This window comes from Phragmites australis, chromosome 4 (assembly GCF_958298935.1).
Source record: "Phragmites australis chromosome 4, lpPhrAust1.1, whole genome shotgun sequence".
Taxonomy (NCBI): Eukaryota; Viridiplantae; Streptophyta; class Magnoliopsida; order Poales; family Poaceae; genus Phragmites; species Phragmites australis.
Genome location: NC_084924.1, coordinates 19,337,211 through 19,409,299, shown reverse-complemented (window position 1 = coordinate 19,409,299; position 72,089 = coordinate 19,337,211). Strand labels below are relative to the sequence as shown.

The following is a 72,089-nucleotide window of genomic DNA, read 5'->3' as shown; positions in this document are numbered from 1 at the left end:
TCTTGTTATTGATTCATGGGGTGTTTACATATTTATATATGTTGAATGAACATGATAAAGAATATGTCTATTAGGAAGACACTCATTTTCACTAGACATAACTCTTGATAGTTGATAAATTAATCACATGATTAAATACCTAAAGGGTGCCTCTTCACTAAAGATTAGTTATTTCACAACAAAGGCAAAGGTGCGCGGGACCCGAGTGGAGGACGAAGAAGGAAATTGCGCCGTGTGGCAGGCGCGTTCAGTCCATGGCGGTTCTCCAATTAGTGGCATACATCAAAGAATGAGGAAAAATATGGAAAAGACCCAACAAGAAGTTAGATTCTAAAACCACGGGGCTAGCCCAGAAGCAGCATCCTAGATCATGGTTCGAGTAGCAAAGATATGCTCACAATTCTGTAACTATATATAATATACATAGTATTTATCTTTTTGGCGTAGCTTTAGCTTTTCAACTTCATATCTGAAAATTATAGCTAACTTAAATGATTTGTGTTTTTATTCTTAATTTAAAATAAAAATAAAATAATTCATCCAAACACTCTCGATCACTACACCAAACCTATTTTTTATGACAAAAACCCTCAAGACAGAAGGCATAAACGTCATATATAGCATGACTAATTGAGCCATTTTATCATGAAACAAAATAGAACAGGTTGGACAACTATTTTTATGACGATAAAATGCTTTTTCATCATCAAATGTGCAGCAATGCGTGACGGTTTACATGTTTCCATTATAAAAAGTGCGACAATTTATGACAATTGTAATATGTTTCGTCATAAAATGTTCTGGCGGCCATCAAATATGCTTCAGCACCCTCCTCTCCTTATAGGTTGTTAAGCTATAATTGGTTCAGACTGCTTGTGAATGTGAGGAGACGAGTACACTTCAGAATTGAGACTTGAGATGAAAAAATCTTTTATGTATGTTTCAACGTTTCTAATGTATAGTGATTTTTTTTTAAAATCAATTTGGCTTCACATAGTGTGCAGCAGACATCAATGTGACTGTTTCTTCTTTGATGCTTCTCTTTCATTGATTCATTTTGGTGAGTGTCTTGGCATGAATTGATAGATCGATCAAGTATGAATATTTTTTTCGTGTACTTGTATGGGATGTATAAAGTGCATTTTCATATAGTGAGTTGTGAAAGTATTGAAGGATTGATTGGACTTTCAAGGAGATGTTGCTACGGTAAGGTTCACCGTATATGTAGGTGGAATTTTTACATTTGGACCTTTTTAAAACATATTCTACCAATAGACCCTAGCAAGAACAATTTCTGAAAATAGATCCTTTCGCACGGTGGCATGAAATTTGGTGCCGTGGTTCAATAGCACAGAGCTATTACATTTGGCATCATACTATCCATCTTCTATTTAAAACTTAAAAGATCACACGTGATAGCTTCCACGACGTCAATTGTTATGGTACCATACTATTCAACCATGATGCCAAATGTCATGGCACCACAAAAAGAGCCTATTTTTCGATGTGGTTTCTCTGTATGTAGCTTGTTCAAGCTTACTGTATATGTAGCCAATCCTGCAACTATTTTATACACCCGGTATATTTTTTCCTTGTGCTTTTTAGGGCTTGGAGAAGTGGAAGTCAGCTGTATTTTTTTCCTTGTGCTTTTTGTCAATTGCTAATATATTTGGAAATTTGTGTACACTGAATTTTCCCTTTGTGCTCTCTTTGGATTTGAAGATCAAGGATTGTAGGTGTATTCAGTAAAAGGGTACCCTGGCTAACAGGCCTCGCCGAGGACTTTATGACTAGAGGTGTATATTTTCTAAAAATCGGTCGATCGTGCGACCAGGATATAGCTCTAGCGACCATCATAAATGCCTACACAACCAGTCTCTCTACACCATTACATAAACCCATGACCAACCCCACTGGTCGCAGGGCCAAACTTGACACAACCTGTCCAAAGCACATTTATTGACATCCACTCAACTGTTTTCCTTCCCTAGGCACCAGCTCCAGTGGACGAAGTCATGGATGGCGCAGAGGGGTATTGTCCTGTCCTGTAGCATTAAATGATGCGGGGCGGAACGTTGCAAACCAGCACGATGGCGCACGATGAATGGGATGTCATCAGCAGCCCAACCAGGCAAGTGGACAGGAACGACACATAAGGGCATTGTCCCGTCCCGTAGCATTGAATGCTGTGGAGTGGGACTTTGCAGGCTAGCACGGTGTCGCATGGTGACAGGATATACGGAGCCTTCAGAGTAAGTGGGCATGCCTTGTCCTCCATAATGATGGTTTGGGTTAGATATTAGGATGAGGAGAGGTTTTCTATTTGGACCCAGATGTAAGTTCTCATCCTCCCTACTATATAAAGTGATGAGGAGCCCGTTTGAGGGAGGGATCAAGTCTGGCAACTAGCTAGAACATCATCTGTAATCAACTGAGATCCTCCATAACATACAGGACATAAGGCTATTATCTTCTGGGAAGCCTAAACCTGTATAACTCTCTATGTCCCCGAGTTCATCGTCTACACACACATCCAGTTCCTGAAATACCGTTCACACACTCACTGTCCAGCATACCCCATAATCATTATCAGAGATTAACCCTCAACATTTGGCGCGTCAGGTAGGAGGGCACATTTCTTCGTTTCAGCAAGTTTGAAAAAACTTGACAGGCCACCCATGGCCAAATCCACAGCAACCGTTGAGTCTCGTGCCAAGGACCCTAGCCGCCATGATGTGTTCGTCATAGGGTACCACTCGGATGAACTCGGTGTGCTCCAGGCATGGGACATCTAGTTAGAGTCTGAGAGCTCCAAGACTCAACGCGAAGTCTACATGGCGGACAATGCAGCAAGGGGTGTTGGATGCCCCCACACCTCAAACGCCGGTGGCGAACCCCCGGCTTTAGGCCCAGAGGGAAACCAGCCTCGCGACTGATAGGCAGGTGCTTCAAGACAACCCCCACATCTCCAACGCTGTCCTGAGGAGCCCCTACATAGGGCGCAGTCTACGGTGGCATCATCGCCTAAGCCATCACATCGCTCAAATGTCGGGGCTCCCCACCTCACGACTTACCACCGCTCTGCGCCTAGCGTCCTTAGTACGAGACCATGATGCTGGCGTAGAACCTACAAACCTTGCAGGTTCTCCTCAGCCACCTACCGGTATCTTTACCGGAGGGCTCGCATGTGGAACCATGGCTGTGTGATCTCGCCCTCCTGGTTGAGACCGCTCGACACTAGACCACATCAACATGCACCGCGCCCATCGCAAGGTCTGGTGAGGGTCACGGTCGCCAATTTTCACGATAGGGCCCATAGTGGAATAGGTCCGGTGCTCCCCAACCATAGAGAGTACCCGTGGATCACCGCCACATTAGGACAGCAAACCCTCCAACCTGCGCAACTCTCTGCACCAACATGACCTCCATGGCATGATTCAGAGCCAAGTGGCCACTAGAGAGCAGGAGGCTAGGGCTCGGCAGGAGCAGAAAAGGGGCAAGAAGTCCTACCACATGCCTTTCCCCTATAGGGAGGCATCAAATGGCTCCACCCCGTCATCAGGACCCCGAGACCGTCGTATCTCCCCTCCCCCCGAACGCACGCCGCTGCCCAGCAACGAGTGGCTCCCCATTATGGGACACGGTGTAACACCCTATCTACCATGTTACGGGAAGTGCGCTGGCTAGACAAGTTCCAGTCGGTCCTAGCCAAAAAGTATGACGGCTCGACCAACCTAGAAGAGTTCCTGCAGATCTACACCACCATGGTGCAGACTGCGGGAGGCCATGGAAAGGTCATGGCCAACTACTTCCCTACTGCCCTGACAGGTTCCGCCTGATCTTGGTTAATGAACCTCCCCCGCGGGTCGGTTCACTCCTAGGAGGACCTATGGGACTAGTTCATCGCCAACTTCTATGGGACCTACGCCTGACCAGGGGTCAAGGACAACCTATATCAGGTCCGACAGTGACAAGGTGAGTCATTGTGAGATTTCATCTGGCGTTTCACTAAACGCCAGAACACCATTCCAAAGATCACAGGAGAATCCATGATCATAGCGCTCAAGCGGGGGATCAAAGACCAAAAAATGGTTGAGAAGCTGGCCACCCGGGTAATCTGAAGCACATTCGAGCTCTTCGAGCTCACGAACAAGTGCGCGTAGGCCACAGAGGCCCGAGAGTGACAGATCGACGCTAGGCCACAGCATGCATCCGATTAGCCTGCCTCTTCTAAGGGTTTGACTGGAAGGACAAGAAGAGCAAGCGCAAGGCCGGACCTCCCAAGGTCTTGGTAGTCAAGCAAACTGGCCTAACATGCCTATGCTTTGAAAAGAAAGACGAGAACAAGGATCGGGGCTACGCCCAATCCACTGTACAGACACCCACGACCTGACCGAGTGCAAGGTCATGCGAGGTATCATCGACCACGAGTTCAGAGAGCGCAAGCACAAGCACGGAAATGATAATAATGACGGGGCCGCCCCTGACCAGTCAGCACTGGGATACCAACAGGCTGATCACATGGTCCATCGTATCTTCGGAGGCGCCATGACATATTACTCTAATAGGAAATACAAGTCGTTGGTCCGGGAGGTGTGGGCAACCGCATCAAACCCGAGCCCGCGCCTGAAGTGGTCGGAGGTCCCTCTCACTTTCAGCCAAGCCGACCACCCCTCGTGCGTTAGATGCCCTAGTCGCTACACCATCGTGGTCGAACCCACGGTGCAAAACATCCGGCTGGGCCGCGTACTCGTCGATAGAGGAAGCTCGATCAACCTCCTCTTCATCGACGCACTGGACACCATGCAGATTCTAAAAAGATCATTGAAGCCGTCTCCACCTTTCTTCAAGATCACCCTGGGCTCCTTAGCCAAGGCGCTAGGGCAAATCAAGCTGCCCGTCACCTTCAGCTGGCCAGACAACTTCAGAATCGAAAGGGTCCTTTTTGATGTGGCCAACTTTGGGACTACGTATAACGCGATTCTTGGACGACTAGTGATGGCCTAATTTATGGCCATTGCCCACTACGCATACTAGGCAATAAAAATCCCTAGGCCAATAGGGGCCATTACTATTACTGGCAATGCCAAAACGACCCTGCACCGCAATAAGAGGAGCCTCGATACAGTCGAACTGACTCCCGTGTCACAGCCTGTAACTGCTGAACCCAACGGGCGGCTAGTAAAGTTCTATGTTGTTGCCAACCTAGACGATCGGTTCAAGGCATTGAGTCTAGACGACACCGACTCGACCAAGTCAGTTCAGATAGGAGCCGCGCTGGATCCCAAATAGGAACTCACGCTCATCACCTTCCTCCGGGCGAATGCGGACATCTTTTCATGGAGTCCGTCTGATATGCCCGGAGTCCCTAGGGATGTGATCAAGCACGAGTTGTCTATGCAACTAGACGCACGACCAGTAAAGTAGAAGGCATGTCAGTTCATGGTCGACAAGCTCCTGGAAGCAGGTTTCATCTGGGAGGTGCAGAACCCAGAATAGTTGGATAACCCAGTCATGGTCTGGAAGGATAATGGTAAGTGGAGAATGTGCGTCCACTTCACCGACCTCAATAAGGCATGCCCAAAAGATCTTTTCCCACTTCCCTGAATCGATTAAATAGTTGACTCAACTGCTGGCAGCAATATGTTATGTTTCTTAGATGCTCAATTGGGGTACCATCAGATTAGTATGTATAGGGAAGATCAGGAAAAATAGCTTTTGTTACACCCTTTGGGGTCTTTTGCTATGTAAAAATGTCTTTTGGCTTAAAAAGCGCCAGCGCCACTTACCAACGGTGTATTCAACTCATTCTCTGACCACAGCACGGAAGAAATGTCGATGCAAACGTAAACGATATGGTCATCAAGAACAAGACAAAGACAGACCTGGTCACAGATCTCCAAGGAACATTCGACAATCTCCGAAAGTACCGCATAAAGCTAAACCCAGAGATGTGTACGTCCGGGGTTCCATCAGGGAAATTGCTTGGATTCCTCGTGTCTCATCGAGGGATAGAGGCGAACCCTGACAATATCAGAGCTATCGACCAGATGTGATCCCCGACCAAGTTAAAGGAGGTTCAGAAGCTAACATGATTCATTGCTTCTCTGTGCAGGTTCATCTCAAGGCTAGGGGAGAAGGGACTGCCGCTCTTTAAACTCTTGAAGAAAAACGACCACTTCCCATGGACGTCGGAGGCAGAAGCAGCATTCCAAGAGCTCAAAAGGTACCGCTCCTCCCATCCCATACTAACTGCGCATCGACCCGACGAGGAGCACTTGTTCTATGTTGCCTCAACACCACAGGTCGCAAGCACAGTCCTTGTCGTCGAGCGGGAAGGCCTACAGCGACTAGTATATTAAGTCAGTGAGGTCCTGTACGACACGAAGACTTGGTACCCACAGGCTCAGAAACTGGTATATGCCATCCTGATAGCCTCTTGCAAGCTCAGACACTACTTTCAGGCTCACAAAATCAAGGTGATTTCCTCGTTCCCAATTAGGGAAATTCTCCATAATAGAGATGCGACAGGAAGAACATCAAAGTGGGTAGTAGATCTCGGGGGATTTGATCTCCAGTTCATCCCCCCGAACTTCTATCAAGTCCTAGGCGCTGGCCGATTTTGTAGCGGAGTGGTCGTCCTTCGAGCCCGAGTAGGTACAACGACCAGAGGTAGACGATGACTAGACCATGCACTTCGATGGGTCGTTCACACTAAAGGGTGCCGGGGCAGGAGTGGTTCTGACCTCACCTACCGGTGACATCCTCAGGTACGTAGTTCAATTATATTTTCTAGCCACTAATAATACTACTGAATATAAGGGTCTCTTGTCTGAAATGCGAGCAGTATCCACACTTAGGATTAAACAACTGTTAGCGATAGGGGACTCCCTACTAGTCATGAATTAGGTGCAAAAGGAGATTCAGTGCTCTGACCTGACAATGGCAGCGTACCTCTTCGAAGTGAGAAGACTAGAGTGACGCTTCATCGGCTTTGAGGTCAAGCACGTCCTTCACAAGGACAACTTCCTAGCCGATGAGCTGGCTCGGCTAGCTTCTTCTCGTAAACCTGTCCCGGTCGGAGTCTTTGAAGAAAGACTCTCATGTCCATCCACCATGGTCTCGGACCAAGGTGAAGGGGATGCTCCGCTCAGAAATAGAGCATCCGAGGCAAGGCCTCCTTCAGTGTCGTCGACCTCGGGCGGCCATCATGTGGTCGCCTTGCTTGATTTGGGTACGACATGGATGGATCAGATCTTGGACTTCCTTCAAAATTGAACATCTCCTAATGAGGATGCGTCACCATAAAAGGTCTCGCAGCAAGCTCACATATACTCCCTGGTAGAGGGACGCCTCTACAGCCAAGGGAGCAATGACCTTTTACTAAAATGCATCACTTAGGACGAGGGGAGCACAATACTCTCTGATATCCAAGGAGGTATATGTGGTAGACACACTTCATACTGCACCCTGGTCAGAAAAGCATTCCGGTAAGGATTCTATTGGCCCACTGCCCTCTAGGATGCCTGCAAGCTAGTGAAACGGTGCGAGTCATGTCAGTACCATGGTCAAAATACCAACCTACTAGCCAGGCACTACAAACCATACCGCCCTATTGGTCTTTCATTGTCTGGGGGCTCGATATCGTGGGACTAGTTCCCCAAAGCCCCAGGCGGTTTTGAATTCCTATTTGTGGCCATCGACAAGTTCACTAACTGGATTGAGGCTAAACCTATCAGGAAGATCACCGCCACGATAGCGATTAAGTTCATACGAGGACTTGAAGTGTAGTTTGGCAATCCAAACCGCATAATCACAAACAACAGAACTTAGTTCGCTAGTAGTGCTTTCCATAACTACTGCGAAGAAATCAAGACCAAGGTTTGTTATGCGTTTGTGGCTCACCCCAGAACAATGGACAGGTCGAAAGGACGAATGGGATGATACTGCAAGGGATCAAAACTCGGGTCTTTGATTATCTTAAAAGCTATTCAAGTCGTTGGGCGGACAAAAACTCCCCATAGTACTCCGGTCGTTGCAAATGACCCCTAGCCGGCATACGGCCGAAACCCCTTTCTTCTTGGTTTTTGGCATTGAACCAATGCTCCACTCAGAAATCGCCCTCCGTCGTCTCGAGTCAGCAACTACTCGAACGACGATGAGGTGGCACGATGAGAGGATGATATAAACCTGATCGAAGAGTTCCACGATCGTGCTCTGATTCGAGCCGCCCGATATTAGCAGAGCCTCAAGTGCGAGAAGGTGCGAGAACGAGCTTTGGTCATAGGCAACCTCGTCCTTAGGTAAATTCTTAATAAGGCTGGTCGAAATAAACTTTCCTCCAAGTGGGAGGGGCCCTACAAAGTGGTCGATGTCACCCAACCTGGTGTGATCAAGTTAGCCATGGAGGAGGACTGTCAATTACACAACTCCTGGAACATCGCCCTGTTGCGCAAGTTCTATGTGTAGGGTCACTTGAAAATGGGTATGTTTCTCTATTTTGTAGGACCTTCCAGATGAGCGTGGAATATGACATGTAAGTTCTCAAATTCAAAAAACCAGACTCCCTATTTTGCCGGACTTCCCAACAAGCAATAGGCTCCCGATAGATTGGTTCCCTGGCCGCAACATGCGACCACACTCAACAGCCACTACGGAACCTGGCAACCTGGGTGCCAAACAACAAGGCAGCCACAGACCCCATAACAGTGCAAAGCCCCATCCCGTATGCACGTACGATGACCAGGGTACGAGCAGCCAAAAATAACGACCACAAGACTACAAGTCCTCACTCGGGTCAAGCGTTGGTCGCCACCGATGGACTTGTCTAGCTATGATCCGTTCTATGCCCTAAGAACCTGACGAGCAAGCGGGATGGGACAATCAGAGCCAACTCGTCGCATCAACACTAGGAAGGTTTTCTGAAAACTCACAACAGTGGTCCAAGCTAATCGGTTCAAAAAAGCGCGAGACTCCTATTTGGTCCTCCAGCCATCGGTGAGGCCCTGGGAGGGGACCGGAACAAAGACAAGCATTGTAAAACCCCCAGCATTTCCTATTCACAAATATGATAGGTTACAAGCCGACTAGTTACATCCTATCGAGCTAACTATCCCGGTACATGCCTGCCCTATCCTCCCTGACTCAAGTGACTAGCATGAAGATAACAGAAAGACTCTATCAGAACGAGTCAAGGAACCTCTTGTACTCCTCTTTGGAACAGCAACTCATCACTCTGAGAATCGGACGACGACCTGCATAAGGGTCAGGGAAGGTGGCCGACATAAAAGCCCTGTTGGAGCTGATGAATGGCCCCGGCACACCCTGAAGACCTCCCTTCCGCTTCATCTCTGACTCTTCCTCTTCATCGATCTCCTTCTCTAGAAGGTCCCAGTCGATCCCCGCCTCATCATCAAAAATATTGATGACCTCGACCAAGGGATCCGCCCGAGCGGGTGAACGAGATGGACCAACAGAAGGCGTCCTTCTTTGGAATGGTGTAAGCTTGATGGTCGCCGGCTCCAATCTTGCAAGCACTGGCTTTGACCTCGCAAGTGCACCCATGACAAATGCCGCCTTCGGAAGCACCACGGCAAGCGGATCCGGAGCCAGAGGTGACCCCGCCTCCATCGAGTCATCCAAGATCATCGATGCCTCTGGAGATGAAGGAGGGGAGTACGCCATGGCCTCAGGGCCTGCCTACGATATGGAGCAGAACGCGAGACGGGATAGAGATGAATGGACTCTAGGCACTAAAGGCATGAAGGTAAGAAGGAAGGCAAGGGGGTGGATCAAAAGGCCATCAAACACTCGTCCTTTAAAAGACCTTAGTGGTGACCCAACCAGCGTGGCATTCAAACCACTCGAAACCTGAGGGGGCACACAGAAGGAACCAAGAGTCCTTCAGGTCCAACGGCAATCAATGTCTCTCTCTCTCTCATACCCTTTTTCTCTCTCAGGACACTTAAACCTCCCCATGTGATGCGAAGTTCAGAGTTGATCTTTGAGGACTGACGGCATCAACGACCACTCCCTGGGCGAACTACATTTGCCCGGGACCCAAGTGGCATGACCAGGCTGGACCACGATCACGGGGAGGCTTGGGGGCTACTGTCAGTGTATTGAGTAAAGGGGTACCCTGGCTAACAGGCCCCACCGAGGACTAAACGACTAAAGGTGTATATTTCTCAAAAACTGGTCGATCGTGCAACCAAGATATGGCTCCAACAACCAATATAAACGCCTGCACAACCAGTCTCCAACGCCATTGCATAAAACCATGACCAGCCCCACTAGTCGTAGGCCCAGACTTGACACAACCTATCCAAAGCACATTTATTAACATCAACTCAAGTGTGTTCCTTCCCTAGGCTCCAGCTCCAGTGGAAAAAGTCATGGACAACATAGAGGGGCATTGTCCTGTCCCGTAGCATTAAATACTATGGGGGCAGAACGTTGCAAACCGGCATGGTGGCACATGACGGATGGGACATCATCAGCAGCCTGACCAGGCAAGTGGACGGGGACGACGCGGAAGGGCATTGTCCTGTCCCGTAGCATTGAATGCTGCAGAGTGGAACTTTATAGGCTAGCACGGCGGCACATGATGACAGGATATATGAAGCCTTCAGAGCAAGTGGGCACACCTTGTCCTACATAATAATGGTTCGGGTTCGATATTAGGATGAGCAGAGGTGTTCTGTTTGGACCCATATGTAAATTCTCCACCTCCCTATTATATAAAGGGATGAGGACCTCAATTGAGGGAGGGATCAAGTATGGCAACTAGCTAGAATATCATCTGTAATCAACTGATATCCTCCATAACACATAGGACGTAGGGCTATTATCCTCCAGGTGGTCCGAACCTATATAACTCCTTGTGTCCCCAAGTTCACCGTCTACACACACATCCCCCGTTCATGCACCCACTGTCCGGCATACCCCAGAATCATTGTCAGGGATTAATCCTCGATAGGGATTATTACCTCATTTCAGTTCTTGACTTATATGTGCTCAAGTTATTCTAATAGTGTAAGGAAAATGGCTCTATTAGGCCATGTTTTTTATTTTTGTGATTAACGATAAGATAATAAATGATACTAACATGTTTATCAAGAATATATGGTAGTATGTCTCATGAATGCAATACATGAAAAAACCACTGAAGCAGGGACAAAATTGGTTGAATTGGAGAAGTCCCAGGAGTTTTGTTCTCACCATATGGTCTGGTATTGAATGTGTTGCACACACCGAACAATAAATAGTGCATACAGACAGAGGCAGTTTAGCTTCACCGGATGGTCCGGTGTCAAATAGGCACAAGCATCGGAGCAATTCCAGTAAAGGTAGTTTCAAGACTTGAAGTTGAAGATCAACTGATTGGACGATTCGGTGTTCAGCAAGCAATACACACCGGAGCATTTGGTTCTGAGTAGAAGATTCTGAAGGCATCAGATAGTCCAGTGATGAAGCAAGAGTACAACGAACAAATACACCGGACAATGAACAATGTAAAGAGGAAGGGAAAGCTTAAGCCATCGGATGGTCTGGTGATGAAGTCATATGTACACCGGAGCAATTTTCCAGAGAGGGTTGCATTTGGCTCTGATGGCTGAGGATTCCTCACCAGATAATCCGGTGATGAATTGATAAGCACTAGAGAAGGCTCCAGAGCAATTTACACAGAGAATATGTTGGCTTGGATGGCTAAGGTATACTCACTAGAAAATCCGGTGATGAAGATGCAGTATACACCGGAGTATCTGGTGTTCACAGTGTCTAGAGAAGTTTATATACACTTGAGAAGACATACAAGCCACAAAAGTATTTAAAGTGATCATCCAAGGCAATTAAGCACAAGATTAGAGAGTGATTAGTGCTTATAGGTATAAAGAGTGTGTTGCTAGGTGATTGCTACCTAGAGAGTGGATTAAGGAGTTATCCAAACTTGTACCTCTTGGTACGGCAGCGTCTTGGAGTCTTGGTGACTCACCGACAACTTGGGCCGAAGTTTGTTAAGCTTGTTGACCGTCTGAATTGGTGTGGAGCGGTGACAAGAAGCGTCTACAGGGATGCGAAGACCCTTGCCTTGGTGGCTCAAGCTCCGAAGTGATCACGGCAGCAAGGAAACAGAAGAGAGGCTAGTGGTGAGATCTTACCTTGGTGGCTCATCTGGGTGGAGGCCCTTTCTTTGTGTCTAGGTGGCTCAAGAGCCATGACCGGGTGCTGACTGGGAGAATATCTTTGTGGAGCTCTAACGTGGACTAAGGTTGACATTCATGTCATCGATACCACAAGAAAAATCCTTGTGCCAAGTTTTCTCTCTCTACCTTATTTACGTTTCTGTATTTATTTATTTGCAATTTATCTTCTTAGATAAGTTGCAAGCGCTTTGATCGGTAGAGCAGACACACTAGATAAATCTGGAGCATATTTAGATAGAAATTAATATAGATTTATCTTATGTTGTTTTTGGAGCCAAAATAGTTCCAAATGTCCTAATTCACCCCCTCCTACCCTCTTAGGACATCACCGATCCCTTCAAGTGGTATCAGAGCCTCGTGCTCTTGATAGGCTTAACATCCTAGAGTTGTGACATCTGGGGTTTAGATGGATTCCGATAGTACTCCACTTTTTGATGACACAAATTTTCAACGTTGAAAAATTCTAATGTCTTGTTATTTGCAAGCTAGAGGCTTAGATGTTTGGAGAGTCAACGAGGAAGGCATGAGGCAACGCATCGCCAACAAAGAGAGGCAATTAGATGCATTAGCAAAGAATATCTTTTTATTATCTATATGTGTTGATGCATTTAATCGTATTTATTCTCTCACCAATGTACATGATATTTGGAATAGTCTCATTGAAATACATGAAGGCACAAAGGATATATGCAATGAGAAATATCATGTGCTTATTACTAAGCTCAATGGTGTCAAGCAACTACCCATGAAAGTGTCAATGACATGTACTCACGTTTGAATATTTTTGTCAATGAGATCAATGGGTTAGGTTTGATGCCAATTGAAGATGATCAAGTGGTGAGGAAAATACTTCAAACTTTTCTTCTGAAGTACAACTTGATCGTCTCCATCATTTACGACAATAATGACATCAAGAAGATGACTCTAACTCAAGTGCTCGACAAGATCACCGCCCATGAGATGACAACAAACATGTGGGTGGAAGCTTCTTCCTCATCCGATGCCAAGAACCTTGCTCTCACAAGCAAGCAAGCTCAATGTCAACACATGAAGGCAAGGATGAGGAGACAAGAGCAAGAGTCAAGTTCAAATGAAGATGATGAAGATGAAGATGAAGAGGGCTATGAAGAAAATGAGCAAAGCACCTCAAGCGATGAAGAGAAGAACATCAAGTAGATCAATGCCTTGATTGATCATCCAATCTCCATGAAGGACTTGGTCAAAATAATTGATCATCTCAAGAAGGAGAAGAAAAGACCAAGAACAATAGGGAGATAAGGGGAAGAGCTAAGGCATTTGCAAGCATAGGAAGATGGGTGAGCAATGATGAAGAGTCAAGCTCAAGTGATGAAAACTGAACCATCCTCCCATCTAAGAAAAGTTCTTCCTTAAGGTCATCATCACACAAGTCATCTCACAAGCTATTTCATAAGTGCCTTATGACCAAAGGTATGGATAACAATGTAAGTGATGACGAATCCGATGAGAATTCTCCCTCCTATGATAAACTCCTTTCTTTGATCAATGAGCAATAAAGGGCCCTTAAGAAACAATCTAAACAGCTTAAGAAATTAAATACACTTAATAACATTCATGCTACCTTTGTTTCTAATTATTAACAATTATTGTGCAAATTCAATTTGCTAAACAAGGAGCATGAAGAGCTTAGGCTAAATTTGAGTGCATTGAATCTCAAACTAAGGATCCTTTGAAGCAATCTACCTCTCTTTTTAATTAAAATCCTAAGATAGATGCTTCCACTTCTTGTGATGATTTATATGCTTTATCTAGCTCACCCCTTTGCAATGAGATTTGTGTTGAGATTGTTGTTATAGAACAATCTAATGAAATCATTACACAAGAAAATGATGAGCTCCAGCAATAAGTGAAGAAGCTCAAGGACTTGATGAGATTGAAGGGAAAAGGACATGTCCAATCTCCTCAAGATAACCGTGTTTTCATAGTAAAGAAGCTTGTAGAGGGGTCAAATATGACATGCTTCAAATGCCGTCAAGAAGGCCACAAGTCCTTCCAATGCAAGCAAGTGAAGAAGGAGACTGTCGGTGTATCAGGAACCGGGAGTCCCTGAGTCCCGAGACCAGGCCAGCCGTCCGCCACGTGTCATCATCCCGCGAGGTCCCTCCTGCGGGATGAGGAAAGTCTAAGTTCCGAGAGAAGGTGTTCGGGGCCACAGTCTCTGGTCCCCGAGCACCCTAGTTCCCCGATGACCCACAGAGTCTAAGTACCGGGAAGAAAGTGCTCGGGGAGGCGCCCGATCACCCCCGAGCACCCTAGTCCCCCGATGATCAGAAGGGCTAAGTTCCGGGAGAGAGTGCTCGGAGACTGCGCGTAGCAGTCCCCGAGCGAACGGTTCCCCGAGGGCCAGTGCGAAAGTGCTCGGGAGAGAATGCTCGGGGCTGCATGTGGCAGCCTCCGGGCTCTCGGTTCCCTGAAGGCTCGTACAAAGATAGGTATTCTCGGGAGAGAGTGCTCGGGGAGGTGAACAGTACCCCTGAGCACCCGATACCCCGAAGACAAAGATAGGCATTCTCGGAAGAGAGTGCTCGGAGAGGTGAACGGTACCCCCGAGCACTCGGTTCCCCGACGACCCAGAGAGGCCCCCAAGGGGCCCACCGATGAGGTGTCCACCCGTCAGAGGTCCAAGGCCGCATTAAATGAGCACGCGTGGCCTGACATACCCGACTGCTCCCGCCGCAGCGTCAGTTCCTGCCATGCTTTGGCAGAGGGGAGTGGGGCTATTAATTGCACGGGTCCCGTCCCGTATCATCCGGTGTGTCTCGGGATAACATTGCCAGGATCAAAGCGTTCTGCCTGCCGCCCTGCCGTGGCAGAGGAACAAGACGGGCACGTCGGGTGGCTCTGTGGCTGCCCGGTGGCCCTCTCAACGGCGCCCGTTGCTAGGGCGTCCACAGTGACAAGTGACCGGATGCGCGCCGCGTTTTTCCACCACCCCAGTCACTTCGCTCAGAGGAAATGATGACGCCTTTCTCAGTCGTGGCGTCTTGGAACTTGTGCCCTCTCCTTCCCGTTTGGGGCATGTCGCAGCCGGCGAGTGCATAAAAGAGTCGGCACACAGAAGAGAGGGGGGATCGGAGAAGAAAAAGCCCAAGCAATCAACCGCAAGGGACGAGTTGACTGACGAAGAAGACGAATCCCACAACGAACCAAGCCAACAGACAAGGACATTGTGAGCAAGCCTGAGCAGAGCTCCTGCCGAAGAGCAAGGAGCCTCAAGCTCTTAGTTAGACACAATATTCTAGTAACCAGATACATCCTCGAGGGATCTCCCTCAGGACCGTTATTGCATCCATACAGGAGTAGGGTATTACGCCCCCGTGCGGCCCGAACCTGTCTAAACTCTGGTGCATTTATTTCTCTTTGCACTAGGTCGATCAGCCCCCACCACCAGCCGTTGCATTTACATCCACTTCCATTTATTTCTCCGATGAACTTATTCAAGATCATCCCCCCGGCCGAATCTCTAAAAAGGGGCCTCTCGGGATCCCTGCGACAGGAGCTAATCCTCCGATAACTGGCGCGCCAGGTAGGGGGAAATATCCCTGAATCTGTTCGTTTGTTTTCTTCCGCAGGAAAAAATGGCCGGTGGACACCGTCTCCAGCGTTCCGGCTCCACTTCCAGTGAGGAAATGCTGCCCGACGTCCAGGAGGCCCCAGTCGCTGCTGCGTTCCAGCAGCAGCCACTTTCTGCACACGCGGCTTTCCCCTCCCAAGGGGACTAGGGCGCTGGGCCCAGCAGGGCCGCCGCCGTGGCCGCCGGTGCGCCATCCGACCCCCACCAGGTGGTCGAAACCCCGGCCGCCAGGTCCGCTTCTGGACAGCACCGGGTGCCTCTGCGGTGTAGGCTCGCCTTCGGCGAGGCCGGCCCCGGAAGTGCGCTACTTGCGGCGCACGCTCTCCTCAGGCATCCGCCTGTCCAGGCAACGCCAAACACTCCGGAGGGCCGCTGGATCCAAGACGTCACCGCCCTGGTCGGCACTGCTCGCCGCCAGGTGCTGGCCGAGAGTTCCCGCGCCACCACCCAGCGTGGCGCTGCCAGAACCGGCTCATCAACGGGCAACGTTCGCACGGGCCGGGGGCCTCCAGGCGGAGCGCCACCCCCCTGGCCGCATCCAAAGCCCAGGACCTCCGCTTGCGTCTCAACGAACGGAGGGGCCACGAAGATGCGCGTGTCACCCTCGAGCGCCAGCGGAAAACCCGGCAGGAGGCTGAGGTAGAGGATCAGGCTTCCTCTTTCCCGGCCCACGATCCCCAGGAATCCCTTGCTCGCCGGCATTCACCGCCAAGGAATGCCACCCGCGCCATGGGGTACGGCACCGGTTGCCGTGCCTTCACCACTGAACTCCGTCGGGTCAAATGGTCTTCCAAGTTCCACCCTGAGCTGCCGGAGAAGTACGACGGGTCCATTGACCCCATCGAGTTCCTCCAGATCTACACTACGGCCATCCAAGCAGCCGGAGGCAGCGAAAAGGTGATGGCAAATTATTTCCATGTTGCCTTGAGGGGCTCTGCCCGTTCTTGGCTCATGAACTTACCCCCAGGATCTATTAGCTCCTGGGATGACCTATGCCACCAATTTGTGGCTAATTTTCAGGGCACATTCACACACCCCAGTTTGGAGTGCGACCTCCACGCCATCAAGCAACAGGAGGGGGAGACGCTACGGTGCTTTATTCAGCGCTTCAGCCAGGTCCGTAACACCATCCCGCGGATAGCCCCCCACGCTATCATCGTTGCCTTCCGGCAGGGCGTCCGTGATGAGCGGATGCTCGAAAAGCTAGGTACGCACGAAATCGAAACCACTGCGGAGCTCTTCGCACTGGCCGAAGAGTGCGCCAAGGCGGCGGAGGCCTGGGCATGGCATGCTCCGCGCCCCACCGCCGACCAGCCAAGTTCTTCCCGTTCTGACAGGCGGGAAAAGAAGAAGAGAAGAAGGCGCGAGGCCGCTCCTGTCGAACCGGCCCAGGGCCCCGCCCGTAGGCCGGCCCAAGAGCTCGACCTCCGGCAAGAACGCCGGGCGGTCGCCGACAGACGACCTGTGCCCGTAAGGGCCCGGCCAGGGCCCCTCCTCGGGCCCTGGCCCCCGCGAGGGGCCCGGCACCAGCTAGGGCACCGGCTCCCGCAAGAGCCCCGGCACCCAGCCGGGCTCCTGCTCCAGCAAGGGCCCCCGCTCCTGCGGGGCCCGAGCCAGGCAAATAGTGCCCCAAACACCAGACCAGATGGCACGATCTCACGGAGTGTCGTACGGTCAAAGGTCTCATCGAGCAACGCCAGAGGGAGCGCGATGAGTCCCGCGGGGGAGGCGATGCCGAGGCCGCCCCCGGCAACACCGAGCTCGGCTTCCAGGAGCCCGAGCATACCGTCACCTTCATCGACGGAGGCGCCTACACGCCTTCCTCGCGGCGTGGCATCAAGACCATGCGGCGCGAGGTGTGCTCGGCAACCCCGAGCGAAGAGGCCGCCAGGCCCCTGAGGTGGTCGGACGCCCCGATCACGTTCAGCATGGTCGATCACCCCGCGAGTACCGCAGCCGTGGGGCGACTACCCCTGGTAGTGTCCCCTACCATCTGCAATGTTAAGGTCGGTAGAGTGCTGATTGATGGGGGTGCAGGCCTCAACCTCCTATCCAAGGAGGCCCTCGAGAAGTTGCAGGTGCCCTCCAGGCGCCTAAAGTTGTCGCTTCCATTCTGCGGAGTGACACCCGGGCACTCCGTGCCTCTCGGGCAGGTCGAGCTACCCGTGACCTTCGGGAGTCGGGACAACTTCCGCATGGAGAACGTCCTCTTTGACGTGGTGGAACTCCCCCTCCCCTACAACACCATTCTCGGGCGTCCGACGCTCGCCAAATTCATGATGGCCGCGCATTATGCGTATCTCACGGTTAAGATTCCGGGCCCGACAGGCCCCATCTCCGTGACTGCTGACTTCGGCGGTGCCGTTTCCTGCACCGAGCAGTCGTACATGGCTTTGGTCTCAGCCCAGGCCGAGGTCGAAGGCTGCACAGGGGGCCCAGGACCCTCTTCATCCAAACCCCGACTCGTCGCCGACGCCTCTGTTCCTACGAAGGAGGTCATGGTGGGCGAACGCACCTCCCAGGTCGTCCGAATCGGCGGTGACCTGGGCAGCAAATAGGAAAGCGCGCTCGTCACCTTCCTCCGGGCTAACGTCGACGTGTTTGCATGGCAACCGTCCGACATGCCCGGGATCCCCAGGGAGGTGATCGAGCATCACTTGGCGGTGCGCCCGGACGCCCGCCCGGTGAAGCAGAAGGTCCGGCGGCAGGCGCCTGAGCGCCAGGAGTTCATCCGGGAGCAGGTCAGCAAGCTCCTCGATGCCGGATTTATCCGAGAGGTCCTCCACCCCAACTGGCTGGCAAATCCAGTCATCGTCCCCAAGGCCAACGGCAAGCTCCGCATGTGTGTGGACTACACAGACCTAAATAAGGCTTGCCCTAAAGATCCTTTTCCCTTGCCCCGCATTGATCAAATTGTAGATGCAACCGCGGGATGCGATCTTTTATGTTTTTTAGATGCAAACTCTGGGTATCACCAGATCCACATGGCCGTAGAGGATGAAGAAAAAACTGCCTTTTACCACCTCGGTGGGGACTTATTGTTATATTTCAATGCCTTTCGGTTTGCGCAATGCTGGGTCTTCTTTCCAGCGCGCTATTCGCATTACCCTTGATTCGCAGGTTGGCCGCAACGTCGAAGCCTACATCGACGATCTCGTGGTCAAATCCCGAGGCCGCGCCACCCTGCTCGAGGAACTTTGCCGAGGCTTTGAACAGTCTCCACACCACCTGCCTCAAGCTCAACCCCGAGAAGTGTGTCTTCGGGGTGCCGGCGGGCAAGCTCCTTGGTTTCTTGGTTTCCGGCCGAGGAATCGAGGCCAATCCAGAGAAGATCCGGGCCATCGAGCAGATGCGACCCCCGGCTCAACTCAAAGAGGTCCAGCGTCTCGCCGGCTGCATGACGGCCCTCGAGCGCTTCATCTCCAAGCTCGGGGAGCGAGGGCTCCCCCTCTTCAAGCTTCTGAAGAAGACCGATCGTTTCGACTGGACACCGGAGGCCGAGCAGGCCTTCCGCGATCTGTAGAAGTACTTCACCTCACCACCGTGCTGGTGGCTCCCTCCGAAGGTGAGCCCTTACTGCTCTACGTATCGGTTACTCCTCAGGTCGTAAGCATGGTGCTGGTGGTGGAGCGCGACGAGTGCGCGGGGCCAGGTGCTGGGTCCCAGCTCCCGGCCGCCCCCAGGCACTCCCCCGTCCTCGCGGCTCCCCCCGAGCAGGGGGTCGAGCCCGAGCACTTGGCTCCCCCCCGAGCAGGGGGTCGAGCCCGAGCACTCAGCTCCTTCCGACCAGGGAGTAGAGCCTGAGCACCCGGTCAGCCCCGACCACGCCGCCGAGCCTGGGGGCTGCTACAGCCCCTCGGGTGAGGCCGCGGTCCGGGTCCGCCGGGTACAACGACCGGTGTACTTCGTCAGTGAAGTCCTCCGGGAGGCCAAAACAAGGTATCCCCAGGCTCAGAAGCTGCTCTACGCCGTGCTCATCACTTCCCGAAAGATGCGCCACTACTTTCAAGCGCACAAGGTCTCGGTGGTTACCACGTATCCGCTGGGACCCATCCTCCTGAACCGAGAAGGCAGCGGGCGAGTTGTCAGGTGGGCGGTGGAGCTGGCGGAGTTCGACCTGTACTTTGTCAGTTGCCAGGCGATCAAAAGCCAAGCGCTCTCCGACTTCGTGGCAGAGTGGACACCCGTCCCCGAGGTCGTCCCAGAAGAGATTTTTGCATATCCCGGGCACGACGCGCCCGGATACTGGGTCATGCACTTCGACGGTTCCCTCACGCTGAAAGGCGCGGTGGCCAGAGTGGTTCTCACCTCCCCAACAGGTGAAGAACTCCGGTATATTGTGCAGCTGCAGTTCCGCGCATCCAACAACAAGGCGGAATATGAAGGTCTCATCGCCAGCCTCCGAGCTGCGGTGGGGCTCAGGATTCGTCGCCTCCTGGTCAAGGGAGACTCCCAGCTGGTGATCAACCAGGTGTCCAAAGAGTACCAGCGCACGGATCCTCAAATGGCGGCGTACGTGGCAGCAGTCAGGAAGCTGGAGAGGCGCTTCGATGGTCTTGAATTGCGGTACATCCCTCGCCGCGACAACGCTCTAGCCGACGAGCTCTCCCGCCTGGCCTCCTCCCATGCGTGCGTCCCTGCCGGAGTCTTTGAAGAAAGACTCACACGGCCTTCCGTCCTGCCTGCCGAACAGGACGAAGGGGAAACCTCGAACTCAATTCAGGGGACCCCGGCGGTGCCCTCGGTGGCAAGCCCCGTCAGGGTGCCACCGTCCAGCGAGTGTGCTGCACTTGCTGAATGTTCTCAAGATGCCTCGTGGATGGATGACATCCAAGGGTACTTGAAGGAAAAGTTCCTTCCCGGGGATGAGGCGTCTACCCGAAAGAGTTGCTCAGCAGTCCAAGCGCTATGCCATAGTAGATGGGGATCTCTACCGGCATAGCGCAGGAGGTGTACTCCTGAAATACATCTCCCGGGAAGAAGGCGGTGAGCTCCTCGCTGAGATCCATGAGGGTGAGTGCGGTGGCCATTCATCGTTCCGCACGCTAGTCGGGAAGCCTTCCGGCAAGATTTCTACTGGCCAACAGGGCGCTCATCGTTCCACCAGGATGCTTCCAAGCTGGTTCGGCGCTGCAGGGCGTGCCAGTTCCACGCAAAGCAGATTCACCAGCCAGCTCAGGCTCTTCACACCATCCCCCTGTCATGGCCTTTCGTGGTCTGGAGGTTGGACATTCTGGGTCCATTCCCCCGAGCAATCGGGGGCTATGAGTACCTCTACGTCGCCATCGACAAGTTCACCAAGTGGCCAGAGGCGGTCCCAGTCATCAAGGTGACCAAGAACATGGTGCTCCAGTTTATCCGCGGCATCACCAGTCACTTTGGCGTCCTGAACCGGATCATCACCGACAATGGCACCCAGTTCACGAGTGCCCTGTTCGGGGACTACTGCGAAGACCTCGGCATCAAGCTCTGCTTCACCTCCGTCACTCATCCTCGGAGTAACGGGCAAGTCGAGCGCGCCAACGCGGAGATACTGAAGGGCCTCAAAACCCGGTCCTATGACGTGCTCACAAAGCACGGGAAGGGATGGTTGGACGAGCTGCCCGCTGTGCTATGGGCTAACCGGACCATGCCAAGCCGCGCCACCAGGGAGACTCCATTCTTCCTCGTCTACGGTGCTAAGGCGGTCCGCCCCTCCGAGCTCACTCTAGGCTCCCCTCGGGTGCATGCATACTCTAAGGGTGAGCAAGAGCAGCTGAGGCGCGACGACGCCGACTACCTGGAGGAGCGCCAGCGGTGTGCCACCGTCCGGGCGGCTCGGTACCAGCAAAGTTTGCGGCGCTACCACAAGCGCCATGTCCGGGCACAGTCCTTTGAGTTGGGGGACCTAGTTCTCCGACGTATCTAGTCGCGCGAAGGAAAGAATAAGCTGTCCCCTATGTGGGAGGGTCCCTTCGCCGTGATCACGGTCCCACAGGAAGGTTCTTTCAGGTTGGCAGTAGAAGATGGGCAGCCGTTTCCCAACCCGTGGAACATCAAGCACCTGCGTAGGTTCTACCCATAGACGGCCATGCTCGCGGCTCAGGTCAACCAGGCCGCGGGCTTCACCCCCGCCCAAGTTGACCGGGGGCTATCACTAGCTGGGTAAGTCACTCAACCTTGTAAAATTTGTCAATTCAGTGAAAATGTTAATATGCAATCGTATGTCAATTTCTTTTTTCTGGTTTCCATATGTTTAATCTATCTGGTGAGGTGCTCGGTTGTGCGAGAAAAGTTCGCTCTCTCATTTTCCCCGCTGATAAAAGAATCTCGATCGGTATGCGCATGAGCAGCTACCGCTGACTTACGTCCGATGTGGTAGGCTGTGGTGTTTGGTGTCGTGGCCGATCTTCAGGCACTACCGAGTCCCTGGGTGCTCTGGGTAATCCTACCGCTCGAGTAGTCCGGAGCTCAAGCCCCAGGGGCGGGCTGTCGGTGCTCGGTCTGGTCTGTCATACCCGGGCGCCACCGAACCATAGGATCTCTGGGTTATGCCTCCGCCCGCTCTTATCCGCCGGTCTGGGTATTCGAGAGGTCTCGGGTCGAAAGCGAGAGCAGTCTATAACAAGTACCGCACTAACAGAGCGCACCAAGCAAAGAAATTCCCTATCTTCTCTTAAGTCACAGGTCGACAATCAAAGTAAAAGCAGCTCGACCGCGAGGGCCTCGATGCCCAGGTCGTTGATCGGCCCCAAGGGTCCTCGGGTGGTCCTACCGCTTAGGTATGAGTGGTCGAGATCACCCGACCCCGGGCTCCTCGCGTGCCCCTTGATGCTCGGGCGCCCCGGCTGAAGGAACCAAGCCCCTGGGCACCCCGAGCTCGGAGCGCACGCTCCTACTGGATCGGCCGGCCGAAAGGCCGATAGCTGTCCGGTGAGTGATTAAAATTAGATGAATTTACGTTCAATAGTATTTTGTTCCCGAGTCATCCTCGGGGGCCCTCGTATTCTAATCTGCCCAGTGAGATAATCTCCTCGCACACAAAACCCTACCGTGTGTCTACTTTTTTCCTAAAACGACAGAACGGTCCGTAGAAAGGTGTACCGTACGTACGATAATGTCCGACCGAAGTCCTTCGTGGTGGTTGTGGTGTTCGGTCTGCTTTTAAGGGCCCCGAGCACTACCGAGTCCCTGGGTGCCCTGGGTAATCCTATCGCTCGAGCCACTCGAGTAGTCCGGAGCCTAGGCCTCAGGGGCGGGCTGTCGGTGCTCGGTTCGGTCCGTCTTAAGCCCGGGCACCACCGAACCATGGGGACTCTTGGTCGCATTCCCACCCGTGCGTGTCTCCGGTCTACTGACTGAGTGGTCGCAAGGTGAAAAAGTGTTCACCGATCATGGCGTGTTCCGTGCTGGATCGATCCACCTCCCGAGCAAGGAAGTTCGTGTCTTTGTCTCTTGACTTAGCCAATACGGACTCACGAGGGCTCGGGGGCTGAACACGCCGAGGAAGATGATTGGGACGACCTCGTTCTCGGGGACGAAAAGGTCGGGAACGGTCCGACTGAGTACTCCCCGGGGCTTCAAAGCAAAACCTTAGAAGAAACGCTAAGTACTCAAGAGCACCGGAGTTGCGAACCCAAAGAAAAGCTTCCATTATATTCACAAGGGGAATACAAGAATTTCTAAGGGATCACTCCCATATTTACATCCAGCCAAGACAAAAATAAAAGAAGAGGAAACTACTACAAAAGCCTAATCGGAGGCAGAGTCAGCGTCGGAGTCGTCTTGGCCATCCCCGGGGGCTGGCGGCGGTGGCACTTCCCGCCTGAAGCTGGCCGCCACCTCGGCAGCGGTGCTCCGAACTGCTTCCCGGGTGGCCTCTCCCTCGGCTTCGACAACTCCTTCCAGCGCTGGCTCCAGCGGGAAGTTCGAATCTCTGCTCCGGTAGCAGGCCAGGACGTGCTCGACCACCGCTTGGGCCAAGCCGCGTCCTTCCCGGGCGGCAAGCTCCTGGACGGCCCAGGGCAGCGCCTCGAGGCGCTCGCAGACTTGTTGAAGCCCCAGGACCTCGGAGCTCGGGGTTAGCGCAGAGCGCCATCTCCGGCCACGGGAGCACCGCTCGGCTCGTGTCCTCCACGCTGGTCACCACTCGGGTCATGCCCCTCAGCTCCGCTGGGCCCAGATCCCAGCTTACGCCGATTTGGGTCCGGGTGATATCTTTGGGCCCGGTGTAGAGCCAGCACGGCCGGGCCCGCTCCCGCAGGGGCGCCAGGCGGCGGCGCAAGAAGTCCACCACCACCATTACCGAGGTCAGCCCGGAGTCGCGCAGGAATCTGATGCGCTCGAACACCGGCTTCAACCTCGCGTCCTCCGGCGACGGCACCTCCCACGTTGACTTCTGGGGCTCCGCCGCCACTTCCGGTAGAGCGCGATGATCGTGGGGGTCGACGTCGACGAAGAACCAGTCCCGCCACCACTCCTCCCAATTGCTGCGCAGCACCTGGGGGATGTACTGCTCCCCCAAGCCGTCTCGTAGCCGAAGATTACAGCACCCCGCGACGTCCGCCGGGGAATACCCCCTCTTCTTCCCGGCTGGCCGCAGGACGAAGAAGTGTCGGAGAAGCGTCACCGAAGACGCCACTCCCACGAACATCTTGCATAGGTGTGCGAACACCGCCAGCACTACGACGGAGTTGGGGCTCAGGTGCACCAACTGGATGCCGTAGGTGTCGAGGACTTGGAGGAAGAACATTGAGAACGGCGGCACCAGTCCCGCCGCCACGAAAGATGTGAAAAAAATGATGCGCCCGGGAATGGTCGTCGCCAACGGGAAATTCACCGGCGTCACCACCGAGGCTCACTGCTGGCCCTCGGGGACCAGCAGCATCCTGATCTTATCCGCCGCCTCTTCATTCTTCAGGCGAGACTCCGGCAGCACGCTATCCGGAGTCCTGTCACGGTGGCTTCCTCCGGCTCTCGGCATCCCGACGGGAGGGGAGGTTGTCGGGCAGTGGAGAAGATGGGGGAGAAGCGCTCTGATCGCCTAAAGGAGTTCTAAGGGTTCCAGAGCACGAAGGAAACGAGAGCAAGATCGCGAGATAGCGTAAAGAGGGGGGCGGATCGATCCCCTCCCCCTTTTTTATATCTCAGAGGATTCAAACATTTCCTGCCAACGGTGCACTCGGCGGGACAGTTTCCTCGGTCGACGCAACTGCCAGGCGAATCTCCCGCTGGTCATGCGGCGTCAGCGGCTGTGATGAGGACATCACTCCCTCGGATACATACAATGATCCTCCATTGAACTTTCAAGGTCCAATCACAAGAGATCGCGCACGACAATTAAATTTAGAGGTGAGCTCGTTCCTAAGCAACTCTTTATATAATTTTGAGAATAGATTACTACCTAATGATTATGTGTTGCTTAGGAATCATGGAGAGGACAAGGAGACACATAGAGGAAGGCTTGGAGGCACGGAGGAGCAGCTAGGACGTCCAACAACAGCAGGAGGTCTAGTCCAACTCGAGTCCGAATCAGTCTCGACCTCCAGGACCAGCGAGCACTAAAACGGACGCACAGGACGCATCCGGACTCCGTTTTCAACGATTCACATATGGTTGGAAAGATAATTTCATAAGGAAACCAATGGCGTTGGTTTGAGGTCCAAATTCCTTCTGAGTCAACAGGAAACGTCGAAAAAGTCAGCATCCAGAATCTGTCCCGGTGCTGCGTCACCGTTTTTGGTCCGTTGGGCCGTGTATCGTCGTTGAGCCCATTAGGGGGGCGTGACCAGGGGGTGTGACGACCCTTAGACCCTTATTATCAGCCCCGCCGCTCTCGTTAGGGCGGGTTTTGCTTAGATTATTCTGTTAAGAACAGTTTCGCCGTTTCGTCGGTTTGTGAGACCCCAACTCGTGAGATTAATCATTCATCTGCAATTTGGTTGCATTCTTTCTTGTTCTTGCTTGTGTTCTTCGATTCGCAGGCAAGGACTTTAGCCTTCTTGGCGAGGTCAACCGTGCAACGCCGGTTGATAACCAGAGGAGATGTGGTGCTGCGATTGCGGGGTTTCGGATCGTGTTGTTCGGAAGCCGGATCGACTTGTGTCTCGTTTCCACCAAATCGAGAGTTACCAGAACCTTTCGGAAGATCGGGAACCCTTGTTCATATTAAGTGGTATTCAGAGCTTCAGGTATACCATCAGGTTCATATCTACCCTTAGTTTCGAGTGTTTTCGCCTTCGTTCCATAGTCCACTGCCATATCGTTTTTTTTTATCCTGTCCTACAACCCTTCCGCGCCTTTAGCTTTTGCATATTTCAGTTTCAGAGTCCGTCGTGTTGAGTTTGTGTCCTGGTCAAGGTCTTGTTGCTGGTTAGGTCGTGTTAGAGTCCAGTTCGTGTGTTTTCCCCCACCGTTTCCATCAAACCCTAGCCTCCGTCGCATATTTTCCTCACTTTCTTCCCGTTTTGTCCTATAATTCGGAGTCGTTTCTCAAATCGGGCATAACTTTCGCGTACGAACTCCGTTTTCAGAAAAGTCACAGAGTTTTTCGCATCAAAACGGCGTTTCGGATCCGTTCGTCCCCCGCTTCGCCGGGTTCAGCGAAATCAGAACTCCCAAATTCGCCTCCGAAGTTTGAGTTTTCAATTTCCAAATATTTTTCTCATTTTCCGGCTGAACTTCAGAAAATTCTACAGGCTACGTCTTTCACTTGTTTAAGCTCAAATTTTATGTGGTTCCCTCTTGTGTGCTCCTAAGTGAAAAAAAATATATCAAAAAATTAAAAAGAAAAAGTCGAATTTTCCCAAAAAAACAACGACAGCCCAAAAAAATAGAAAAGAGAGAGGGGCAAAAGAGGAACAATATCTAGAGGAGCACATAGAGAAGGGCAAAGTGAGCTGTGTTAGCGTGTGCTGTTTAGTTCTTTGTTTCTGTTGCTCTTGCTATCCATCATACTTGTTTCTCCACCTTGTTTATCACACATACTTGGTACTTGCAACACTTTAGGCCAGCAACGAGAACAAGTACTTGGGACTATAATTCAGCATTACTATCTGTTTCTGATTTGTGTTCCACATATACATATTTGTTCTCTTTGTGTGCCTTCCAAGCTCCACAGATTCTTCTGGACAGCACTGGTTTGCATCTCTGCAATCGCTCGCACGCCTTCCAGGTATCCTTTGCTTTGCTGGTAAGAACCCTGATAAGAGCTTGGTAAGGTGTCTACCTTTGCTGATCTTGATTGAGAGACACCACTCCACCTTTGTAGTACGATTATTAGGGATAACCTTCACTGTTTGTTGTTGTGTTTGTTTCCACAATGTCAGTTGATGGAGATAAAACGCCAAAGGACTTCAAGGAGTGTGTCAGCCAAGAGCAGCTACAAGCTGTTGTAGACAATGCTCAGAAGGAGATGAAGGAGACAGTCATCAAGGCTGTCACTGAAGCGATAATTGAGCTGAAACTCGCAAACGCGGTTGAGCGGGTGGACAAACGGTTATCCGAGCTCACCGACATGGTAAATGCTTTGGAAAACCGTCCTCTGCACAACGAAGATGTGAATGGAAGCAACACCGGTGATGAGTTGTATGATGACGATGGTAATGTTGATCCAGCGGCGACATTGCAAAACAGATTACGGCGTCGTCTTCGCACTAACACCACAGGTATGGGTGGCGTTCCACATCACCACCACCATCGAGGTATGTATAATCGAGCTCCTGAAGATCCTTATGCTAAGGTTAAATTTACTATACCTTCTTTTTCGGGACATTATGATGCTGAGGGATATCTTGATTGGGAGATGACAGTAGAGCAAAAATTTAGTGCCCACCAAGTACCTGAACAACATAGAGTTAGACAAGCCACTAGTGAGTTTAAAGATTTTGCTATTATTTGGTGGACTGGTTTAGCTGCAGATGGTGCCACACCTCGTACATGGGAAGAGCTTAAGGTTGCTATGCGTGATAGATTTGTTCCCCCATCTTATCATAGAGACCTGCGTAAGAAATTGATGCGCTTAGAACAGGGAGATAAATCTGTGCAGGATTATTATGGTGAGCTTCAAAAGGGCTTGATGCGTTGTGGCATAGTAGAGGGAAACGAAGATTCTATTTGTCGATTTTATTCGGGTTTGAGACGTGAAATCCAGGATATTATTGATTATAAAGAATTTAACAATGTCAACCAGTTGTTTCAGTTTGCTATGCTTGCAGAGAAAGAGTTGCAGGGGCGTGAGCAGCAGGGCAAGTACAAGGCCAGCACCACATACACGCCGCGCACAGGACCATCCTTGGGGCTGTCCAAACCATCCACTTACAGGGCTCCCTCACCAGTGAGCAAGCAACAAGCAGCTACGGCACCAAATCCGGTCACTACACGACTTTCAGGCTCAGGTAAACATTCTGTTTTGCAGGGACCTTCCAAGAGTGCTTCCTCTGTTGCATCAACGGGACGCACCTCTGGCATTCAGTGCCGTCGCTGTCATGGATTCGGTCATGTGCAGAAGGATTGCCCAAGTCAGCGGGCATACATTGCAACGGAAGATGGGTACATCAGCGCCTCTGACATTGAGGAAGAAGAAGAAGAAGAACCAGTTGCTGAGGAGAGCAACGAAATCTTGGGCAGTGATGACACAGCGACCTATAGGAGCATCATTGTGCAGCGGGCGCTCAGCACAAAGGTACAACAACCAGAGAAGCTGCAACGCCATAACTTGTTCCAGATTTTCTTCGTCATCCAAAATCGGCGAGCACGTGTCATCATCGATGGAGGTAGTTGTAATAATTTGGTGAGTTCAGATTTGGTCAAGAAGCTTGGCTTGACCACACGCCAACACCCCCATCCATATAACCTTCAGTGGTTTAATGATGCTGGAAAAGCTAAGGTAACACAAACTTGCAGAGTTTCTTTTTCCATTGGTTCCTATGCTGATTATGTTGACTGTGATGTGGTACCTATGGAAGCTTGCTCACTTTTATTGGGTCGACCTTGGGAATTTGATAATGATGCTATACACCATGGTAGAAGTAATACATATACTTTTATGCATAAAGGAAAGAAAATTACTTTGGTTCCTATGACCCCTGCTGAAATTGTACAAGCTGATAAAGAGCGAGCTGCTAATTTGCGTGATACTAAATCTGAAAATCAGCAAGTTGCTAATTCTCTTTACCCACCTAAAAAGGATAAGTCTGCACCTAGTTCTAAAGTAGAGGGCATAAAATTGAAGGGTGGTGTTATGCTTGCACTAAAAAGTGACCTTGCTGAAATTTCTAATAATGATATTTGCTACACCTTGGTTTGCAAACGAGTTTTGTATTCGCTTGATGATGTTATTAGTTCGATACCTCCTGCTGCCACTAACCTTTTGCAGGAGTATGAGGATGTTTTCCCAGCTGAGATACCCCCGGGACTGCCACCTATGAGAGGGATAGAGCATCAAATCGATTTGATCACGGGAGCAACATTGCCAAATCGTGCTGCGTATCGAACCAATCCCGAGGAGACTAAGGAAATTCAGCGGCAAGTCCAAGAGCTTTTGGACCGCGGGTATGTACGTGAGAGCCTTAGTCCTTGTGCTGTTCCTGTGATTTTGGTTCCTAAGAAAGATGGTACTTGGCGTATGTGTGTTGATTGTAGAGCCATCAATAACATTACTATTCGATATCGCCATCCTATTCCTAGACTTGATGATATGCTTGATGAGTTGTGTGGCTCTGTAATTTTTACAAAGATCGACTTGCGTAGTGGTTACCACCAAATTAGAATGAAACTTGGAGATGAATGGAAAACAGCTTTCAAAACTAAATTCGGATTATATGAGTGGTTAGTAATGCCTTTTGGTTTAACTAATGCACCTAGCACTTTCATGCGTTTGATGAATGAGGTTTTAAGAGCTTTTATTGGACGATTTGTGGTGGTTTACTTTGATGATATATTGATTTATAGCAAGTCTTTGGATGAACATATGGATCACTTACGTGCTGTTTTTAATGCTTTACGTGATGCACGTTTATTTGGTAACCTTGAGAAGTGCATCTTTTGCACGGATCGAGTCTCTTTTCTTGGCTATGTTATTACTCCACAGGGAATTGAGGTGGATGAGATGAAAATTGAAGCCATAAAGAGTTGGCCGGTGCCCCAAACCATCAAACAGGTGAGAAGTTTTCTTGGACTTGCAGGTTTTTATCGTCGTTTCGTGAAGGATTTCAGCGTCATTGCTGCCCCCTTACAGGAGTTGACAAAGAAAGGTGTGGTGTTCCATTGGGGTAAGGCACAAGAGGAGTCCTTTGACACTTTGAAGGACAAGCTTACGCACGCGCCATTGCTGCAACTTCCAAATTTTGGTAAGACCTTTAAGCTAGAATGTGATGCTAGTGGAGTTGGCATTGGAGGTGTTTTGATGCAAGAAGGTAAGCCCGTTGCATACTTTAGCGAAAAATTGCATGGCCCTGTTCTTAATTACTCTACGTATGATAAGGAATTGTATGCACTTGTACGTTCTTTAGAGACGTGGCGTCATTATTTGTGGCCTAAAGAATTTGTTATACATTCAGATCATGAATCGCTTAAGTATCTTCGTTCTCAAAATAATCTGAATCGTAGACATGCTAAGTGGGTTGAATTTATTGAATCTTTTCCTTATGTTATCAAACACAAGAAAGGGAAGGATAATATAATTGCTGATGCTTTGTCTAGACGATATGCTTTGTTGTCCCAACTTGATTATAGAATTTTTGGACTTGACTCAATAAAAGAACAATATGTGCTTGATCCTGATTTTAAAGATGTATTGCTGAACTGTAAAGAGGGACGTACGTGGAACAAGTTTGTGATCAATGATGGATTTGTGTTTAGAGCTAATCGTCTATGCATTCCAGTTGGTTCCGTTCGTCTTTTGTTGTTGCAGGAAGCACATGGAGGAGGATTGATGGGACATTTTGGTGCTAAGAAGACGGAAGATATGTTGGCCACACATTTCTTTTAGCCAAAGATGAGGAGAGATGTTGAGCGGTTCGTGGCACGCTGTACCACATGTCAAAAGGCTAAGTCTCGCTTGAATCCACATGGTTTGTATATGCCTCTTCCTGTTCCTTCTATTCCTTGGGCAGATATTTCGATGGACTTTGTTTTGGGATTGCCTAGGACTAAGAGGGGGAGGGATAGCATTTTTGTTGTTGTGGATCGTTTTTCTAAGATGGCACATTTTATACCTTGTCATAAAAGTGATGATGCCGTTTATATTGCTGACCTCTTTTTCAAAGAGATTGTTCGCTTGCATGGTATGCCTTCTACTATTGTTTCAGATCGCGACGCTAAATTTTTGAGTCACTTTTGGCGCACTCTATGGAATAAGTTGGGTACAAAACTATTGTTTTCTACTACTTACCACCCACAAACTGATGACCAAACGGAGGTAGTGAACCGCACTTTGGGTACCATGTTGAGAGCTATTTTGAAGAAAAATTTGAAGATGTGGGAAGAATGTTTGCCCCACGTGGAGTTTGCTTATAATCGGGCAACACATTCTACCACCAAGGTAAGTCCTTTTCAGGTAGTGTATGGTTTTAACCCTCGCGCTCCTATTGATCTTTTGCCTTTACCTACCACTAAAAGAACACATAGTGATGCTAGTGCACGTGCTGATTTTATTCGTAAGTTGCATGAAACAACTAAAATAAATATCGAAAAGATGAATGAAAAGTATAGAATTGCTGGTAGTGAAGGTAGGAAAGAAGTCAAACTTGAACCGGGTGATTTAGTGTGGTTACATTTAAGAAAATATAGGTTTCCAGAGCTGCGTAAGTCTAAATTAATGCCAAGAGCTGCTGGTCCTTATAAGATAATTGAGAAAATAAATGATAAGACATATAAACTTGAGTTGCCACCCGAGTTCGGGGTTAGTCCTTCTTTTAACATTGCAGATTTGAAACCTTACTTGGGAGCCGATGATGAGCTTGAGTCGAGGACGACTCCAATTCAAGAGGGGGAGGATGATGAGGACATCACTCCCTCGGATACATACAATGATCCTCCATTGAACTTTCAAGGTCCAATCACAAGAGATCGCGCACGACAATTAAATTTAGAGGTGAGCTCGTTCCTAAGCAACTCTTTATATAATTTTGAGAATAGATTACTACCTAATGATTATGTGTTGCTTAGGAATTATGGAGAGGACAAGGAGACACATAGAGGAAGGCTTGGAGGCGTGGAGGAGCAGCTAGGACGTCCAACAACAGCAGGAGGTCTAGTCCAACTCGAGTCCGAATCAGTCTCGACCTCCAGGACCAGCGAGCAGTAAAACGGACGCCCAGGACGCATCCAGACTCCGTTTTCAACGATTCACATATGGTTGGAAAGATAATTTCATAAGGAAACCAATGGCGTTGGTTTGAGGTCCAAATTCCTTCTGAGTCAACAGGAAACATCGAAACAAGTCAGCATCCAGAATCTGTCCCGGTGCTGCGTCACCGTTTTTGGTCCGTTGGGCCGTGTATCGTCGTTGAGCCCATTAGAGGGGCGTGACCAGGGGGTGTGACGACCCTTAGACCCTTATTATCAGCCGCCGCCGCTCTCGTTAGGGCGGGTTTTGCTTAGATTATTCTGTCAAAAACAGTTTCGCCGTTTCGTCGGTTTGTGAGACCCCAACTCGTGAGATTAATCATTCATCTGCAATTTGGTTGCATTCTTTCTTGTTCTTGCTTGTGTTCTTCGATTCGCAGGCAAGGACTTTAGCCTTCTTGGCGAGGTCAACCGTGCAACGCCGGTTGATAACCAGAGGAGACGTGGTGCTGCGATTGCGGGGTTTCGAATTGTGTTGTTCGGAAGCCGGATCGACTTGTGTCTCGTTTCCACCAAATCGAGAGTTACCAGAACCTTTCGGAAGATCGGGAACCCTTGTTCATATTAGGCTGCCAGGCGTATTTTCCTCGATCTGCGCGGCAGCCGCGCGTGCCGCCCGTACCATTGTCATGCCCTTCGGGAGTTGTGTGGACACGCGTCTGCTTGTCTCCCCGCTGGGCCGTACCAGAGGCCCCGGTCTAAAGGGTCACCTCTTGAAAGCCTACCATGTGGCGTCCACGCAAGCCTCGGCCTCGTCCGCGACGAAGAGCCCATCCGCAGTCTCCGTGCCATCACCTACCAATGGGCCCGGGGGCTACTGTCAGTGTATCAGGAACCGGGGGTCCCTGAGTCCCGATGCCAGGCCAGCCGTCCACCACGTGTCACCATCCCGCGAGGTCCCTCCTGCGGGATGAGGAAAGTCTAAGTTCCGGGAGAAGGTGTTCGGGGCCACAGTCTCTGGTCCCCGAGCACCCTAGTTCCCCGATGACCCACAGAGTCTAAGTACTGGGAAGAAAGTGCTCGGGGAGGCGCCCGGTCACCCCCGAGCACCCTAGTCCCCCGATGATCAGAAGGGCTAAGTTCCGGGAGAGAGTGCTCGGGGACTGCGCGCAGCAGTTCCCGAGCGAACAGTTCCCCGAGGGCCAGTGCGAAAGTGCTCGGGAGAGAATGCTCGGGGCTGCACGTGGCAGCCCCCGGGCTCTCAGTTCCCCGAAGGCTCGTACAAAGATAGGCATTCTCGGGAGAGAGTGCTCGGGGAGGTGAACAGTACTCCCGAGCACCTAATACCCCGAAGACAAAGATAGGCATTCTCGGGAGAGAGTGCTCGGGGAGGTGAACGGTACCCCCGAGCACTCGATTCCCCGATGACCCAGAGAGGCCCCCAAGGGGCCCACCGATGAGGTGTCCACCCGTGAGAGGTCCAAGGCCGTATTAAATGAGCGCGCGTGGCCTGACATATCCAACTGCTCCCGCCGCAGCGTCAGTTCCTGCCATGCTTTGGCAGAGGGGCGTGGGGCTATTAATTGCACGGGTCCCGTCCCGTATCATTCGGTGTGTCTCGGGATAACATTGCCAGGATCAAAGCGTTCCGCCCGCCGCCCTGCCGTGGCAGAGGAACAAGACAGGGCGGGCACGCCGGGTGGCTCTGTGGCTGCCCGGTGGGCCCTCTCAACGGCGCCCGTTGCCAGGGCGTCCACAGTGACAAGTGACCGGACGCGTGCTATGATTTTCCACCGCCCTAGTCACTTCGTTCAGAGGAAATGATGACGTCTTTCTCAGTCGTGGTGTCTTGGAACTTGTGCCCCCTCCTTCTCATTCGGGGCATGTCGCAGCCAGCGAGTGCATAAAAGAGTCAGCACACAGAAGAGAGGGGGGATCGGAGAAGAAAAAGCCCAAGCAATCAACCGCAAGGGACGAGTTGACTGACGAAGAAGACGAATCCCACAACGAACCAAGCCAACAGACGAGGACATTGTGAGAAAGCCTGAGCAGAGCTCCTGCCGAAGAGCAAGGAGCCTCAAGCTCTTAGTTAGACACAATATTCTGGTAACCAGATACATCCTCGAGGGATCTCCCTCAGGACCGTTATTGCATCCATACAGGAGTAGGGTATTACGCCCCCGTGCGGCCCGAACCTGTCTAAACTCTAGTGCATTTATTTCTCTTTGCACTAGGTCGATCATCCCCCACCACCGGCCGGTTCATTTACATCCACTTCCATTTATTTCTCCGACGAACTTATTCAGGATCATCCCCCCGGCCGAATCTCTAAAAAGGGGCCTCTCGGGATCCCTGCGACAGGAGCTAATCCTCCGACAGAGACCAAGGAGACGAAGAAGACGGTGAACCTCTCCAACAAGACCTCCAACCTCTACACCAAGCCCAACTACATGAACAAGATAAAAAGCAACCACTATAAGCTCAAGAAGAAGGAAAATGGCAAGATGGTTGCACACATAATTGGGAAGAAGGATCGGAGGTGTAACCAACCCATTTGGGTGCCCAAGGAAGTCATCACCAACATAAAAGGGTCCCAATCAGTTTGGGTTTCAAAAAAGACTTGAAGCCCCGAAGCTGCTATGAGGATTTGGAGACTTAGCTCACAAGATGAAGTAAAAGTTCAAGCAAAGAAGCCAAGTGTATAAGATTAGGCGCATTGATGAAGAACATGAACATCAAATACCCAAATCCTCATCCAAAGGAAAAAGAGGTAATGAATCTAGTTGCAAAATCCTTTCATTCGATGTAGCTCATATACCTTGACTAGGTTTGCATAAGCTTATTTCAATATATTGCAATGTCTAGTGTAGATTTTCATATGGTAGGTTGCTTGTGTTTCTCTCTTATACATGAGTAACTTACATGGTTTATTAGTGGTAGGTTTCTTTTATGGCACTAGTTTCATAATTGATATCTTTTATGTACCATATCTAATGTATAGGATAAATCCCTATTGTTATCAATAACAATTGCATATATCTCATAAGTACTCAAGATTTGTATGCACACATTTAGGGGGAGTATATCCTATAGGTTGTGATTTTGAGACTAACATGTGTTACAAGTTGTATCTTTTGTAGTCTTATGGAGCAATCAACATGTCCCTAGAGGTATGCAATACTCAAACGCTTCAATTAGTATCATTGTCAAATCTTTGTTCATTTAAGCTACCTCCATGCATAATATAGCTTAAACTTCCTACCTTGATATATTGTTTAGTTTGTTTTATTTTCATCATATGTATGCATATATATAGGGGGAGTTTAGACTATATTATGTGAGTTTCATAAATTGTGATACATGTGCTTTCATAGCTTATAATTGGTATCATACCCTACAATTGGTATCATTCATTTGTAGTGATATCCATTCAATTGGTATACTTTCAAATTGGATCATGATTTGTGAAGCTCTCTCCCATGCGCTCTAATGTTTCTCTCTTTGAGTTCAACATGTGCATATAGTCTTTTTTGGGTATTGTTGACAAAAGGGGAGAATTTGGACGACCAAAGCAAGAAACAAATAACAAGGTAACGGAGATTGTAGCAATGAGCAAGATAGTCTAGGAATGCCAAAGTTGACAAAGGGAGAGAAGAAGAAGATGCTAGAAGCAACATATGGCACCTAGATCGACAAAAGAGAAGTTTTTGCATAGGTCAATCAAGGGAAATAGTGGCAATGGAGAAAGGGGAAGCCACAACAAAGGGGGACTAATTGGCAAAAATATGCATCCAAGCAATGTGGTAAGACTTTGTGCTCATCTATGATCTTTACATTTGGTATCATTTGTTATTTTCCATTTATTTTGGTTGTGTTGTCATCCATCACCAAAAAGGGGGAGATTGTAAGGAAAATGGCCATATTCGGTTATGTTTGTGATTTTTGTGAGTAATGATAATATAGTCAATGAGACTAACATATTTATTAAGAATATATGTTAGTAGAACTCATGAATGTAATATATGAAGATGCCACCGAAGCAGGGATAGTTTGGTTGAATTAGAGAAGTCCCAAGAGTTTTGTTCTCATTGGATGGTCCGGTGTTAAATGTGTTGCACACACCGGATAATGAACAGTGCATACAGACAGAGGTAGTTTTGCCTCACCAGATGGTCCAGTGTCAAATGGGTAGAATCATCGGAGCAATTCCAGCAGAGGCAGTTTCAAGAGTTGAAGTTGAAGATCAAGTAATTGGATGATCCAGTGTTCGACAAGCAATACACACTGGAGCATTTGGTTCTGAGCAGAAGATTTTGAAGGCATCAAATAGTCTGGTGATGAAGCAAGAATACAATGGACAAATACACCGGACAATGAAGCTCAAGCCATCGGATGGTTCGGTGATGAGGTCATGTGTACACCGGAGCATATTTTCTAGAGAGAGTAGCATTTGGCTCGGATGGCTGAGGATTGCTCACCGAATAGTCCGATGATGGATTGATAAGCACCGGAGAAGGCACCAGAGCAATTTATACAGAGAAGATGTTGGCTCGGGTGGCTAAGGTATGCTCACTGGAAAGTCCGGTGATGAAGATGCAGTATATACCGGAGTATCCGGTGCTCATAGTGGCTTGAGTGGGGTTCCAACGGCTAGTTTGTGAGAGTGTACTCGCCGGATGATCCGGTGTTAGTACTACTGTTCTCACCGAATCATCCGGTGTTAACAGCTTTTCAAAGCCGTTGGGTTAACGACTAGTGCGCATGTTTGAGGCTATAAATACCCCTTCACTCAGTCATTTGATGGTGTGGCATGCAGCTGGAGCTAGAAAAGTTCATATACACTTGAGAAGACATCCAAGCCACCAAAGTTCTTAAAGTGATCATCCAAGGTAATTAAATACAAGATTAGAGAGTGATTAGTGCTTATAGGCCTAGAGAGTGTGTTGCTAGGTGATTGCTGCCTAGATAGTAGATCAAAGAGTGATCCAAACTTGTATCTCTTGGTATGCCGGCGTCTTAGAGTCTTGGTGACTCGCCAGCAACTTGAGCCGGATTGCTCAAGCTTGTTGACCCTCCGACTTGGTGTGGAGCGGTGACGAGAAGTGTGTATGGGGACACGGAGACCCTTGCCTTGGTGGCTCAAGCTCCGAAGTGATCGCGGCGACAAGAAACCGGAAAAGAGGTTAATAGTGAGACCTTGGCTTGGTGGCTCATCCGGGTGGAGGTCTTGTCTTTGTGACTTGGTGGCTTAAGAATCGTGACCGGGTGCTGACCGGGAGTATATCCTTTGTGGAGTTCCAACGAGGACTAGGGGTCGCATTCATATTATCGATACCATGGGAAAAATTCTTGTGCTGAGTTTGCTCTCTTTACCTTATTTACATTTTCGCAATTACCTACTTCAAATTTATGTTCTTAGATAGGTTGCAAGCTCTTTGATCGGTAGAATAGACATACTAGATAAATCTAAAGTATATTTAGATAGAAATTGATATAGGTTTATCTTGTGTTGTTTTTCGAGCTGAAATAGTTCTAAGTGTTCTAATTCACCCTCATTCCTCTTAGGATATCGCCGATCCCTTCAGATAGTGATGTTCAATTATAAAGTTTGACTTAGGAGAAGATCACTTAAAATTTGACCTGATGATTAAAGATAACCTGGCTTGGCTTTTGTTCATGTTAATTTTAGAACATGGAGATCATGAAACTGAAGACAGATTAGACAGATGTGGCTCCTGTTAGTTATAAATGTGTATGGATGCAAAAATATTTGTTTCCTTGCTGATTACGTGTACTGACATACTTGTGAATGAGAATATATAATATAAATGAAAATACTGACACGATGCGTTTTGGATTATGTGTGATGTCCATTGGATACGGTTTTATCATGAATTTCTTTATTACAAATGAAAAACTTATTTGATATTAATTTTTGAAACATATTTTTGCCACAATTATGACAAACATTTGTATCATAGAAAATATTAATTCATGACGTCCAACCTTCATCATAAATTATGAAATTCCTTTGTGATGATTTGCCAAATTTTTGTGTCATGAGGTACATATAGCGACGGAGTTTTTTGACATAGTAAAGTATTTATGATGAAAAATGAAGATTCTATGATGTTTATTGTTCATCACAAAATGACGTTTTGTGTGGTACTGAATTTACCTCCAGCTTCGGCTTCACAAAATTTTGAAGTTAGGATACCGAATTTCAATAATTTTTAGAGTTAGAGTTCTGTCAAACAATCAATTGTTTGCATAGAAAACCTATCTCAAAGAACTCGGATAAGAACTGAAAATAAAACACCATTATCAAAAGTGAGACAAAGACCTCACAAAGTTTGCCTTGGTCACCTTTGCCCTCTAAGCCACATGGAGAACTTCCATGTTCGTAGGCTCCATTTGGCATTGCATTGACTTTTCAATTCACTTATTATTTGTTAGATTTGTATGTTGCATTTAGTTAGAAGTGCCTTTTAAGGATCTATAACAACACTTTATTAGAACTAGCAGGGTTCCTGTATGTTACAGATTTTTAATAAATAAATATTGAAGTTCTAAACTCTACTCATTGAGCTACTCAACATTCCGAGTAATTATATCTATCCGAAAATTATATACGAAATTTTAGCCAATTATTAAGCCCAAAAAACAAATTAACACAATTGTGCGCAGATCCTTCATGCACACACTTATGCATAACCAAATCAATGCATAGAAGATCGAGAATGACTTATATTTAAAGAATAGTTGAGGAAGATGTAGAACCAACTACCACCAGCTGAAATATACTTCCTTCGATTGTAAATGTAGGTCATTTTAGACTTGTGCACAAAATTAAGAAAATAGATTAAATAACCTTATTGCCCTTCATTTATTCTATATTGGAAAAGATAACTCATTTATTTATGAGAGTAGTAGCATTTATTAAACATGGATAAGATGGGAACAAAAGAGAAAAAAAAATGCATAGAAGTTCGAGAATGACTTATATTTAGAGAATAGTTGAGGAAGCTAAAACGACCTACATTTGCAATCAGAGGGAATATTAAGTAGTAGAGATTAGCAAATATTCCTGTAGCATACTAGATTTCACGTCACAGCGCAACAAAATATTCCACACAGTGATCCTTAGTCTTAAGAGATGAATTCATGGTCTTGATCCTATGATGCATGCTTAAACATACATGGGAGATGACCTAATGTGTATCATTTGTTCTATATATAAATATGAAAAAAAATACAAATACACTCCCTGAAGTTGGTTATAGTTACGAATACCCTCTTATATGTTAAATAGTTGCATCTAACACTATATCTCTCCTCACATATAAGGTTTAGTTCCTACTTCTCTTGAACACATTTTTAGCTCCTCTTACTTATTTACCGGTTAGCGATGTCCTATAAACATGCATGATTTGAACTTGTAAAATGTGCACATAACTACTTGGTGGTCCATGACATGAATATTGGTATATATATGCACTCCATTTTTGTGTTTGTTTCACTATCAAAAGAGATACAAAATCAGTGACGGATTGTAATATGATCCGTCACTTATGTTAAAAGTGACGGGTCGTAGTTGTGACTTTTCATCAGTGATTGATCATCCTAGGCCAGTCAGAAGTGATAGGTCAAATTATGACCCGTCTCTAATGACTAACTTATCAGTGATGGGTCATCCAAGAGAGTCATTAGTGGCAGGTCAAGCTTTGACCTATCACTAATGACAAGTTTTGACCTGTGAGAACAGACGAGGGAATCTTAATTAGTCAATTATTATATGTATTAGTCAATCAATTTGATAAAATATTAGATGTATTAGCCCATCAACTCTTCAGTTTTTTTCCGTAGTTATGACATGTCTAATATATCCTTCATAATGTATCAATTATAAATCTAGATAGTATTAATTAAAAATAATAACTATATAATTTCTTGTATCCAATAGTAAAATTTGTATTGATTTGCAAGCAATAAAATGTGTAGTAAAATGGTAAAAGCAAATATCATTTTCCTAAAGCATTTTGATCTAGTAGTGTATTCACAAATATTTTTTATTTTTATTTTTATTTTATCTTATTTTTTCTCACCTCACAAACACTAGAATAGAAACCATTGTATATTTTTGCTCAAGTTTCATGTAAGGGATGGCGGCTATGGACACAAACACGTGTTTTGAAAATGGTGCAGAAATTTTTTGGGTAAGAACTCAATATTTCAAGCTATTTTTTACCTCAAAAAATTCTCTGAACCCAATAAAGTAGAGGGGAAATGGATGTAACTTTTTCTGTAGATGTCTATAGAATCAAAAAATATCGAAATCGGAGTCTGTATATAAAAGTTATCTCCGTTTAACCGAAGATAGTCCAGATCAACTAGTTTGTATATCTATTGTACAAAGTTGAAAAGTGACGGATCATAGCTGTGATCCATCACTTTTGGTGACAGGACACAGTTATGACCCATCACTTATGACCTTCGGTATCTGAGTTGAGTTAGCTTGGGTGATAAGGTTTTTTTTTTACTTTTTTCGTATCTGAAAAGTGTGAAAACCGTTCATCAATTATAAGTGATGGGTCATAACTGTGATGGTCCTCACCCTGAACTTGTACTAAGTGACAGATCACAGTTATGACCTATCATTTATGAAGGTTATAAGTGATGGGTTAAGTTTTGACCCGTCACCAATAATTCTATTGGTGATGGATTCTTACCCATTACTCACCGTCACCTATGATAATTATATGAGCAATCACTTTTGAGCTTTTTTTTCACCTAGTGCTTGTCGTTAACACTTGTAATGTCACAGGAAAGAGTTTATATATTAAGCAAACAGGACAAGCACATACTCGTTCCATACATGCGTCGTCAAAGAAAGAGCCGCACATCTGTTAACAGGAAACGCATGTACGTATGCACGACATATGGTAGGAAAGATCTCTCTCCTCCAAACCTAATGCGCCATGAGCTACACTACCTGGGATAGAGTTGGGCAGCAGGTTGCCGAGTGTCCTTACCGAGCAGCATACAGAAGCACCCCCCATGGTGTAACACCAAGCCCTACGTGCCGCATTTTTATCTACTCATCATGCATGGCCTTTTGGTCTATCCATACATTGGCCTCGGATACATGCAATTTTCCTAGGTTCTCCCTCCCCCACCAACTAGGACACATCCTCCTCGAGCCTTGAACAATTAAAACTATCCATCACCTTTCACTTTTTATAAAGCAACGAGCTTTTAGCCTAGGTTTACACTTTACTATATATGTCATTCCTTTGTGTACGATATATCATATATGCAAGACGTGCTTGCATTACGGCTTTTGTCATTGATCATAACTCGGTGACTTACAGTCTGGTAGTCAGCAGCAAATCGATGAACGTACGGTCCAGCAGTGCATGCGCACGTACATAGCATACATAGCAGTCAAAATGACAGACAGAAAGAAAGATATAGACGGAGCCATTTCCATCAATACTTTCTTTTCTTTTCCTTTCCTTTTCTTTTTTTCGTTTCTCGTCCTCTAGCAAGTGTTCGTACCGGAGACTGTGCCCGTGAAAGCAATTCGAAAAGATGGGGAGAAAGAGATGCTGCGAAGGAGGAGAGAGGAGGAAGAAGGCGACGCTTTAGGGGGCAACCAAACCCCATCACCAACACCAACATTTTGCATGCATGCTGATGCTGCACAGAGCGCGAGTGACCGATGGAGACATGAGGAGGATGCACGATGGCTACGATCTGAAATGCTCTGCAGGTGAACGCATGCCATTTGCGTCCATCCACGCCGCGACAAGAGAATGTCGATGCATGCTGCATGGAGCCGTCCTTAAACTATTACTAGCTGCTGGCTAGCCCCCACCTCCTCCTTTTTTTGCACATCAATCTTCTTCTTGTTTTTACTACTTAAAAAATTACTCCCTACCATCAATCGTCTTTAATAATTTCTGTCTAACTCTCTCTCTCTCTCTGTCTCGAATGTTAAGGTGAGTGTGGTTAAAATATTACCAGATGCTTTCACAAAAAAAAATGTTACCAGATGATCACCTTCTTTATCTTTGTCCCCCTTTGTCTACTGTGAACCACCGTGCGTTCCTCCATGCAGAAAACATATATTTGCGCCAGCAAGTTGAAGGCAGGAATAGAAGCGACAGCCGAAGTAAAAAAATTGTTGGAGCATGGAAAGGTTTGGTACGTACGGCCAGGATCGTAGCAGGGAATTAACAGCACATGTTCGGATGATGGAGTACTATTGGTTAACTAACATATATTTTACTAATATTCTACACCAAACCAAGCTGGAGAAACGATAAAACTAAAAAAAAAACTAGTCTGATCGGTTAGTTTAGAGCCAGATAAGGCTCATGTACCAAGCTTCTAGTTCTAGCTGAGCACAAGAGAAGGCGGACCCCACCGGTTCATAGACTGCATGCCTGGTTTCAGCCGAATATTGGTGATTCCGCCAGATTATAATTCCACATGCAGTTCAACCTGAAATCGTTCAAACAAGACGAGAAACTTCCACAGCCTCTCATTAACTCATCACAGTAACATCCTCTTTTACTGGCAGTGAAACAAGAGCGGGAGTTTTTTTTTGGGCCAGCATATATCGGTGCCGAAGCTAGGCACAACAGGGATGGAGATAGGGATGCTAACGAGTATCCATAGGTAATTATTGACTATTATTTAGTTTATTTTTTCCTTAGCTTATTTATGTGAGAGTTAATTTTTAGTTTAATTTTTGAGTTTTGGGTCAACTTAATGACTTAAAAAATACAAAACTTAGGTAGAGACGAAACAACATCAACCAGTTTATCAGGTGGCTTCACTAGCTTAATTGGGGGGTGCTAGAGAGATAAATAACCTGTTTGTCAGGGGTAGAGACCTTAACGATCGGCAATGGCACCGCTTAGTTTTCTCCTCTCCCTTTGGCACTCGACAACTAATTATTGAGACTTAGGAGTAATTAGTAGCGGAACTCATGAACCAGCTGTTATTACCAATTTGCATACCCTGATTAAAGGGGCGCCGGTGAAGCAGAATCTTCTCAAATAACCTGAAATTATGCAGAGCCTTAAATATTACCAGAAGTTTAGAAGAACAGGTAATATTACCTGAGCGTACTCGGATTTATGTAACGTGCAGCTGTGCAAGCACCACCCCGATCGAAGTAACTAGAGTCAAGACCCAAAGAAGCAATATGAACCCGGACACTTTCTGTTCGCAGACCCTCCAACACGTTCAGTCACCAATCATACGAAAGACATCGATCGGGTCGTGGAGTGCACAGTTACTTTTAGTACCACATCTGAAAGAGCCGCTATATTTCTCTGTTCATGGCAGCTACGCTACACTTAGTACCCTACGCTACAGTTACTCTTGCACCTGAAACATATGGAACGATAATGAAATCTGAGTGATTTACAGAGAACTACACTTGTTCCTGTGTGATCAAAATTATCACAGTTCATGCCGATATTACTTTGGAACATCTTATTTGTCACATATCAACATCTTTTGGAACACTTAGTTTGTTACATATTATTAGAAAATTATACATTTTAGCAGCTGCTGACAATAATGCCATTCATACGTGACTTTGCTGACTCAAGGGTGCTTGACATTGCTCATGCCGATAAACTAAGCATTTGCTAAGAATTTCTAGACCAATGTTGGGGAACTCGTGAACCATCTATTATTGGGATATTGACTGCTTACATACCCGTAAAAGAGCAACGGTCAATCAACTTTTTACAATTAACCAGAGGTCATATTAAGCTCTAAATATCTACAACGTGGAAGCTCCATTCACACTCAGATCGATCGCTGCTGTAGTCAAAACCCAAAGAGGCAAAATTGAACGCGGACTTTCTGATCCCAGACTATCCAACACATTCACACACAATCAAGCTAAGACATCGGCCGCTCTACACCACAGTTGCTACCTACCCAATACTACACGCGTCTACAGAAGTAGACAGCAGACAGGTCCTAGAAACCAACCGAACCCCAACGACGCCATTACAGAAAAGCACGCAGCATTCATCCGCCCGTTTAGACGATAGGAGCAGCATCGTCATTAGAAAGAAAGGGAGACAGAGAACAGCAAGGCATGGTATGCAGCCCTCTCCTGCTGCAGCATCAGCACAAGGGAAAGAGAGAAACGGATGAAAAGGTGGCAGACAAACAACGGCGCAACAATCATGGCCACCCACAACACGATTCCCAGCTACAGAAACCCAACAAGCGCAAGCGTCCACGGCGCCATTTCTTTGACCCTCCCACGCCCTTATTCTCTCTCTCACCTGCACGCCTCCCACTCCCTTTCCTCGGGCGACGTGACATTCCCTCCTCCCAGATTCTCTCTCATAGCAGTCTAGTGTTTTTCACTAGCCCATACGTAACATCCTAGCATAGCACAGCATCGCACCGCATAATGGGAAAAAGAATTAGCCCAACTTGCAACACGACCATTAGATGACAACCTGCGCCGTGACAGAACTTTGCTGCTTATAAATAGCACATGCCTAAGACCACACCTCAAACAACAAACCCCACCCCACACACCGAGCAAAGCAAGACAGACGAACGGAAACTAAAGCTGAGTTCTCTCTCTCTCTCTCTCTCTCTCTCTCTCATCAGCTCACACAACCCTCTCTTCTTCTCACCGACCATTCCTCAATGGGGGTGCAGAGCAACGAGGGCACGGTGATGTTCTCCTCCATCGCGTTGCTGCAGCAGAGGTTCAGGGAGTTGGATAGGATCAGGGAGAAGCGGGAGGAGAGGCTTCTCCAGATGCTCGCTCCCCGCACCGACCGCCCCGCGGTCCCCTCCCCCGCTGGTGCTGTTCCGAGGGCGACGCCGGTAAAGTGGTTCTTCCACCCGGAGCTGCTGTACCCATGCAGACCGCTGCATGACACCGCCGCCGCCGCCTTGTTCCCGGGTGTGACGTCCACCGCCTGCGAGTGCAAAAACTTCCAGCTCCGCGGCGACCCGCTCGCGGTGGAGCTGTGGCCTAGTAAGGTCCACAAGCATGTCTCCGGTGAAGTCGACGTCGACACCTCGCTGCACCTCTAGACTACTACTACTGCTACTGAAAAATGTGGCAATATCCTAAGCTGTTAACCTTGCCAGTCTCATCGATGTTGCTCTAGCTGTTTTTTGGTAGCCTACTACTATGTTTTCTCCTCTTCTTTTGTTTGTAACAAGGGGTAGGAGAGTGATGGTGAGCTGTAATTATTACCAATAGTACGATGGTCCTGGTTTGTTTTCTTGTCACCTGGTCGCGCTAGAAATGCTTGCATCTTCCAATTGGTCACGCTTGTCATCCGAGTCTGAAAGTATCTCTGCTGGGCAACCATTTTCTGTTATATCTGGACACCCCTCGTCATCGCTATCTGAAGAGTCCTTCTTCCGCTTGATGATTTTCTTCGAAATCAAACGATTCACATCCTTGCTGTCAACATCTACACATTCATTGCTTATTGGCTTGAATAGGACTTTACCCACCTTCCTTGCATTAGCTTCCAATATCTGCGAGTAAGGGAGAGACAGGTAAGTTAGAAGGGTAGTAAAAACAGCTACAAATTAGAAATCATCGATCCATCATTCTACAATAAATTAGAAAAGATCGTGATTCTTCAATAGAAAAAGAAACTATGGTTTCCTAGGCCTGCAACAATTCACCTAAACTGTAACAAAAACTTCGGGCAAATGGGAGTTGCAACAACAAGGTTGTGTGCAATACTGATTTCACTGAAATTCAGTAATAGTATGTGTTCTGAATTCAGTAATAGATCTTTTTGTCTGTTGTTTTTTGAGCCTGAGTTATTTAGTTCCAAATAAAAAACAAGAGGCACAGATGCAAGAGTAGAGTTAGCATCACCTCCGTGGAGAATAAAAGAGTAGCTTTAGCATCGCCTACGTGGAGAATCGACACGTTTCAGTAACCTTCTAAGTATTTTGTATTCTTATATGTGCAATCGACCATCTAGAGTGATGTTGGATAATAGAATCTAGCAGTAGGTTCTTAGTATGATAAAACCTAAACCAATGTGACCACTCCAGGTCCTTCTGAAAATTTATATTCTACAAAACTCCAATGAAATGATCTAAGAACCAAAGGCCCTTAAGGTTATATGCAACATCGTTTTTAGTGGGAGAGTTATATGCAACAGGATTTAGGGTACTGCAGCTAACATGAACAAGTGAAGCGTTTAGTGGATCTTAGTAGTAGTAACATGGAAACCTCACATACTGACTATACTGAGCAAGTTTTTTAGTTGGATATTTCTAGTGGCGACAAGGAATCCTCACAATACTAGCTAAATTTGCTACAATGCGGTACTAGAGACCCTGTGCCAGAACTCTCAGCAAACAGGCAGTAGACAGCAGATTGTGACAATTACCTCAAGTTCATAAGCTTGAGTTTTTTCTCTATCATCTTGGCGGTCAGACACTTCCTCCTCATTTTCTTCTCTGTAATCCTTTTCAAGTATCACAAGCATTTTCCCACCTTCTTCTGGAATATAGCCAAAGGATTCACAGACAAAACCAGACACCGTCTCATATTGATGACCCTGAAAATAAATGTTTTCCATGTGCCTCAGGATAGCTTTTAATCTAAAAGAAAGAGTCATGACAGAACTAAAACATTTGATTAAAAGGAACATTTGTGAATATTTATATTGACCTAAACATTGTGTGTCCATTTTCCTCAAAAAATACATCCATAATGCTTAGCTGTACTTGATTCTACAAATACATTGCAACATATTTGGTGACCAAAGTTGCATTTTAAAGACCAGCCAGTGTCCGAATTACACCTTCGTACGACCGCAGGGTATGTAGAGAAAGCAAAAGATCTAATGAGAAACGATACCTCTGGTATTTTGATGCCAAGCTCTTGACATAGATGGTCTATCGATGTATTTGCATCAACATCAAATGTTCCATCTTCCCGCATCACTATATAACCTGTTTTCTTCTGGATTTCCTCCTGAAAGGGTAAAAAAAAAAAAACAGAAGTAATTGAGAGTCTGACAAGAAAATAGCAACTAGTTCGTTACATGTAAAAAAAAATCATTGTTCGAATTTTGACAAGGATTCAGAAAACAGGTGGGAAGCAGCTGCTTCCAGATTAAACTTGCAGAGGCAGGAAACCGAATCCCTGCCAGTTTCAATACCAAGCTAATGCCAATGTAGTTTGACTTAGCCGAGTTATGGCCAATTTAGAATGAATCTTCAAGAGCCCAGTTAATTTCCACTGTACCATATCTCAATATATATTCAGGACACCGAGTAGTTCACTGTTGATTTCATATAAATCAGTGGTTTGGTGGCCAGAAATCAACCTGGTTCTGGTTTATGAACCCTGGTTATGACCTGCAATGATTCTAAGTTCTAAGAAAATGTAAGCTCATAAATACCAAGAGCTCAAAAGTTGGAAAATAATCAGTGTTTTATGGAAGTTGACAAAGACAACAGCCCTTGCAGCATGTCTCTTCTCAGTTTTTGTTCTCATTCGAGACATCCTGCAACAAGCTTATTTCACTATTGTTACTTGTTATGTGCAGGAGATTACTGTAGATGTTATGGTAGGAGATCAAGGTTTGCCATTTAATTAGGAAATAAGTTTGGTAGGAGTTGGATTTGATTTGGTTAGGAGATAAGTTTTATTTGGTTTCTAATTCAATAGAAGATAAGTTTGTTAAGTTAGGATTTGAAGTTGATTTACGATTGTAATGTTCCCTCCTTATATAAAGCGGCAACCGCGCATCATTGTAATCAAGAGAAATCAATCAAGTTCCCAATCCCCTTCTCCTCTGTCTTTCCTAATGTTCTAAGCCTCCCTAATCTATAGTCCAATCCCTCCTCTAGCAGCTGACGTCACCCGGCTATCCTCCCAGCCAGTGTTTACCCTAACATTACTATTAATATTTTAGTTTTTATATATTTTTATATCATCTTTTTTGGCTCTTGTTAGGTTTCATCTCGATCCTACCCCAACCTGCTTGGGACAAAAGGTTCAGTTATTGACTTGTTGCATACATTTGAGAACACATCCCTAGAAGGATTCAATGTACACAGGATGTAATAAGTTTTATTTTTAGCATAAAAACAACTTGTATTGTCAGCTCAGCTTAGCACCAGAAAAGTCGATCCAGTTATATTTGACCATGCGGTTTGTCTTAGTTCTTTAGCATGGCTCAGTATAGTTGCTTACTAAATTTCCCAAGTTCAAACCCAGCAGATCATTGTTTATTTACTAGAGATGAAATGAAACTTATTTAATAAGAACGATAATTACAAAGCATAAAAGAAACATGAATCAAAAAAAGGAAAAACGGTTTTGAAAATATAAATGAAAATAATAGCATGCAGACAAGTGGCACGGAACACCCACTTGCAAAATTCACCCAAAAATTGCTGAAATAATCACCTTTGAATCATTCTCATCAAAGATTTCGCCAACTATTTCTTCCACCACATCTTCTAGTGTTACAATCTGCAATTTTTGTCAAAAAGTCAGAAACTGGTTCCCATGTAAGAGGTACATGAGGAACATACCAAAGGACAAGCTGATCAACATTTTCATTGCAAAATAGGACTTAGTTGCTACAGTATGTTGCATAGATATCACTACATGAAAAGGTAATTGCTGCAAGACTGTATCTTCCAGAAGGCCTTAAGACCAAGGAAGTTCATGAGAAAGCAGTAGCTGAAATATGGACTTCTCTAACTTTTATGAGTGAGCATGAGTCATGAGAAGAGCAGCTTAAAGGGTTATATTGTCAGTTGCAAATGTAATTAATAGATAATCATTAATTTATTAGCCATCAACAATCAAGATTTCCAAAAATTAGAAACTATTGAACAAATTGTGAGATTCCTATGATGGATCTGTGGCTGTGGGGCATTTAATATACATAGAAAAAGAAGACATTTATTTATTTCATTTTCTACTTTTTACAATTTTCTAGAGGGGCAGATTGTAGTAAAGCACAACAAGAAAAATTGTTTGATACTACATTTCTCTGAGCCATTTCAACAATATCTCTTAGATATATATATATTGCTCTGTGTAATATCCTCAAACTATAAGGGGCTTCTTGCATATTGTCACTTGTACATGGTATTAGAGTTAGGGTTTTTTTAGACGCTACAACTTGTCTAGATCTAAATTTCTCCTGTCGGTTCTTCTCTCTCCGCTAGCTCTCTTCTAGTCGTCTTGCACGCGGCGGCTCTTCTCCCTGATCTCCACGTGTTGGCATGCCCGTGCTGCTGCACCCGCACTGCTACTGGAGCCCGTGCCGCTAGGGTGCTTTGCCGACTCCATCGTCCGCTCGCCGGCCCGCCCGCTCGACTATCCGCCGGCATGCGACTCAGATTCAGGCCGGCCCGACGCCCTAGACTCGGATCCAGGCGTGCTTCACGCTAGCCAACCGTACCTGCTTCACGTTGCCTTGTCTCAATGTGTCGCCAGCCGCCGCCGGCCGTGCCAGCCTTCTGCCTATCAGCCACTCTCTGGTCGGCCGCTTGCTCTGTGCTGCAGACGACAGCACGCCTGGCCGTCTGGTGTGTGAGCTGGGCCTATGGTTTAGAACGGACTTGTAGACGTAGATAGCAAAAAAAAAAAAAAAAAAAAAAATTGCAGCAACTCGCCGCTTTCTTTGCGCTCTTGTTGTTGCTCACCGCTTTCATTGCGCTCTTGCCGTCGATCGCCGCTCTCCTTTGCGCTCTCGCCGTCATTCGTCACCTCTTTAAAATGCCGTCGAGTACCGTTTCTATTCCTTGGTGCTCGGTGATCTTTGATAGTGCCAACTACCGGGACTTCGTGTAGCATATGCACATTCACATGTGCGAGCTTCGTCTTTGGGGTGTTCTTTGTAACAACGTTCCTTGACTGCCTTCCCTAGAGCTTCCGACAGAGCCAGTGCAGCCGACTGTCGACAAAGGAGACAAAACAACTATTGACGTCACACCATTGTTGCCTATGAGAAGGATGCCTCCGCGTATCAGGAAGCTTTGGAGTTGTGCCATGATCGGTTACCTGACTATGCTCAGTAGATGAATGATGATGCTCATGCAGCGTCTATTCTGATCGTGCGTGTTTTGCGCTATCTTCGTGGGACTATCTCTCATCTCTTTTTTAACGCTCTAGCTCTTTACAACTTCGTGCTTATTCCGATGATACTTGGGATAGTAATCCTTCTGATCATCGGTCTATTTATACCTATTGTATTTTCCTTGGTGGTTTTCTCATTGCTTGGAAGACTAAAAAGCGGATCGCAGTTTCTCGTTATAGTGCATAGACTGAGTTGCGAGCCATGGCATTGTTGACAGCGGAGCTCAGTTAGTTACGATAGTTACTTTTGGATTTTGGTGTTTCTTTTTCTGCACCTACACCTTTTTACTCAAACAGCACAGGTGCTATCAGTATTGCTCAGGATCTGGTGAAGCATGAGCTCACCAAGCATATTGGTGTTGATGCCTCTTACACAAGGACACAAGTACATGATGAGGTGATCTTCAGTATGTTCTTTCCGAGTTTCAGTTGGCTGATTTCTTCACGAAATCAAAGAGTACAGCTCAGCACAGGTTCTATTTGTCCAAACTCAGTGTGGTTGATCCTCTATGAGTTTGAGAGGGTGTTAGATATATATTGCTCTGTGTAATATCTCCAGACTATAAGAGGCTTCTTGTATATTGTCACATGTACATGTGTATATATACTAGTCCAGGGCCTCCAAAAAATACAAGTTGCTATTCCTAACAATGACTATGTCATGTTTGCACTTAGATATATTATTATGAATGTTACCATACAACAGGATAACTACCACATAGAGGAAGGCCAGATGGCGTGGCTTAGCTTCAAGGGGATTAGAGTATTGGAAGTAGGAGACAGACTAGAATTAAACATAGCCAGACTAATCATCACATACTTGAAAATTGCAAGTGAGAACTGATTTGAGTAAACAGTGTTGAATCTTATATTGCATGTCAGGAGTCAAAATAAATTAACGTAACGTCCCATCGAGCAAATAACCATGTTGGATGAAACAAACAATTAGAACCATTAACACTGAACTACGTTTACTTTGTAAAAGCATAAAATATAAAGGATGGGTTTCATATGAACATACACCAATAGTTCCGCCATATTCATTGAGGACCACTGCCATATGAACCTGCCTGATCCGGAACTCTCTTAAAAGGTTCCAAACAGACATTGAATCTGCCATATGAAAACAGGTCAATAGATCAAATTTTACATCCATGACGTGTAGATGGGGGGAAAATGAGGAAGCAAGAAAATTAATCGATGCAATAAATATAAGTGCATTTTAAAAACATTCAATTGTTTTAAAGACTGATGGATGCCTCTAAAGACACTAAGACAGTATTAGTTGCATCACTGCTTTTTAGTGTATCATGAAACCTGTTTCCAGAAACGTTGCTAATAATTACCTGGAACAAAGTATGTAGGCATATGTGCGATTTCCTTGACAGTGATTTCCTTCAACTTCTCAACCTTCAAAAGCAAAATACATCTTTTATTTATTTTCCTTCAGAAAAGCTTTGTGCAGAGCAAATAAGAGTGGCCATGATTAATGTTTTAAATTAAATGGTAAACAAGAGACAGACCTCTTCAACGTATTCAAGCATATCCATTGCATATGCAATTCCAACGATATTATCTACGCGCTCCTCAAATACAGGAACTCTGGAAGTAATCGCAGCAGATGTCAACGACAGGACATGAAAATACATGTGACAAGTCATATCTGACAATACCTAGAGTACTGATGAGTTTCCCATAAGTTTTTGAAATCAATAAGTGTCACAGTAGCATCAATTGCAACTACATCCACCAAAGGCGTCATTACTTCCCTGACATGTGTGTCTTTAATTTCGAGTACATTCTCGATCATATCCTGTTAAAAGACTCAGGGGTTGATTTTAGCTGATCAAGAATAGATATAAAAAGTGTCCTGCAAAGCAGGTATCAATCAGGAATTCATAATAGAGTAACACAATACAAAGTTCTAGGCAGATAAAAAATGTACAATATGCTGAAACTTTTTTGGTATGTGTGGGTGACGAGGTGAGGGGGGGGGGGTTGATTTAGTTTGCATGACTTTGAATTGTGAATCTTCATCTCAGAGCATTCAGCAATATTAGTAGTAATAGAAACAATTATTGACGTCTTACAGCCATAATTATCCCAATTCCTAAGAATGATATTGAGGTAAAGGCATAAAGCTATGCCAAATGATTGCCTTTGATCGAGTAAAAGTCCAGAATAATAGTCGCTGAAGTGTGATAAGCAAGTATCAAGAGACAAATATCTAAAGTTTGAAAATATTATAGTGACATTCCATGTCGAGTTTCTGGATATATCTGGTCAGATGGTACACAAACATTAATTTAGCAATTAAAAGAATGATAAAAATCATAGGTGAACATTTGTGTACATTGCACTGTGAAATACACAAAAATATGAACGAATAACAATAAAAAAGGAATTGCGCTGCAAGATATATGAGCAACTCCATGTTACTACTATCTAACCTGTTCGTCTTCTGCAATTGCACCACTCAACTCCGCTCCTCGTAACATTAACTTCAGTTCATCTTCAGTAACATATGGTTCACTGAGGAAATAAGTGTATATGATGCACAAGATTCAGAACTGGTTCTCAAGAAATCTAAATCCACCGCAGTTAAAGCTTAGATGTAAAACATAATATGAACATATGAAAAACCAAAATCATCCTATCACCGAATCAGATAGGATAATTATATCTTCACCTATGAACAAATACTAAATCCTTATCCATAACAGAGTCTCAATACATGTATTAAATTTGTATTAAATTTAGAGCCAACAAAGTAATATACTAATATATACTTATCCAAATTCAGATTCGAATTTAAGTTGTACCGAAAGTACTTACTAATTTTCTAACAAATTTACGATATAGTTAGGGCCTGTTTGTTTGGGCTTCTGCTTCTCAGAAGCCAAAGGCCCAAACAAACAAGGTTGCTGAAAAGTGGCTTCTGAAGAGGCCAAAAATCTAAGGAAATAAACTAGAAGCTGAGAAGCTAGCTGAGAGCAGCTTTTTTGGCTTTTGGTGTGTTGAAAAGTTAAAAAATTGTTGTAAAAGCCAACATAAAAAATCCAAAAGCAGTTTTTCAAAAAAGCCAAAACCAGTTTTTCAGCTAAAAGCCAAAAGCAGAAGCCCAAACAAGCATGCCCTTATTAGATCCTTCACGAATAGTAACAGATGGTGTGCAAATTTATTGGGATTGTTACATACTGTCATCTATTGCTAAAGCACATCAATTTAGAACTTGTAACTAGTACCCAATTGATACTAAAATTCAATACAAATTCAAGTCAATCCAAACCATACTGAACTGTTTCATTTGCATTTGAATTCTTGTACTATCCAATTTCAATCCGATAGATAGGTTTGAAGAAAACAGGTGCAGATTTAGTTTGGGAAACGCAAACTCCACGTACGTCCCTGGATATATGTACTACTTCCAGAGAATAAGGACACAAACTCATGAAAGAACTTTGTAAGGATTCACCGCCGCAATTAAGAAGAACCAAAAAGAAATGGGTTTTATGTGGTTCCTAGTAGCTTGAATCAATTAAGAGTAAATGCTAAATTCCTAATTGCTGCATGCATCAGTGTTGTCATTCCAGACGAAAGCTGATGAGTTTGTATATCCTCCTTAAGAACGCACTTCTAAGTTTTGGTTTCCCAGTTGATCAATAACTAGCGATTAACAGTATCACACAATTCAAAAAGGAAATAAAAATAGTATTATAGTAGTATGTATACTTTTACCTTCTCCCTTTCAGGCCAAGAATCTTAAGCATTCCCATGGACAGAAAAGTGACAATCCTTCCAACTGGGTACAGGATCAGTGAAAGCCATGCAACCGGTCTGACATATCCCAATAGATATACAACGTTCAGTACCTTATTTCAAAAGAAATTATTTGGAACTAAGTTATGCTTAAATCTTGCTCACCTTACCACAAACCTAGCAACCTCTGTGGCATTATGGACTGCAACACTTTTCGGAGTGATTTCTGTAAGAAGTAAGATGGCAACCTGAAAATAATGTGATTCCGCAGTTAGATAGATTAGAGAACACAATACACAGAGTAAAAGACCAGTATGAGTCAGGCGACATACAGTCATGACACCTGTTGCTGCACTGACACCCGCTTCACCAAACATTGCTGTTGCTGCCTCAGTAACAATTGCAGTTGCCCCAATGTTGACCACACTATTTTATACGAAATTATGCCCAGGATGAGGGCGAAAATAGTAAATAAGATTAGTAGAATTAAATTGCAACGAGTAGTTCCAATGACATAGCAATGACATGAATTACGTAGTGCCAATGAGAATGGTTGTCAGGAAACGAGTGACATCACTTCGGAGCATTTTGAAAACACCATTCTCAGGTTCCTTTTCAGCTAGCTCACGAACCTGAAGGAAAGGGAAAGCAAAGTTTCAACACATATATTAACTATATGAAAGGAGTACAAACATCTAACAAGGTTTGAGAACGGTGTTTTAAAAGCCCTAGGTGGTAGGTGGGTGGCAGTGTGGCACCTTAGCACCTAATCGAGGCTAGGTGGTAATTAGGCACTACGTGAGAGGGCGGCACTTAAAGCATAGTCCCTAGGGTGCATCCTAGGCGTGTTAGGTTTCCACCTTGAATAAATAAAATAGGAGAAAATAAAAAATAATAAAACCCATTAACAAAACAAATCAATTTGGTCACATCTGGAAGTCTAATCTTTAACAAGATGCATCTGAAAAAACGCTGAAAGAATTGCCATTTCTATGCTTCTTGCAAGGTTTTCAACAGCGAGCATTATTCAATTGAAAATTTTCCCATGTGGATCAAAGTTCAAACCCGTGTCTGCTGATTTCGAGAGATTGTGGCACCAACATCTAACCATTAGTCATTATACCTATGCTAATATGTTGCTGCAAAAGTGTAAACCTAAATGATAAACATAATTAAATTTGAACCTTAGGCTCAACTCTGAAGATAAAATGGCACTAAACCTAAGGCTTTAATCCTGGCCCTACACATAAAAGCCCACAAAACATAAAATGTAAATACAACATGAAAATAATCTAATCTAATCTCCAAATTTACATTAGTTGTTTTCGTTTGGAATTCTAGAACACAATCAAAATTAGCATTCGAATTTGGATAGACATGAACAGGAAGGTGACAGTACACTTTCATTGACAGCAACAAGAGTATCTATGTGGGGACTCAATTTGAAACCATACATGTGTTAAATGGTACTAAGGGTTGAAAGATGTGTTTCAATTTCTTTCCGAACCACAACTGTACCTAAACAGTTGATGGGATTGGAGTGTGAACGGAGGAATATATAATGTTGTTCATACTGGTAAAACTATACTGAGTCAGTTACACCTTTTTTCAATAATGATCCCTTTCCTGGCATAAACGCCCTGCCTTAACCCCCTATAAAGCACTAGCACAGGATATTGCTAAAGTCCCTGCGCACACCAATCATCACATCTGCAGCCCCTAACCATCGTCACTCATTGATGCCTAGTTGCCTATCGCCGTGTTCTCAAAAATAGTTGCCTCAGCCCACCCCTCAACCCCTCATAACAAAATCACAAATGCTTTATCGGTAGCAGCCAGAACCATTCCAGCATTGACATCACCTTTGTAATATAATGCCCTATTTTACCTCCATTGCCATGTGAGACAAAATGATCACATAATTGTTGAAGTAGGGCGAGCATGAAAATTTATAAACCCCCAAATAATGGTCATGTCCCGTCTGCTTTGCCCAGTGACATCTGTTATCCCGCCCCTCAACCAACATGCTGCTACAACCCAGCTTGCTCAAACACTCATCAGATAGCCTTATAATACCCCATCCATCGGCCTGTTTATGTAAGTTGACTGTATAACAACCCAAGTGGAATGAGTATAGCAATCCATACATGCCAATAAGATACTCCCGCTGATCACGTGTCAGGCACCCCCTCTCATAGTTTCTGCAGCATTCCCTCCTTAGCACCACCACCCAGGCTGACACCAGCCTGCTCATCTAAGTACCCAAAATCTGTCCATATCCTACCTCCGTAGCTCAGTGAACTAAATTGATTGCAAAATGAGCGGAATGATTTATTTCGCATAGCCGCACAAATTACTAAGCTAACAACAAGAAATGGGTTTCCGAAAACTTGCTGCACGAACCTTCCAAGGCCATAGTGTTGTGATGGAGGTCTCTGCCATGGAGAAGAACGCAGAGAGGCCGAGCAGCGCGGCCAGGACCAGGCCCTGCTCCCTCAGCAGCTGCAGAATCTGCAGCACCCTGGGCCACCCCCCGCGCAGCGCCATCCCCCCAATCCCCGCGGCTGCCTCCGCCGCCCCCGGCGCCCCGGCCCCTGCTCCAGCCGCCGCAGCAGCCCCCACGGCCATCGCCCTGTGGCACCACGCCGCCGCGAGCGCCCCGCACGCCAGCGCCACCGCGAAGCTCCTCACGGCGACATTTCTCCACCCGTCATCCCCCACCCCCGGCGGGGAAGCGGCCGTCACCGGCAGGGGCAGCGCGGAGGCGGAGACGGGAGCGAGCGGGCGGTGCCTCGCGCCGGCGCAGCCGCGTAGCCGAAGGGACGACGGGGAGGCGTTGCGGAAGGGGGGCTTGGTGGGGGTGCGGAGGGACTGGAGCTGGAACCACGGGAGCCTGCCGCCGCCCAGCAGCAGCGAGGTCGCGGAGGAGGTGGAAGGCGCGAACATGGCGCTCGTCGACGGCGGCAGCGCTGGAGTGGGGTCTAGGCGGAGAGAGGGGTGGTGGGTTGAGGTTGCGCGAGGGGAGGGAGGGGAAGGGGAGAGGAAGGGGATGATGCCAATGCCACCATGGAGACGGAGGTTCGCACGAGCAGCAGCTGCCAAACGCGCCGATGGCCCCCACCACTTGAATCAACGCCCACTGTGACCAGACATTGCGAGCGAGTCCCATTCCAACTCCGAGTTGGAAAATAGGGGTACCCAACTGCCAACTAAGGTTGAATTTACCGATCGGAGCTCGGTTATCGGAGCTTGGTTATCGGAGCTCGGTTACCGAGTTTCGGCGTAACCGAGCTCCGGCGGTAATCGAAAATGCGCGATAACTGCGGTTACCGGTTAAAAATTCAAAAAAAATCGGAGAAAATTCATTTGGTAATTTTTGAAATTTGAAAAAAAAATCGCGATTTTAGCCGTTCGGTAACCGCTCGGTTTTGGTCGGTTACCGAGCGGTTTGGATCGGTTACCGAGCGATTTTTGAATTGATCGGTTACCGAGCGGTTTGGGTCGGTAACCGCTCAGTTTTCTCGATTTATCGAGCGGTTTTCTCGAATTTCAGCGCAGTTCAACAAAAAAACCCAAAAAAGAGCTCAATCTTGTAAAATCAATAACTAATTCATCTGAGCTTTAAATCAAGTGAAACAAATTTTGTTGGTTTCCTTGTAACATGATCTAATGATAAAAGTATTTATACTTATAAAAAAGTTCAAAATTTTCTGTGAGAAATTGTATTTGTTAAACCAAGTTAAATGCATAGTTTACTCTTTGCTAATCCAAAAATCACGAAACTAATTTTGTTAGTCTTCTTACATGATCCTATGTCTTTTAAAAATACATGAACTCATGAATTAGTTATCGTAACATGCATGATTGTGTAAATGTGTTGCGACTAGATTAATTCATAACTGACCCATCACACCTCCAAAATTAGTGAAACCACTTTCATTAGCTTATTTATACTATGATTTACGTAGGAAAAATAATAGTAGACATAAAAAAATTAATTACAGTGCTGTTTCTTAACATATTCACTTTATGCATGTGAACTTTGTAAAATCATAGAGAATTTAATAAAACTCTAAATAAAGTGAAATCAATTTTAAAGATTCTCTTAAAATACGTTTTACACAAGAAAAATATGTGTTTGCATGTTACACTTTTGCTTAACGTGAGTTAATAACTGAGCCGCACGTTTCAATTTTTTTCATTTTTTCAAACTTTCTCCCTATAAAATATGATGCAAACGACATTATTTTTGAAAAAAAAATTCACAGAAGGTCTTAAAATTGTGTCTAGTTTTTTTTAAGATTTTTTTAAATTTTTTATTTTTTCGAATTTTTTAAATCAAATTTCGGTTACCGTTTGGTTTCTGAAACCGGACCGAACCAAGAAGGTCGGTAACCGCGATTTTTGGGCGGTTACCGACGTATTTGTGAACAGTGCTGCCAACTGCCGAAGAGGGAGTGAGTAGGGATGCCAATTGAATTCATAGGTTCATGTACTTGCCGGTTCTATGTTTGACGAGTTCGGATTTTATTTTTGGCTCACCGATCTGTTGGATCTAATATCTAAAATATATTGTATTAGGTTTGGATTTTAAGTTTTGCTCATTAGTATCCGCGGATCGCCCAAAATATTACATGCATGCACAGCTACCCTCGTGTCACGTCTAACTGTAGCCCAGCCGGCTGTCACGCCAAATTGAGTTCTAGAGTAACCCTAAGTTTGACCGGTGCCACCACGACTCGTTCTCCTCGAAGGCCTCAACCGTATCGTCATCCTCCGGGTGCATGTTGCCTCCGCTGGCGAGGAGGTCGAGGACCCCGCACTGGGTTAACTCGTCCTCTTCAAAGTCCAGACGTCTAAGCCGGCCAACTTCCCCTTCGTGACTGACTCGAATTGGAGCATGTCGTGCCTGACGACTAGGCCTGCTCCGTTGTCATGCCCAACGAGGAACTATATGTATAGGTAAGACAGCTGATTACGGCTACAACAGTCGCCAGATCCTTCGACGGTAAATCTTTTCGTGATTTTTTAGCTACGTGTACAGGTACTGCAGTCTTTTTTTTATTTTAGTTGTTCTATGTGGTTGTTTGTGAGGGATTAAGCTAGACCTATATGCTAGTACTAATAATTGTCTAAATCTGGATATTGGTTTATCAATTTATGAATTTACTTGGTCCTACACACTGAATCAATTATATTTCGATGTTGCTGAATTTCAATTGAAACAATTGCAAATGATTAATAACATAAATTTGATGTAATATGTGGAGCTATAATGCTCTGAAGCTGAACTAATATTGTTTCATTGGTACTGAACTATTTTTTTATGAGCTTTGTTTGCTTTGCTACTGATGATACTGAATCATATCTAGTCAGCAATATATCATGTATCGGACCAAATGAACTGTAACTTATTGTTGTGATATAGTTGTGTTATTTTGATGCAGCCACAACCTGTTGCTAAAAGAAAAATCCAATGGGCTCCTCACAGGTGCGGGTTCGAATGCTACTTTTCACCTATTTAGTATTTTAGGTTCAGGTTACGCTTAGGCTGATAGGTCTCCGGTCAGACATAGTTTTGCTTCATTTGAACCGGACTCGACCCATTACCATTCCTAGGTGTGGTTAGGTGTGAGAGGTGGCTAACCTGGAAGTGGGTTGTTGGGCTGTCGTTGGCTGATTTTGTCGTGCTAGGAAAATCGTGAAACCCTATATGTCGGTCGTCAGAATTGTGCATCAAATCAGCCAGGACACATGACACGTGCTCATTGGCTGCTGATGGGATGGAATCACTGTGTTTCAAATTTAAATTCATTTTTCTCTCAAACTGGATTTTAAAATTGTTTCAACTGTGGTGTTGATAACAATTAGTGCAACAAAACAATATCCAATATGAATATATTATTTTTTCCAAAAAATTGAATGTACTATTTTAACAAATCAAATACATTGTTTAACAAATTGCATAAAAAATGTTGAGCATGCTTTTGTAATTTGTTGAAATAGATATTACAAATTGTCAAGGATGACTTTTGAAAACTGTTTAATTAGGGTGTTTTACAATTTATGGATTAGGTTTAAGGGTAAAATAATAGTTGGAGATTAACAAACCATTGGATCGCTATTATATTCCGTGATAAGTTGCATACGGCGGCAAACATAGAAACCACATTGTTTGCTTGGTGGCTATTAGTGGCACTGAAAAAATAAAATCATATAGTTAGCTCAAATGACTAACAAAATTATAGAGCGTGTCATTTGAGTACAATATATATGGTGTACCGGAAATTTTAATCAATGTTCAAGTGTCGTATTCCCTTTCTTGCTTCTTCCCTGAATGCAAAAGAACTCGTCGAACCCCTATGTGATTGCAGAAAGATAGTCTTAGAAATTGCAAAAAATAAAAAACCAACAAAGTTCTAGAGTTCACCTGTCAATTTCTGGTTTCACCTTTGAGAAGTCTGATTAACCCCGTTCAGTGAATAAAGGTACCAAATCATGTTCTATCTTGATACAATTATCATTGAATATCATTATTCAAATGCACTTACAATGAGAAACACTTTAGTATATCGAAGTCAATGGCATCAAGTGTAAAGAGGTCAAACACGTCGGTGTAGTTCGGCATAGCGTAGGTTTCTTCTGTTAAAAAATGCCGTTGCTTAAGGAAGACGGTGAGAGCATCTTCATGCTCGACCAGACTTTTTGTACGATTCAAGTACCACTGATGCAGACCATCACAACTTATGCCATTAGCGGTTAGTCCTTCCGTTAGCATAAGCTTTCAGCTTGTTAGTATGATAGAATAATTCATTATTTAGTACATATTTATTTATATTTTTTTATAAAGTTTAAACACTTCTTTAAAATTCAAATCAGTAGCATATAAATCCTTAATAGTCTCTAAACCAAAAATCTTATGATCAAGTTGAGATAACATGGTATAACACCTAGAAAGCGCATCAGTAGTCATCAAACTCTTTTCTCTTATTTTCAGCTATCTCTTGTTCATATTTCATAATTTCAGCAGGGGTTAAAGGTAGAAAAGTTATTTTCTTTTTTTTATGCATAAGAGTGTACTTATTATTTCTACCATAATGTGTTGCATCAGTATCAAACTCTCATGATCATCCTAGTAAAAGAGAGCATGCTTGCATGAGAACTACATCAAAATCAGCACAATCATGATATTAACCAATAGATAAATGCACCTTAGCTATTTGCATTACCTTCACCTTACCACTGTTGTTGAACCATTGAATATGATAAGGGTGAGTATGGTTTCTTGTAGACAAGGCAAGTTTCTTGATCATATCTGAACTTACCAAGTTGTTGGAACTTCCTCCATCAATAATAACTCGAACACAATAATCCTTGACTATGAGGAACATCTTAAATAAATTGTGGCGTTGTAGCTATTCTGCTTGCTCCATTTGAGTGATTAACACTCGCTACAGTGTGAGGGTCCAATAATCCTTCGTGACAGTGGCATCGAACACTTACTCATGGTCGATATCCGTCTCACAACCATCCTCATCACCTGCATGGTTAGCTGCAAGAGTATATTCATCCTCAATATCACTAGCACTTACATATCTACCATCTTCTGTTACAATGTACGCTCGCTAACTTGGACAATCCTTCATGACGTGGCACATTCCCTTGCATCAGTGGCATACAACCTTGGTTTATCGGCCTGTAAAAGCAGTCGAAGAAGTGCTCTTAGCTGGAACCGACACACTTACAGATTTGCTTACCTCGGTAGCATACGACAGTGTCGAAGGTACTGCTGAACGCGCCCTGCTCGAGAAGGGGGAAACATACCATGTAGCTGAACGTGAGGCTATTTTGATTTGTCCCGGTGTTGATTTTAAAGTGGTTGTGCTTCCAAAATTGCTTCTTGGCCTCTCTGTTATCGTCCCTGCAATTCTTTTTCTACTAGACATGCAAGTTGGAACAATCTAGAAACACTATTGTATTCTTTGTAATCAACCATGTCCTGAATTTCACGCCTTAACCCTCCATAAAAGCGTGCCATTGCAGTCTCTTCATCCTCAATAATATCACAACGCAACATACTAATTTGTAGCTCTTGATAATATTCTTTCATGGATCTATCACCTTGGTTTAAGCGCTGCAATTTCTTACACAAATCACGTTTAAAAGAGGGTGGAACAAATCTGTTGTGCATAGCAACCTTTAAAGCATTCCATGTGGTAGGCGCTAATCCATTGATGTATACTCTATTCCACCAGATAATTGCAAATTCTTTAGATTCACTAGTGGCTTACTTAACTCTATGCACTTTATGAACTAAATGAGCATTAAACTTCTGTTCAACCGTTATCTCCCAATCTAAATATTTTTTAGCATCACAAGCACCCGCAAAAGATGGTATAGTAAACTTAACCTTGGCAAATGGATCATCATTAACTTGTAGGTTATGTTGCTGAAAATTATTACCTCTCATACCTTGACGGCTGATGTTTAATCGGTCCCGTTGTCGTGCATCAAAGTTTTGTTCTTGCCTCAAAATTTCATCATTTGTGATAGGCTCCTCTTGCTCATGGTCTGCGCCATGAGGATACACACGTCCATGGTTTGGTGGCTGATTAACCACTCGATCAAAGTGTGTATTGAGCATGGCAATATTGTCATTAAGTTATTGCAATATAGTGTTTATCTCCGCAAGCTTCTTATCGATATCTTCATTGATATCTTGTCGATGATCATTCAACACCATTGTGAGTTCTTCTCTCAAAACACACTCCTGTGCATCCAATGCTTCTCCTGCCATGGTTAGTCGAAGATAGAAAACAACAAAAGATAAATTATCCCTATCAACTACTAAGCGGTAGAGGTGGAGCCACACACTCTCAAGTATCTTACCACGCTCTTGCAAATGTTCTTACCAATCGCTGCAGTTGGCACAACTGGTGACTAGTTCATGATACCTTATTAGGTGCGAGTGAGGTAGTTGCAAGGGGAGAAATCGTTCTGATCAAGAGGAGGTGTAGCTTGGACAGGTAATATTTAGTAGCATGGAATGGCAACAATTGAAATCAGATTAGCAAAGCTGAATAAAAGTCCACAGTATTCGTCACAGTTGCTGGCTCGAACACGTTCCAAGAACTAGCTCAAACAAGCTGAAAACTATAATAGACACAAGCAGAAAACTATAACAAACACAAGCACAATGGAATAAAATTCGCAATACAAACTGATTCTCTTTTTTTTTAATTCTCTCTCTCTCTCTCTCTCTCTCTCTCTCTCTCTTTGCACTCTTTGCTTCTTTCTTTTTTTTGCATTCATTGCTTCTTCTTTTTTTGCGACTGTGATACAAACTCAAAAACTCTTCTACTATATTTTCTAAGACCAGTGAGGTACATGGGTCACAAACTTTTTTCGAAAAGTAGGGGTATAAAGGTAACAAAAAGATGGGCTACCTCTCTCTCTCTCTCTCTCTGAACTTTGGCTACCTCTGTTTTGGCTATGAATTGCTACTAGAACTTCATCGGACAATGCTCGATATGAAACGTGTATATGGGTGTCCGAGAGCAGCCGGAAACAGATATACTCCGACTAGGTTGTGGAAGAGAAAACGAGTAGATAGTTGAATCCTACTAGGTGGTCGAACCCGAAAGGATGGTCGAATCTAAGAAGGTGGGTGATTCTGACTAGATGGTCCGAGTGACTGGTTGGGACCCCGAGTGGGTGGTCGGAGTGGGTGGTCGGAGCGACTAGTGGTCGAACCCAAGTAGATGGTCGACTCGACTAGTGGTCGAACCCAAGTTGATGGTCGACTCGACTAGTGGTCGAACTCGAGTAGCTGGTAAAACCGACTAGTGGTCGAGCACGACTTGATGATCGACTTGACTAGTGGTCGAACTCGAGTAGATGGTTAAAGCGACTAGTGGTAAAACACGACTTGATGGTCAACTCGACTAGTGGTTGAACTCTAATAGATACACGATCTTAGCTATAGAAAACAAGGCCAGACCGAGGTACACAACGACTATACAGCAAGACTTAACACTAAAAACTAGATCACGATGACTCGACCAGCAAGAAAGACACCGACGATGGAATCAAACTCAATAACATGAATACTGAAAACAAAATTGTGAAGGAACAAAGTGGTTTGGACAGCGGAAAAAATTAAGATCTAAATATTTTTATGGGGCAATTTTCTGGACTTTAGGTAATGGAAAACGACAAAACAAAGTAGATAACTGAGATTACCTAACGAGTAACCGAGGCTCTGATACCACTTGATGCGCGTTTGAATAATCTTCTGAAAGGTAATATGGTACGTCGATTGGTGAAGTTTCGACGTTGATAATCCAAAGGCTCTGAACAGAACAGATCAAGAACCCTCACAACCACTACACCACTACTCCGTGGTTATCAACCGTGCCAAGATGTGATTGACCTCACCAAGAAGGCTTTTCCTGCAAGCGAATCAAGAACACAAGCAAGAATAGGTAGATGCAATCTGAATATTACTAATTACCAATAAAGTACTCGAGTTATGGTTCCACAAACCGAACAAGCGGTGAAACTGTATAAAACAGAATAATCTAAGCAAAACTCAAGCCTAAACAATGATGGCTACTGTGTATATATAGGGAGGATGTGAAGAGGCCAACCTAGGGTTGTGCAGCCACGGAAAGAGGCATACACCACCTGGACTCAGACCCCGACACAATTACAAGACCCAACTAGGTTCGAAACGGTGATGCAGTACCTTATTTCTTTGACTATGACTAAACTATAAGGAATATTTAGTTGAACTGATATCCATTGGAAAGGGCTCGTCGTAAGTTTTTCAGGTATCCAAGATTGCCCAAAATGGACTTTGTATGAGAGAGTTATGCATGTTTTACTAATGTGTTGTCCTGCGACTCGACCACGACTAGAACTCAGCCTCAAGTCTGAGTAGACTTGGCGTTCGAGCGGTGATGTTCGGGTAAGGTTGTAGTGCTTCTCCCATATTCCTAAGCAATAAAATATCACAATAATTTAGTAGTAATCTATTCAAGGAAGCATAAATAGTAAGGAATGAGTTAACCTGGTGGTTTAATTGTCGCACACGTGCTCTTGTAATTGGACCTTGTATGATTTTAGGATTATTGGTGGTATTGATCATATCCAAAGGAGCCATGGGCTCATCACATCCTAGGACTAACAAAAGTTTTTTTTTTGAGAAAGATAGTATTTGTTGTGCATGTCAAGCGTGAAAACAAATTGAAGCTCCTCACCCCGCCAAAAATATGATGATGACCACTAGGTCATTCGAACTTCTTCACATAGATGTATTTGGACCCATTGCCTACATAAGCATTGGCAGTAACAAATATGGTTTAGTTATTATTGATGATTTTTCTTATTTCACTTGGATATTCTTTTTGCATGATAAAAGTGAAACACAAGCCATATTCATGAAATTTGTGAGAATAGCTCAAAATGAGTTTGATGTGAAGATCAAGAAAGTGAGAAGCGACAATAGAAGTGAATTTAAAAACACTCAAATTGAAAACTTCCTTGATGAGGAAGGCATAAAGCATAAATTCTTGGCCCCCTACTCCCCTCAATAAAATGGGGTCGTCGAGAGGAAGAATATGACTCCCATAGAGTCGACAAGGACCATGATTGATGAGTACAAGATTTCGGATTAGTTTTGGATGAAGGCATGTTGGAGTATTGGGTAAGGGAGGATCCTCGCTAACAGGACCAATAGGGTTATGGTGTCCGATGGAGGATATTTTCTGAACTTTGGCCTATTGCGTGACCAGCCCTTGGCTTGTACGACCAGTGTAAGGCTTGCATGACCAGCCTCCTTGTGATTTAATGTGATCCCGCGACCAGCCCTTGCTGGTCACAGGGCGTCCAAGACCTAACCTGTCTAAGTCATATTGATTGATATCTACTCAAGTGTTTTCCTTCCCAAGGCTCCTCCTCCAGTGAAAAAGGTCATTGCCGGTGTAGATGGGTAGTGCCCTGTCCTGTAGCATTAATTGTTACATAGTGGGGTGTTGCGGACCAACTTAGCACTATTCAACAGATGGGATAGGATCTACAGGATGACCAAGCTAGTAGACGAGTTTGCGGGCGGACTCACAGAAGGTTGGGATGGAATGGCCTGGTAGATAAGCTTGCAACGCACGGCGAAGGGACAGGCAGGGATATCTAGGTAAGGTAAGAGTGGAGGCGTCCAAGAGGATGAGATGGGCCCCACAGTATCACCGGTGCAAGGTCTGGTACGCATGCTCCGCGTGATGATAGCCTGAGAAAAGTACATCTAGCTAGGTATGGGTCAGTAGAAAAGGGTCCACTTGTAAGTTCTCCTTCTCTTGTATATAAGGAGGAGAACGGGTCTAGCAAAAGGGCACTCATCTGTAACCACACAAACATTGATAACAAAATACATAGGACTGTAGGGCTATTATCCTTCGGGAGGCCTGAACTTGGATAAACCCTGTGTTCCTGACTTCATCACAAACACACTAACACCGCAAATATTGTTCATGCACCCATCAACCGGTACACTCTGGAATCATTGTCAAGGACTAACCCTCGATAGGTTGGCACGTCAGGTAGGGGGTGCATTTCTGTATTTCGGTAGGTGTTGGAGATTAGATTGGGCTACCTATGGCTAGATCTACACCAACCGCTGAGTCCCATTCCGAAGACCCCGGATGAGCCCAGTGTGCTCTAGGTATGGGACACCGAATCGAAGTCTAAAGGCTCTGAGGTTCAACAGGAAGTATGCATGATAGCCATGCAACGGGAGGCAGTAGAGGCTCCCGTGTTCTGAATGCTGACAATGATCCCCAAGCCACGTAACCAGAGGGGAACCAGACCGACGTTAGACACTGGGACGCTCTAGCATAGCCCCAACCACCACAGCATCACTGGGAGGAGCTGCCGCAGAGGACGCGGTCCTTGGCAGCGGCGTCACCAAGGTCGTCATGCCACATAAATGTCAGGGGCTCCCCCATCACGATATGTCACCAATTCGTGCTCGGTAGCTCAACTATGAGGCCATGACGCCAGCATAGAATCTGCAGACCGTGCGAATGCTTCTTAGCCACCCACCTGTAGTAGTACCAGAGGGTTCGCCTATAGCGCTATGGTTGCGTGACGTCGTCCTCCTAGTTGAGATTGCCCGACGCCAAACTGTGGTGGAAAACACCATGTCTGTCGGTAGGAATGGTCAAGGTCGCGATCGCCAAGAATTGCGGCAGGCTCCATGGCAGAAAAGATCCTATCCTTGCTCAGTAACGGGGAGTGCTCGGAGACCCCCATCGTGTTGGGACAGCCAATCCTTTGACATGCGTGACTCTCTGCGCCAACGCGACCTTCGTGGCATGATCTAGAGCCAGGTGGCCACTCGAGAGCAGGAGGACCGCGCTTGGCGAGAACAAGTAAAGGGCAAGCAGCCTTACCACTCACCTCCCCTACTCAGGGAGGTGTCAGATTCCTCCATCCCCTACACAGGATCGCATGACCATCATTCTCTCCTCGAGCAATTGCTGTCGCCAATTAGCGGGTGACTCCCTGTTATGGAATGGGATGCAATGCCCTATTAGCCTAGCTGCGAGAGGTGCGCTGGTCGGACAAGTTCCAGTCGGTCCTAGCCACAAAAAGTATGATGGCTCGACCAACCCTAAGGAGTTCCTGCAGATCTACACCGCCATGGTGCAGGTTGTGGGAGTCCATGGGAATGTCGTGGCCAACTACTTCTCAACCGTCTGGACCGGTTCAGCTTCGTCCTAGCTTATGGACCTCCTCTACGAGTTGGTTCGCTCCTAGGATGATCTATGCGACCAAGTTGTCACAAACTTCCAGGGGACCTATGCCCGACTCTAGGTCAAGGACAACCTATACCAAGTTAGGCAGCGATAAGGTCAGTCATTGTGAGACTTCATCTTACGCTTCACCGAGCACTAAAACACCATTCCAAGGATCACAGGTGAATATGTGGTCATAGCATTCAAGAGAGGGGTCAGAGACCAAAATATGGTTGGGAAGTTGGCCACCAAGGAAATCCGAAGCACGTCTGAGCTCTTCGAGCTTGCAAACAAGTGTGCACAGGCCGCTGAGGCCCGAGAGTGTCAAATTGACGCCAGGTTGCAGTCGACCTCTGACCAGCTCGCCTCCTCCAAAGGGGTCGGCTGGAAGGAGAAAAAGAAGAACAAACACAAGGAAGGATTGTTCGACGCCATGGTAGTCGAGAAGATCGGCCAACTGTGTCGATACTGTGACAAAAAAAAGGGAAAGTAGGGTCGTGGCTACTATCCGATCTATTTCACAGATGCTTACAACCTGACCGAGTGTAAGTTCATGTGGGGCATCATCGACAAGGAGCTTGGAGAGTGTAAATTCAATCATGATGAGGATGGTGAGGATGGGGCTGACCTTGAGCAGTCAGCACTGGGGTACCAAGAAGCTGATCACATGGTCTATCACATCTTCAGGGATGCTACAACATATTCCTTGAACAGGGAATGCAAGTAAGTGATCCAAAAGGTGTGAGCAATCACGTCGGGCCCAACCTCGCGTTTGAAGTGGTTGGGGGTGCCCCTTACCTTCAGTCAGGCCGACCACCCCACGAGTGTCAAGCGACCTGGTCGCTACCCTATTGTGGTCAAACCCACCATTCAGAACATCCGACTTGGTCATGTGGTGATTGATGGAGGGAGCTCCATCAACCTCCTTTTCGCTGATGCACTGGACACCCTACAAATCCCAAGGAGCACGTTGAAGTCGTCTCCCCCTTCTTTGGGATTACCCCAGACTCTTTGGCTAAGGCCTTGGGGCAGGTCGAGTTGCCCATCACCTTCAGCTCGCTAAGTAACTTCAGGACTAAAAGGGTCATATTTGATGTGACAGACTTCAGGACTGCTTATAACGCAATCCTGGGGTGACCGGTGATGGCCCAATTCATAGTCGTCACCCACTACACGTATCAGGCGATAAAAATCCCTACTTACTCTGGGGCCATCACCATATTTGGCAACACCAAAATGGCCCTGTACTGTGACAAGAGGAGCCCCAACATGGTCGAGCTAACTCCCGGGTCACAGCCAGAGAACACTACGCCTAGTGGTCGCCCGATGAAAGTTCACATCGCCACCAGCCAGGACGAGCGGCTCAAGGCAGTATGCTTTGATGACTCCCAAGTTGTCAATGTGACCTGACGCGTGACCAATCAAATGAAAAGCGTGTCGGTTCACAACCGATAGAAAGGAAACACTTTGTAAGGAGATCAACAAGCTCCTAGAAGTTGGCTTCATCTGAGAAATACAGTACCCAGAGTGGCTAACTGACCTAGTCATAGTCTGAAAACACAATGGTAAGTCGAGGATGTGCGTCGACTTCACTGACCTCGAAAAGACGTGCCCGAAAGATCTCTTCCCTCTACCTCGGATCGACCAGCTTGTTGACTCAACCACTGGCAGTGATCTTCTAAACTTCTCAGATGCCCATTCGAGGTACCACTAGATTAGCATGTATATGAAAGATGAGGAGAAGACTACTTTTGTGACACCCTTCGGGTCTTTTGCTATGTAAAAATGCCTTTTGGGTTAAAAAGCATTGGTGCCACTTACCAACGTTGTATTCAGCGCATTCTTCGACCACCGCTCGGTAGAAACATTGAGGCATATGTTGATGGTGTGCTCGTAAAGAGTAGAATCAGAGACAACCTGGTCCCAAATCTCCAAGAAATGTTCGACTACCTTTGGAAGTACCGCATGAAGCTGAACCCTGAGACACGAACATTTGGAGTCCCATCAAAGAAGTTGCTCGGGTTCCTCGTTTCCAGTCGAGGAATAGAGGCAAATCCTAACAAGATCAGAGCCATTGACTAGATAAAATTCCTGACTAGGCTAAAAGAAGTCTAGAAACTAATAGGATATGTGCCGACTATGAGCAGGTTCATCTCAAGGCTGGGAGAGAAGGGGTTGTCACTCTTCAAGCTCCTAAAGAAGAGCGACCACTTCTAGTGGACCCTAGAGGCGGAAACAACCCTCCAAGATCTAAAAGGTACCTCTACTCTCCTCTTGTACTGACCGCACTTCGACCAGATGAGGAGCTCTTGCTCTATGTTGTAGCTACCCTGATGAGGACATCACTCCCTCGGATACATACAATGATCCTCCATTGAACTTTCAAGGTCCAATCACAAGGGCTCGCGCACGACAATTAAATTTAGAGGTGAGCTCGTTCCTAAGCAACTCTTTATATAATTTTGAGAATAGATTACTACCTAATGATTATGTGTTGCTTAGGAATCATGGAGAGGACAAGGAGACACATAGAGGAAGGCTTGGAGGCGTGGAGGAGCAGCTAGGACGTCCAACAACAGCAGGAGGTCCAGTCCAACTCGAATCCGAATCAGCCTCGACCTCCAGGACCAGCGAGCAGTAAAACGGACGCCCAGGACGCATCCGGACTCCGTTTTCGACGATTCACATATGGTTGGAAAGATAATTTCATAAGGAAACCAATGGCGTTAGTTTGAGGTCCAAATTCCTTCTGAGTCAATGGGAAACGTCGAAACAAGTCAGCGTCCAGAATCTGTCCCGGTGCTGCGTCACCGTTTTTGGTCCGTTGGGCCATGTATCGTGTTGGAGTCCATTAGGGACGCGTCCAGGGGTCCTTGGCCGACCCTAATCCTTTATATACAGTAGCCGCCGCCCTAATTAGGGTTGGATTTTGCTTAGATTATTCTGTCAAGAACAGTTTCGCCGTTTCGTCGGTTTGTGAGACCCCAACTCGTGAGATTAATCATTCATCTGCAATTTGGTTGCATTCTTCCTTGTTCTTGCTTGTGTTCTTCGATTCGCAGGCAAGGATTTTAGCCTTCTTGGCGAGGTCAACCGTGCAACGCCGGTTGATAACCAGAGGAGACGTGGTGCTGCGATTGCGGGGTTTCGGATCGTGTTGTTCGGAAGCCGGATCGACTTGTGTCTCGTATCCACCAAATCGAGAGTTACCAGAACCTTTCGGAAGATCGGGAACCCTTGTTCATATTAAGTGGTATTCAGAGCTTCAGGTATACCGTCAGGTTCATATCTACCCTTAGTTTTGAGTGTTTTCGCCTTCGTTCCATAGTCCACTGCCATATCGTTTTTTTTCCTGTCCTACAACCCTTCCGCGCCTTTAGCTTTTGCATATTTCAGTTTCAGAGTTCGTCGTGTTGAGTTTGTGTCCTGGTCAAGGTCTTGTTGCTGGTTAGGTCGTGTTAGAGTCCAGTTCGTGTGTTTTTCCCCACCGTTTCCATCAAACCCTAGCCTCCGTCGCATATTTTCCCCACTTTCTTCCCGTTTTGTCCTCTAATTCGGAGTCGTTTCTCAAATCGGGCATAACTTTCGCGTACGAACTCCGTTTTCAGAAAAGTCACAGAGTTTTTCGCATCGAAACGGCGTTTTGGATCCGTTCGTCCCCCGCTTCGCCGGGTTCGGCGAAATCAGAATTCCCAAATTCGCCTCCAAAGTTTGAGTTTTCAATTTCCAAATATTTTTCTCATTTTCCGGCTGAACTTCAGAAAATTCTAGAGGCCACGTCTTTCACTTGTTTAAGCTCAAATTTTCTGTGGTTCCCTCTTGTGTGCTCCTAAGTGAAAAAAAATATCAAAAAAATAAAAAGAAAAAGTCGATTTTTCCCAAAAAAACAACGACAGCCCAAAAAAATAGAAAAAAGAGAGGGGCAAAAGAGGAACAATATCTAAAGGAGCACATAGAGAAGGGCAAAGTGAGCTGTGTTAGCGTGTGCTGTTTAGTTCTTTGTTTCTGTTTCTCTTGCTATCCATCATACTTGTTTCTCCACCTTGTTGATCACACATACTTGGTACTTGCAACACTTTAGGCCAGCAACGAGAACAAGTACTTGGGACTATAATTCAGCATTACTATCTGTTTCTGATTTGTGTTCCACATATACATATTTGTTCTCTTTGTGTGCCTTCCAAGCTCCACAGATTCTTCTGGACAGCACTGGTTTGCATCCCTGCAATCGCTCGCACGCCTTCCAGGTATCCTTTGCTTTGCTGGTAAGAACCCTGGTGAGAGCTTGGTAAGGTGTCTACCTTTGCTGA

General features: G+C 46.1%; 2 protein-coding genes and 1 long non-coding RNA gene across 4 annotated transcripts; 1 reads left to right on the top strand and 2 right to left on the bottom strand.

The window, feature by feature from the left end:
* Positions 1 to 42,936: 42,936 nt before the first annotated feature.
* LOC133915877 (DUF21 domain-containing protein At1g55930, chloroplastic-like) lies at positions 42,937 to 57,142 on the bottom strand. Of its 2 annotated transcripts, none has more exons than XM_062359251.1 (15): positions 56,390 to 57,142; positions 54,521 to 54,618; positions 54,319 to 54,412; positions 54,152 to 54,234; positions 53,966 to 54,064; positions 52,678 to 52,759; positions 51,901 to 52,040; positions 51,751 to 51,829; positions 51,574 to 51,637; positions 51,249 to 51,340; positions 48,542 to 48,607; positions 46,982 to 47,098; positions 46,509 to 46,679; positions 45,344 to 45,633; positions 42,937 to 43,156 (listed from the first exon to the last, which is right to left on the bottom strand). In XM_062359251.1, the coding sequence occupies exons 1-14, from the start codon at positions 56,930 to 56,932 to the stop codon at positions 45,376 to 45,378; spliced, it is 1,986 nt and encodes a 661-aa protein (XP_062215235.1). In that variant the 5' UTR covers positions 56,933 to 57,142; the 3' UTR covers positions 42,937 to 43,156; positions 45,344 to 45,375. The 2 variants fall into 2 exon arrangements, with proteins under 2 accessions (XP_062215235.1, XP_062215234.1); XM_062359250.1 differs by lacking the exon at positions 42,937 to 43,156 and adding an exon at positions 43,773 to 45,108.
* On the top strand, positions 44,782 to 45,378 carry LOC133915878 (uncharacterized). The gene has a single exon (XM_062359252.1). It carries the CDS (start codon positions 44,782 to 44,784, stop codon positions 45,175 to 45,177), a length of 396 nt encoding a protein of 131 aa, XP_062215236.1. The 3' UTR covers positions 45,178 to 45,378.
* Positions 57,143 to 60,052: 2,910 nt separating the features above from the next.
* LOC133914261 (uncharacterized) lies at positions 60,053 to 60,776 on the bottom strand. The gene is made up of 3 exons (XR_009909217.1): positions 60,417 to 60,776; positions 60,269 to 60,346; positions 60,053 to 60,184 (listed from the first exon to the last, which is right to left on the bottom strand). It is a non-coding gene; the product is annotated as an uncharacterized LOC133914261 (long non-coding RNA).
* Between the last annotated feature and the right edge of the window lie 11,313 nt (positions 60,777 to 72,089).

What these genes read in the sequence shown, in the direction of transcription:
- LOC133915878 (XM_062359252.1), top strand. Translation starts at nt 44,782, where the DNA reads ATGGGGGTGCAGAGCAACGAGGGCACGGTGATGTTCTCCTCCATCGCG.
- LOC133915877 (XM_062359251.1), bottom strand. Translation starts at nt 56,932, where the DNA reads ATGTTCGCGCCTTCCACCTCCTCCGCGACCTCGCTGCTGCTGGGCGGC. An exon ending in CAGCAACAGGTGTCATGACT is followed by an intron (nt 54,235 to 54,318) that starts GTATGTCGCCTG and finishes CATTATTTTCAG; the next exon opens with GTTGCCATCTTACTTCTTAC. An exon ending in TTGATGAGAATGATTCAAAG is followed by an intron (nt 47,099 to 48,541) that starts GTGATTATTTCA and finishes TTACCCTTTCAG; the next exon opens with GAGGAAATCCAGAAGAAAAC.